Source organism: Aegilops tauschii, chromosome 2, assembly GCF_002575655.3.
Source record: "Aegilops tauschii subsp. strangulata cultivar AL8/78 chromosome 2, Aet v6.0, whole genome shotgun sequence".
Classification (NCBI taxonomy): domain Eukaryota; kingdom Viridiplantae; phylum Streptophyta; class Magnoliopsida; order Poales; family Poaceae; genus Aegilops; species Aegilops tauschii.
Window position 1 is genome coordinate 40,957,604 of NC_053036.3, and position 71,563 is coordinate 41,029,166.

General features: G+C 47.5%; 3 protein-coding genes, 1 long non-coding RNA gene, 1 other non-coding gene and 1 pseudogene across 5 annotated transcripts; 4 read left to right on the top strand and 2 right to left on the bottom strand.

Moving 5' to 3' along the window:
• Window positions 1–8,812: 8,812 nt before the first annotated feature.
• Window positions 8,813–12,225, top strand: LOC109749234 (uncharacterized). The gene is made up of 3 exons (XR_006669300.1): window positions 8,813–9,164; window positions 11,247–11,366; window positions 11,449–12,225. It is a non-coding gene; the product is annotated as an uncharacterized lncRNA (long non-coding RNA).
• A 651-nt stretch (window positions 12,226–12,876) lies between these two features.
• Window positions 12,877–14,285, bottom strand: LOC109749235 (peroxidase 21). Its single transcript, XM_020308208.4, has 2 exons — window positions 14,157–14,285; window positions 12,877–14,031 (listed from the first exon to the last, which is right to left on the bottom strand). The coding sequence occupies exons 1-2, from the start codon at window positions 14,221–14,223 to the stop codon at window positions 13,079–13,081; spliced, it is 1,020 nt and encodes a 339-aa protein (XP_020163797.1). The 5' UTR covers window positions 14,224–14,285; the 3' UTR covers window positions 12,877–13,078.
• Window positions 14,286–31,001: 16,716 nt separating this feature from the next.
• Window positions 31,002–34,869, top strand: LOC109771034 (phosphoinositide phospholipase C 2). Its single transcript, XM_020329750.4, has 8 exons — window positions 31,002–31,718; window positions 32,102–32,237; window positions 32,324–32,575; window positions 32,667–32,908; window positions 33,015–33,132; window positions 33,789–33,935; window positions 34,018–34,104; window positions 34,360–34,869. The coding sequence occupies exons 1-8, from the start codon at window positions 31,171–31,173 to the stop codon at window positions 34,651–34,653; spliced, it is 1,824 nt and encodes a 607-aa protein (XP_020185339.1). The 5' UTR covers window positions 31,002–31,170; the 3' UTR covers window positions 34,654–34,869.
• A 1,959-nt stretch (window positions 34,870–36,828) lies between these two features.
• Window positions 36,829–36,989, bottom strand: LOC120975203 (U4 spliceosomal RNA). Its single transcript, XR_005771025.1, has one exon. It is a non-coding gene; the product is annotated as a U4 spliceosomal RNA (small nuclear RNA).
• Window positions 36,990–40,199: 3,210 nt separating this feature from the next.
• On the top strand, window positions 40,200–41,679 carry LOC109771033 (peroxidase 21). The gene is made up of 2 exons (XM_020329749.4): window positions 40,200–40,374; window positions 40,500–41,679. Exons 1-2 carry the CDS (start codon window positions 40,290–40,292, stop codon window positions 41,456–41,458), a joined length of 1,044 nt encoding a protein of 347 aa, XP_020185338.1. The 5' UTR covers window positions 40,200–40,289; the 3' UTR covers window positions 41,459–41,679.
• Window positions 41,680–58,909: 17,230 nt separating this feature from the next.
• On the top strand, window positions 58,910–64,097 carry LOC141040704 (uncharacterized; annotated as a pseudogene).
• Window positions 64,098–71,563: the final 7,466 nt, after the last annotated feature.

Genomic DNA, 71,563 nt, shown 5'->3' on the forward strand with positions numbered 1-71,563 from the left:
AGCCTGGTTAGAGAAAACAACTTCGGGGAAAAAAGGTGTTGATCATTTGACATTTGCTTTTACATTATTATTACTCACTTGATATTTGATTTGCTATGTCCCAAGGTTGAAGGCAACTACATCATATAATGACACAAAAAAGGCCATAAGCTTGTCTATATTGACCGATAACATACACGTAACAGTACAACTATAAGTTCATCTATCTAGGAAAGGGACAATCCGTAGGTAAGTTTAAGTTGTTAGTGAACAACTGAACATCTACAAACTGAAACAAAGATATTCGAGCAACCATGTACAAGACATAACCAGATTAGGTTACTCCTAAAACAATATGAGGACTAAGGATGAACAATCACCTGGCGTGTAGAAACTGTTGAAGGAATGACAAGCGGTAACATGATGGCTTTCCCAAAGTTTTCTTGATTGCATCGACTTCAGTTGAACAATATAGACAGTGCCATCCAGATACAATAACATTTCATTTGCATCCTGGTCGTATCCCAGTATCAGTTCCACCCCCCTTTTCACTACCTCGGTCGGAGGAGAGAGCCCAAGAATGTCATGCATTTCGGTGGTCTTCCACGGCACCCATGTGGCAACACCCTGACAATTGACCTTCCGCTGCCACATTTGAATGTTATGGTAATGGTGAGACAATATGGCGAGGCCAAGAGTGCCATCCTCTGCCTGTACGATCTGATGGTTGCGCGGAACATTCATACCTGGAGGCGTCTCGATCACATCTAGACTCTGCCTGTCCAAATCAAACTGAAGCATGCCGTCTTTCGCATGCCTTAACGGCCAGCAAAGGACATTGCCGACAAGGATGCTCTGAGCACCACCGCAACAAGCCGAACCTGGGTGTGGAGCCTCTGTCGGGATGAGATGGCCGATGATCGTGGCTGCGCATGAACACCAAGACCACCTTGAACGGGCTGGAGCGGCAGCCGCCGTGCACGTGTTCCTGGCCGCGGTCGGCGCAGAGCACCGCCGCGTTGACGTGGCCCGTCTTCAACTCCGGCGGGACGGCCACGCGGCGCCGCTCGCCCGTGATGGGATCGCACACGACGACCTCCGCCCGCGCCACGTCGAACACGAGGACGCGGCCGTGGCGGCACCCGAGGAGGTGAGCCTCAGAGTCGGTGACGCGGATTCGCAGGTCGAAGCGCTCGGGAGGGACGCGGTCGGGAGCGGCCAGGACGGGGGCGAACACGATGTCTTCGTCGCGGCGCTGGAAGAAGCCGAGGAGGGGTGGCTTCCCGTGGTGGGCGCGGAAGCGGGCGACGAACTTGGGGTCGACGGCGGCGCAGCGCCACCGCTTGCAGACCGCGGATGCGCGGGGAAGGGAGGAGGGCTGCGGCGGGATGCGCAGCAGGATCTCGCGGAGGAGGTCGTCGTTTTCGAGCGGAGGCGGAGGCGCCGGGGGCGAGCCGCGGCGTCGGCGTCGGCGGGTCATTGGCGGTTGGCGCCTGGCTCCCGCTCTCGCTCGTGGGGATGGATTTGGGGAGTGGAGTGCTTTTTTTTTTCTGGAACCGCTTCTTCTTCTTTCTGTTTTTTGAGATGAGAACAACCGCTTCTTCTTTTGGTGCACAAGGGAAAAAAGAGCGACGTATTGTTGGGCCCGGAAAGTTGGTGTAACGAGCGCTTGCTGGGCTTTAGAAGAATCGACAGCCCAACTTGGGAATTCACACGTGGGAGAGAGAACAATCGAGTTTGCGAAATCACTGAGGAGTACTCGTTGCAAAGATCACTCCAACTGCCCAGGCTGCGACAAGTGGCGCACATGCAGCGCGTCATTTGTCGCAACCTGAGAGTTTTTTCCTTTTTTCGTAGATCCATTTATTTAAAACGTTTTATCTCTCAAACCGTGCATTCAAATCTCACGGAAGCACAACCGTGCCTCTCGCAAAAACAAAACCGTGACTCTCGCGAAGGAAAAAAAAACAGAAAACGCGTTTTTTCCATTTCCGAGAGGCATGGCCGTGACTCTCGCGAAAGCACAATCTTGCCTCTCGCGGAAGCAACACCGTGACTCTCGTTAAAGCACAACCGTGCCTCTCGCGGAAGCAAAACCGTGACTCTCGCGAAGGGAAAAAAACAGAAAACGGTTTTTTCGTTTTCGAGAGGCACGGCCGTGACTCTCGCGAAAGAAAAAAAAACAGAAAACGTGTTTTTTTTCATTTCCAAGAGACACGGCCGTGACTCTCGCGGAAAAAAAAGAGATGCGTTTTTTCGCGCATTTTTTTTGAAAAGCTAAGGAAGACCGGTGAAAAACCAAAACGCCGAGAAAACCCAAAAAATCGTTTAAAAGGCCAAAAATGCGCGCGGAAAAAAAAATCCGGAGGGAGCGCCCAGAGTGCGACACGTGGCGAATGGGTGAGAGCGCGTCAAGTGGCGCTGATCGTTGCTAGGCTCCCGAAGGAGCGCTCGTTAACTAGTTGCTCTCTCGAGTTTGTTGATCCCCTAAAATATCAATCACTCGAAGCAATGCTACATTCACGGGCTTAATACAGGGCTTTTACAGAGTGACTTCGACTTGCCAGGTACTGATTGGATTAAGGGAGGATATTGAGGAGCTTTGCTACACACACGGGCAGAGATATTACGGGATCAACGGAGTGGCATGGTTATGGTCTTTTGATTGGATCAAATCAGGTGGAGGGGGCCACCCCCGCTGAAACTCAGGGGGGTCAGAGATTAGTTAAAAGAAAATTAAGTAAAGCCTTGGTAAACATCCATGTGTTTAGAATTACTACTAAATCCGCACGTGCAATGCACGTTAATATTTAGGCAATATATTAATTGTGTGTTAATTCTGTGATTAGTGTAATATGGTATGATATTAATTGCACGTTGAACGATCGCCATTGAAACAGCCTATATTGTTGGATTGACTTAGTTTGATGGTCGAGATCAGTTGGATCTGCCACTTTGAATCTTTTTATATTGATATAGATATAGATTAGAAATTGGGCCCCACCCACCTGAAAATTAGGGGGCAGGTTTAGTTAGATGGAAGTTGCCCATAAAAGCATGTGATACCCTGTTTGTTTAGCATTTTTGCTGCAATGGTGTCCTTGTACGAATCCCATCTTGTGAGTGTGAACACACTTGAAAATTACGGGCAACTTTCTTTTGACATAAAAATAGTATAACTTCGTCAGATTGAGCTATATACATTTGATTTAGAAAAAGATTAGAACATCTTATAATTCGAAATGGAAGGAGTACATCATTGGCGTGACGCATGTGGCCAAATTTCATGTTTTGACCCTTTTGTTGACATTTAGCCGGATCTGGCCCCGGTTCGAATTTTTTTCGACATTTGACACTTTTCCCTACCGCCATGGCATCCGGCGGTAGGATTGCATAGCCTACCGCCGCAACCTCTGGCAGTAAGAAACTTATCCACGTCAGCAGCGTAAACGGCTGTCGTCCCCCTCCGTTCCACCCTAACGCCGCTGGTCCTGGCGGTAGCCTGTCCGATCCTACCGCCGGGGACCCTGGCGGTAGGGTGTGGGCAGTGATAAGCCGCGGGCCGCCCCACCCCTCCCTCTTCTCCCCCCACCCAGCCGCCCCAAGAACAAAGGAGTTCTTCCTCTCGCCCCCTCTCACATCTCCTCCACTTCCCCCTCGGATCTTCTTTGTTTCTTCATCGTTTTTGCGGATCGAGATGGCCCCGAAAAGAGAAAAGTAAGCTCCTCCGATCCCTTCAATTAGTTTTAGTCAAATAGTTTCCAATTCATCGCATTATTTGATTAAAATCACTCCCCCTTTTTGAACTAGATTCAATTTTTTTTGTACCTTAGGATTGATTTAGGTTGATTCTAGATGTTCTATTGTGTTAGATATGAACTCTAGTCACTAGTTGGATTGGTAGTGTGAAGATTAACCCTAGTTCATATTTTTTTTGTAAGGAACATGGGGAAGAAGAGGAAGAGGGTGATGAAGAGGAGGAGTACGACGACGACGACGGACCTCCACTAATTCAGACAACCCAGCTTGAGAAGAGGAATGTGCCGAAGAAGGATTATATTGGGCAAGTCCATCCCCGTTTCAAAGAGCGCGTCCTACTCAGCGCAAGAAGAAGGCGGCCGAGAAGCGATCAAAGAACAACGAGGACCGTACCTCCAAGAGGGGAAGGAGGCAGTGAAACTTTTTATGTTGTCGACGATCGTTGAACTTGTTAAACTTCTTATGTTGGCTTCGTGAAACTATTTGGTTGTGATCAAACTATGTTATTTGTTTTTTAGTTGAACTATTGGATGTGATCAAACTATTTGGATGTGATCAAACTATTTGGTATTTGTTTCTTAGTTGAAATATGATCAAACTTATTGTTTTTATGTCTATGAAATTGTGCTTATTGTTTTTAAATCTATGGAATTGTTATGGCAAAAAAATTGAAGACAAAATCAAAGTTGTGTGCAGAAATAAACAATGATCAGCCCCTATCGCCGGGGAGAGCGACGGTAGGGTTGCACAGCCTACCGCCAAGGCTCCCGGCGATAGGGTGCCTAACTCCACGGGCCAGCCTACTGATACATGAAGTGACAAAATCCTGGCGGTAGGGTTGCGCACCCTACCGCCGGGAGCCATGGCGGTAGGGTTGCACAACCTACCGCCAAGGCTCCCGGCGGTAGGGTGCCTAACTCCACGGGCCAGCCTACTGATACGCGAAGTGACAAAATGAAGCCACGGCGATAGGGTTGCACAACCTACCGCCAACGCCTCCGGCGGTAGGGGCCTTACTCCACGGGATAGCCTACTGATACGTGAAGTGGCAAATTTCTGGCGGTAGGGTCGCGCATCCTACCGTCATGAAGCCCGGCGGTAGGGTTGCATAGGCTACCGTCGTGCCTGCTGACGGTAGGTCCTCTGTCAGGTTAGTGCGGGCCGTTTGGCGGGACGGCGCCTGCCTACCGCCGTTGGTCACGGTAGCCTATGCAACCCTACCGCCGAGACCCAAGGCGGTAGGAAAAGGGTTAAATGTCAAAAATATTTCAAACGGGGTCGGATCTTGTTAAACTGTGCTAAAAGGGTCAAAACACGAAAATCGGCCGGCGTGTGTTGCCTGAACACTAATCCATTCTGGGCATCTCAGATTTTCACCACGAGGCAGGGAGCGCTGCTGGTGGATACGTTGACCAGCTGTCCATGGTGTTCTGAGAGTCAGACCTGCAAATTCTCCTTTGAATGCCTGCCGTGCAACTCTGCCATTTCAACGCACAAGCAAAGCATGCTGCTACTGTCTCCATAGTGACATGCTCTTGATGTCAAGCTTTCCAATACTCAGTGACCTAATTGACCGCTCAGCTCCTTTAGAAACTGTAAAGTGATCACATCCAACTAAGTTTGGGACACGGATCAGATCAGTCACAAAGTGATGCCGTGCCATCGGCAGGTTCACTCTGACGAAACTGAAGATTTCCTGAAACTTGGGGTGTCCGTCCACTTGCTTCTCATCGAACTTATGAATCCATTTGTCGTTTACGTTGGTTTTCTTCGTCGGTGTGCTAATAATGCCCCGAGAATCTTACAGATGACACGGTGTACCCATGTGAATTATTGAACTGTTCTACATGAACAAAGTACAGTATATAGCACGCAACGCTGGAACAGACAAGTTTATTTCATCAATGTCTGCCATACTAACGTGCCACTATCGTTGTCACTACAACAAAAACACCATGTATGGTCGCTTTTTCTAGAACGCTATTTTATTCGTCTCTACGCACATGAACACCGGCGACCTAAAGACGCTTTTTAAGACGTTAATAAAGCGCCACAGAATTTTCTTTATAGTTAGACTGTTCAGAAAAAAATTTTAATTAATTTAGAGACGAATTGTGAGACGTTTTAGTGTGCAGCTCTATTCTTATCTTAGACTGAAGCAAAGTTTGAATAATATATTTATAAATTTGGATACTAGCTATTAAAAATAGTTGTACTAAACTTTGAATAATCATACTTCTTTATTTTATTGTAACCTTAACTATCCGGTGTGTAACATTCTCCTATGTAATGTACTCCATATTATATTACCTCTGTGATATTCTCCTACTATGTTAAACAAAAAAAATCACCCTGGAGATACGCAGCTCCCTAAAAAGAGCAGTCGCCCATAGCACGACTGGGCCGGCTCATGGACGCGAAATCCGTTTCTGTTTTCTGCATCGCGCGCGACCTAAAAAAACCCCGGAAAAACAAGAAGGCACTAGGTTTCGATCCAACGATCTAAATCACAACAGAGTACTGATCGCAACCAGCTTGCCACTCCACCACACAACTACTTCTGAGAATCAAGGCGCTAAACTCTATAAGAACAGACAGCAGGGTTCTGATTTTGGAAAAAACAATTTAGAAACATTTCTTGAAATTTTCGACCGATTTGAAATGCCGCATATTTTTTTTGATATTCCAAGTATTGTTTCTGAAAAAAATGTAAACAATTTTTGTAATCCAAATTCAGAGAAAACCACGAACATTTTTCAAAATGGCGCATATATTTTTCAAAAATTGTTCGCATTTGTCAAAAAATTTGAACAAAATTTCAAAGTGGGAACAATTTCTAAAATCATGAACATATTTTGAATATTTTGAACAAATTTCGAAATGGAGAACAATTTTGAAAATCCCAAACAAATTAGAAATGCGAACAATTTTTTAATACGTGAACAAAAATTAGAAAAAGAGAACATTTTCTGAAATTTGTACACAACTTTTGAAAACAGGAACATTTTTTGAAATCCTAGTTATTAGCTAAAATTTCGAAAATTGAACAAAAATATTCTGAACAATTTTTGAAAAAGGAAACATTTTGTGAAATTCGCGAACATTTTTTAATATGAACAATTTTTCTAAAACACGAACATTTTCTAAAAGTTGAACTTTTTTTAAAGCACAAAGGTTTTTTAGGTTTCCAAACAATTTTTGAAACATGAACACTAAAAAGGAAACTAAAAATTTGAAATATAAAAACGAAATGGAAAAGGAAAAGAAGAAACGGAAAAGTGAAAGAAAAGAAAAAGGAAAGAAGAAAAATAATTAGAAAAAAGAAAAAAAGAAAAAAGAAACCAGAAAACCGGTTCAGGGAACCTGCTAGAAGGTTCCTAAAACCAGGAAAAACCTTCTTCGCGCTATAAATGGGCCGGCCCGGTCGATCGCTCGCTCGCACCTCCCTCTGCGAAGCGTCGACGGTTTGATGCAGTAAGCGGCGTATAGGATTTCCCCTCGTATAACGCGTGAACCCGCATAATTCCGGTGAGTATATGGGCTCGGCCCAATTTTCTGTCCAGAACAGAGCATGTATACTCGTCCGACCCGTAAACCTTACCCCTGAAGCCTTATAACTACGGGTTTGCGGGACAAATACGGGTCGAAACCCTATCCCCTCGCCGCCACCCACTACCGCGTTTCCCCGCTATTCCCCACTCCCTCCATCACATTTTCTCACCGCCGGTGAGCCCAGTTTTGCCTCCAGCCACCATGTGGGGAGGTATGTGGAGATTCGGCCGCAGCTTCGGCGGGGGCGACGACCCCGAGCGCGAGTGGTGTGTCCGCGCGGACGGCTCGAGGAAGCACACAGCCAGGAAGTGGACCAACCAAGGCCTCCAGGCACTGGCAAGGCTCCTCCATCGCGAGACGGAGGAGTACGACCGCCGACACGGGAGGACGCCCTCCTCGACCGCGGGCTCTTCCTGGTCGCGGGCTCTTCCTCCGCCGCGTGGCTCACCTCCAGCGCGCGGGGGGGGGGGGGGGGGGGGGGCTTCCGGCGCGGTACTTCTCCCCGTGAAGAGGGAGCCGGAGGAGGGTGAGCTTGTCGCCGTCAAGCGGGAACCGGAGGAGATCCCGCACCGAGGTGTCATCGGTCCCGAAGATTACGTCGGCGACGATGTCGAGGCGGTCGCGGCTGCGATTATCGCACGGAGCTTGCAAAGAGGAGGAGGAGCGCCGCCGCCACGACGAGGAGATCCAAGAGCTCCTTTTCAAGCAGGCGGTCGCGGCCAACCTCGCCGTGAAGGACAAGGACGATGAGTGGCGGCGCGTCCGCGAGGAGCAGCAGAATATGTACATCGACCTTGTCAACTCCGACGAGGAAGACTGATCGACGACTGAGCTCCTCCACCGCGTCGACGCCGCCGCCGCGAGCTCGTCCATTTTGGTAGCCGCCGCGAGCCCGCAGATCCCCCCTCCTAGTGGTAGAATGTAGTATATATGTAGTATGTTGTGATTAACTATGAATGATCAGTGTGGTTGCAATTTTTCCGTGAAAGTTTTTTATTTAAATTATACAGTTTCATATATAGGGTCTATTCTGCGGCGCATGATTTCGCCCCGCAAAACAGATCTCCTCGAACTGTAAACGTGTTATGCGGGTCGGCATCATACGGGGTCTGTTAGAGATGCTCTTACTGTTTGAAACAATGACTCCACCCCTTGATCTACCACTGCATCAACTTTATACTTTTTTTATTAAAATAGAAATATGTGGATATCACATTGAATATGTGTATTATTGAATAAAGTTTGATCCCTTTTAAAAAAGAAAATGAATACAGATTGATCCGGTAAAACAAAACCTTTAAAATACTATTTATTCATATATGGTTAATTTGGGCTTCTGAATTATTTTTGTTAATCAAATTTGGCATTCCTACACAATTTTCTCTTAACAAATTTGGCGCTCCAAATTATTTTCTTTACGGCCTAATACTTCCCGCGTCAGATTTTTTTTGCGCTCCACTATATGCCCGGATAATTTGCCCACGCCGCCATCCCCCACCTCCCCACCTTCCCGTTTCTCCAACCTCTTGATTCCAATCTACGGCGGCATCGCCCACCGCACGCCACCCATTCACGCACCCCGCGCGGTGGCTGCCTCAGCTAGAAGCGGTGCCCTCCGCCGCTAGCTCCGCCGGCCGCTGACTTCTGTTCTCCTCCATCGGCAATCTCAATAGTTGGAGCCCCGTCGGCGTCCATCGTCCTCACACCTCACCGTCGCCAACGACAATGTGCTCCTCCCCACGTCGTTATCACCGTCACCAAGACGTATCCAGGCCAATTACATCCTTCACCCGAAGCTCCGCGGCGCGTTCCGTCGCTACACCTCCCCGCATCTTGCCTCCATCCAGCATCGTCAGCCATCGGCACGTCAGCAGGTAATCCCTTGAATCCCATATCCTATATGGTTTTTACCATTAAATCATTCAAAGTGGCCTCCTTAATTAATGCATCTCAAGCCTATATTCCTATTGGTTCTCTTTCCTAAGTTCAATACTTTCACCTCCGTCTCCTTACTTCCCGCTGGTAGTCGCAATGCACTGTAAGTGTTTGGTGAATTGTTTGCTTGCCTCGAAATCAATCCCGGCATGGTAAAATATGTCATCAATTGTTTGGTCTAATAAAATTATATATAGTAAAACTGAAAGTAGTACAAGTGGTGTATGTTACACTCACAGACATAACAGCAAGCTTTTACCATGAATTTTCATTACCGACAGTCAAGAAAAGACATGTATTAAAATCCATCGTCCAGAAAGGGGTTACATCTGGAGATAATCCTTTACATAAGAATTTTGAATTTACAACAACTGGACCGATGTTTAATTTAATTGAAAATGAATTACATTGCTTTATTCGGAATGGTCTATAGTTCACATGCTTATTGCTCAGACAAATTGAAAATTGTGATTAGAAGTAATTTTCATCAGGTCGATCCATATGGTTAACCGTTGATGAATCAGAAATCATCTCCACAAGTTTGATCCATTTGGTCCGATAATCTTTCCATTTGAGAATATAAATGACTCAGTGATTCCTTTTCAAAGTAAGCTACATGATACTGCTTCCTCGGTGGGCTTATGATAGAGGTGTAAGCTGTAAATTTATGAAAACAATCTGTAGTTACTCGGCTTGAACATTCAAATAGTGTTTTGTACTGGCTAAACTATATTTTGTAGACTATTTACAAAACATTTTGTGGACTTTCAAAATGCTGTAACAAAGTGCTAGTGCTCTTAAGTTATTTGATGTCCCAAGACATTCTTTGTGATGAAAATGACACCTGCCAGTGTAGTACTAAATAACCCAAGCCATCTAAAGATTTCATGTTCATTATTGACCAAACACAGCACCTAGTCACCTCCCTACAGGTGTCCGAAAATCACTTAATACAGATCACAATCAGCCTTGAAAAAGAAATAACAGGAAACAAGCCAAAAGTGCAGATCACAATAGTTCTCCAAGTCAGTTTGCCATCAGTCTCCACACCCATGGCATTGAATACCTAAACTGCAATGTGCTTCAGTAGCTTTGCTCTGACTCCAAGAATTTCCATTGTCCTTCTTTTCGGTTGTTAAGAACTTGAGTTAATACCGTCAGTCTCCACACGGATGGCATTGAAGATCTAAACTGCAATGTGCTTCAGTAGCTTTGCTCTGACTCTAGGAATTTCCAGTGTCCTCCTTTGGGCTGTTAAGAACTTAAGTGAATCCAGTAACAAATAGAACTTCACTTAAGTATTTGGACGTAGAAACGCACTACCAGTGCATGAAATTGTGGTGGTTGTAGTTTTCCATTGGTCGTTTATTGTCAGTCAAGTTCTCAAGTTTTTATGCACCGCTGCCATTTCGGATCAATGCTCACAACATGGCTTCTTCATTTCACTTGCTATCTTGACTCGCTCCAAACCAAGCAAAACTCCTGCAACAGCTCCTCCACCTCCAGCAGTAGCAAGCTTATCTTACTTCTCATCCTAATATAGTGTGCAAAGTCTAGAAAAAAATTAATAGTAATGAGTACGCGTACCTCTTGTATTTTCAACACTTACCTGCAGCAGAAATGAGGCTATAGCTAATATTCATGTACCAAAGTAAAGTGAACAGTGAACTGCTAATTCTGGTAGAATTAAAACAAAAATCAACAAATTAGGAGATGCAGTCCGCAACAACAAAACCTAATTAGCAATGACAATACACATATGTGGAGTTTCTAGTGTTTTAGAATTTTTTCTGCATGGAAGCACAGCAGTACCAGGATTCATGCCATTCTGATTGGAAACTTTGAGAGGACAAAAATCATATGTTCTACTTGTTCTACGAATGCCAAAATCTGAGTTGTTTATGTGATGATGTAGTGCAATGTGTGACCTTGACATGCATTTCTATGGACACATTACCTGTCATTAGCTTGTTGATTAACATATGATTTTATCATTCTTGTGGAAAATATTTTATGTCAAGGGTACCGAGACGGCTTCGAAACCTGAACATCCCAGTGCAGGCTGTTGATAGTGTACAAGCAGATGAAGAAAATTTACAGGCCCTCCAGAAAATTAATGATTTCTTACGAAGAAAGTGATGGTATACTTCTACTTGTGATTAAAGTAAAGGTTTTAATTTAATACTTCGTATAATGAGATGTTTATATTTATTTCAACGGCAGGAGAAACTGGAAGAAAGAAAACAAAAGATAACAATGGGAGCCTTTCATGGGAAGATAATAGAGAAGTATTTAAAAGTGTGCATGGGGAAGAAGTGAAAAACTTCGAGGGTATTATGGTGATAAGTATTGGAGCGAAATAAAGTCTCTCAGGGACTGACTTTTGTTCGGCATTCTTATAAAGGAGAAAATGTTCAGTTTGCACTGCGGGCACTAGGTGATAATGTAGAAAACATGACAGATGAGATGGTTATGATGAGTTCGTTCCTGAAGCAAAAATTCCCTGGAGAGGATTGGAGAAATGACTTTGTAACTGAGGGAAGTGATGAAGTTGGTATCTTAGCCACATCTCTTTCTACAAAGATAAAAGTATGAGTATTAATATATTATTATCATATTCTTGTTTTAGGTTGATCTGAATGGAAGAGTAGTTGGCAGTGACCTCCCACATGAATCAGACAACAAAGTTGAAGAATCACCTGGGAGTTCAACATTTCTTCTTACACTGGATTGAAAGCTTATGTTCTGAAAGTTTCTATGTTATCTTTCTTTTTTCAGGGTAGCTAAAGATTTAGAAAAGGTGTGCACCCCAAGAGCCAGGAGGAACTACAGACAGAAGATCTAGTCTTTAAGTGAACAAATATTATAGATTATGTATAGATTTTAGCTTCATAGGAAAACTTAGTTCTAGTTTTCAGTATAGTTTCTTAATTATTTGCATCTTTCATATGAATGTATGATTTGATTCAGTTGTGAACTCAAGATGTTTGTTCCTACTAACTAGTACACTGGATTTGTACTAAGTATGCTAATTGTACGAATGGGATACTTGTGAATGCAATTGGTGATATGGGTGGATGCCTTTATATGATGATATTTGTTGCTTGTGAATGCAAATGGTGATATGGGCGGATGCCTTTATGTAATTATATTTGATGATCATTCTGAACATGCATCTGTGGCATGATAGTAACTGAATTTGAAATTATGAAATACAAATTCAACATAAATCAAATAATATTCAAAGTAAAATATTCCATAGTTACAAAGAAGCTTATGTATATTTAGAGACGAATATAGCGTCTCTATGTAGCGCGTATAAGCATTGGGCCCATGACGAATGAAACGTCTGTATGTGAGTAGAGACGTGATATGAGCGCATCTAATAGAACGTCTTTATATATCTAGAGACGATTTTAAATGTCCCAATATAGCGTCTCATGCCATGTACACACGCTTTACTGGCGTCTGTAAATGTTTTGAGACGGTCCGTGAGAAGACGCTTCAAAGACACTTTACTATGTCGATTCTATGGTTGCCTAGAGATGAAATAACACGTCTTTAGCTATGGAATTGAACGTCTCTACACGTAGATTTTCTTGTAGTGTGTTGCTAGGTAGGTCGGCAGAATTCCATTTCGAGATTTCAGTGTTCCAGACGTTGAAAACTATACTCATATCCATCAGGTAGGTACGGGCAGGCAGCATGCATGCTCATACAGTAAGCATGCAAACGCACATGATACATGGTCCCTTCATCACCTCTGAATTATTTAGTGCCCCACGCCACGAGCACATACACACACACACCATCACGTCTTGCCACGAGGGAGCCACTGATCACTAGCTCGATCTTACTTAGCGTTGACGAACCTGCAGTCCTTCCTGACCTCCCCCTGCCCGCCGGTGAGCGGCCCGTTCTCCGACATCCTCACCAGCGCCGCCGCGAACGTCTCACCAAAGTACCCGTTGTCAGCCGCCATCTTCTTCACGAACGGCGCGGTGCGCGGGTCGGACGCGAGCCGCTGGTCCACGAGCAGCAGCCCCCTGCCCTTGAGCAGGTTCTTGTGGTACATGTTGTCGAGCACCATGGGCGTGGCGCGGTCGTTGCGCGCGTACGCCACGTCGCGGGTGTCCTCCCTCGCGTCCGCCGTCGGGCACCGGCCCCGCAGGTACGCGCCGTACGCCGGCTCGAAGCCGCCGTCCACCGCCGGGTACAGCCTCGCCACCAGGTTGCTGCAGTGGACGCGGCCCACCGAGTGCGCGCCCAGCAGCGCCACCACGGCCTCCGCGCCCAGCCCCATGGCCGCGAACCGGGACAGCACCGCCGACACCGTGTCGTTGTGGTTCGGGACGTACCGCTCCACCTCGCCGTACTGGCTCGCCGTGGCGTCCCGCCGCCCCGTCCGCATCGGGATCGGCGACGGCCCGCCAAGCATGGCCGCGCCGTCCCGGGCGGCCAGCGCGAGGAGGTCCGCGCAGGAGACGGTGCCCGGGCACTCGCGCTCCAGGGCCGACTTGATGGCGCCCACGTACTTGAAGTTGCGCATGCCGAAGCTCCTCGGGGAGGCCTGCTCGGAGACGAGGCCCGTGGCGGCGTCGGTCTCCAGGAGCAGCGACGCGTCGCAGGACTTGACGGTGCAGTCGTGGAAGAGGGCCCGGAGCCACGACACGGCCGTGTTGCCGTGCTCCTCGTACAGCCTCCTCACCTGCTCCTTCACGATCTGCTCCGCCCTCGGGCAGCTCTCGGAGTAGAAGTTCAGCCTCAGACCACCGCCACCATCACCACTGGCAGCGGCAGCATTCCCTGCCATGGCAGCAGATTAAGCAAAACGTCTTAAAGTTCTACTACTCGAGAAGTACTTGTAGATATCCATGATCGATGCGTTTTAGAGGGAATGAATGGAAGGAATTTCGCAGTTGGTAGCTTACGGGCGGTGAAGCAGCACAAGAAGAGCAGTGCAGATGCCACTGGCGCTAGGCTTGAGCTCAGACCCATCTTCAGTTCACTCTGCCTTACAGATATCCAAGGTGTTCAACCCACTCTCATCTCATCTGGTTCTTATAGCCTAGGGGCCAAGTGGGAGGGAAGTGGGGCCGTGGGGGTCAGTGAGTGGTGGTTCACTGAAAGTGACACCATTGGATATGGTCCAGTGTTCTATATCCATGAAAATGCAGTTACTTCCTGGCTGACCGACACATGCAAAGGTGCGTGCAAGTGCAGTCGTAACAGAAACCCAAGTCATAAACTTGGTTGAATGCGATTAAAGCCACGTTGAAATCAACTTTCTGAAAGAGGGGCCTTACTTGACAGTTGCTGAAAGAAGAAGAGCGGTCAGTTCCATACCTTCCCAGCTTCCGGAGAGTGGGGACGAGCGCGCTTACATGAATTTGACATGCACCACCACCTTACTCCATTTCTCAGTCAAAGAGATTTGCGGTGCATATGTGGTTCAATGAAGGCGCTTGAAATGAATGCATGCATCAGTTACCTAACTTGGTTTCTTAGACCTCAATTCACAGCCTGCAAGCTTCAGACGATTGCATATGGCAGTATACATAAACTTCCCAACAGAGATCCACATTAAAAACCTCCGGGAACTGGCTACCATGAACAAGCAAGGTAGTAAAAGGAACCATTGTTTCAGCGTTGCGTGACTATCTTAAACATCTGAAACTCGGACAGCAATGCATTGGTCTCAATCAGGCTTAAGTTTCCCAGTACCCACGCTATTGCAATGCAGTGCATGAGCCATTATTGCGAACCACCGCTAAGAACAAATTATGTGAATGCTGAAAAATATCGCAAATAATACGACAGACTCTATAAATGATGTTTTGGGATATCTATTTTTTTTCAAATACTACACATATGGACCAGAAAACAGAGTGGAATGATGGCATGTCGCGTCGACTACCCTCGATCTCAGTTATTGCAAGGGGTATTGGGACCGTTCTTATACATGTCCGTGGCCTAATAATGCGGATCATTTCTTTTTGCAGTGTTTTATTTGTGCCACCACCTTACACTAAAAGATCTGCTGGTGCATCCATCAGTTATCAGTTACATGGCTTGGTTCTTGGGCCTCGATTTACACCGTGTCGTTTTGAAATATTCACTGCATGTAAAAAATAATATCCAGGGAGTGTTAAAATTGTGTTCTTGCGGTATTAGAAAAATGTTGTCCATTTTGAAAAAATGTTGTGACATTTTAGAAAATGTTCATGATATTATTAAGAAATGTTCGTGCAATGTTAAAAAAAATTCATACCGCGCAAAAACCACGTGTTTGGAAAATATGTTCTTAACTTTAGAAAAGTGTTTCGTACAATTCATAAAGAGGTTTAAGGCAGTTAACAAAATACCACACGTTTCAAAAATATGTCTGTGACATTTTTTAAATTGTAGAATTTTATGCATAATTTGAAAAGGTACAGTCAAAAAAACGTTCTAACACTTGAAAAATATTTTTGTCATTATAAAAATATATTCATGACAAAAATATATTCATGGCAGTTATAAAAATGTTCAATGTGTGTTACAAAATGTTCATACCGTATTAAAAATATATTTAATGCACATTTCAAAAATGGAAAGGGGGGATGGAGAAATAAATAAAAAACATAAAATAATGATAAAGAGAAGCACAGAAAACAAAAACATCAAAAACACTACGACACCTTCCAAAAACCGGGCGAAAGGCTAATAAAATCAATTCCCACCGTATTCTCTTGCGCCTATAAAAGGGAGGTCGCTCCTCTCAGAGAGGCGCACCAGAACTTCTTCTTTCACTCGCCACCGGTTGCAATCTCTGAGCTGGTGCTGTCTTTCTCATCCCGGCTTGCGGCGTGCACCGCGAGTCGGGACAGTAGGCCTCCGAAACCGCACCACTTTGAGTCCTGTACGGGAGAAGGGTGATAAGGTTTTTGGGAGCGCTCCGCGCGACTACTGACTTTTCCATCACGGACTCCGACGACTACTTCCCTGATGACGACTTCTTCCCCGACGTCGACAACCTCATCGACGACATGGCTGGAGAGGATGTCGACCCCAAGTCCAGTGCTTCTGCTGCTGCTGTCCCGTACGTGTTCTTCCTCTTTTTGTTAGAGACCCTGCTACAGTTCCTTGTTCTAGTGTTTGCCCTAGATATGTTAGACTTTGTTTCATATATGCAACTTGCTATACTATCTGCTCTAGATGTGTTTAGTTACAGTTCATATATGAAGATGCTGTTTACCTTCTCTTTATCAAATCGCATGACTTGTTTTATCACTGCTTTACTAGTCGTGCTTTATCTAGTATTTCTGATAATAAAATCATTTGGTAAATTGCTCATATTTCCAACACTTATACCGTCTCAAAGCAAGTAGGTGCTCGTGAGCGGCAGTCATAGAAGACACTAAGCATCAGCTTAAGATGTGGTTTTCCGAATATGTAATTTCGATTTGTAGGCGTAGTGCCAATTCTGCCGCTCACGAGCTAGCCAATTTGGGTAGGTCTTGTGAACCAAATAAGATGAATGGGAGTCTGATGTACCAGCCCCCCGTGGCTGCTTGTGTTCTGTGTGACGTGCCCGAACACCGTTAAGTTATAAAATATTTGCTTTGCCTAAAAAGAAGTCTTGAACAAGAAAAGTCTTTACAGCTTGGAAATGCCAGGCCCTTGGCAGCTGGCTCAAGCGCGTGATGCGAAGAAGGATATGCCAATTCTTTTCGTATTCCGCTCACTCGCTAAAAATAGTACGCAACGCACGTACCAGCATATTTTCCACTTGAATCAAAGAAAAAGCAAAGGTAAGGTGCCGACAGACACAATGGGCCCGTCCAAGGCCTCCAAGTAAATTCCGATCCAGAACAGAAAATCGCAAAAGGAAAGCACTGGATGCCTTGCTCTTGCTTGCCAAAGCTATGCATGTCCAGCTTCATTTCCTTTTTTCTTTGCCTCGAAGGATTATAGTTTTCTTTAAAAAATGGTCATTTCCTACTGCACTTAGCATTGTTGACCGTTACGTGGATGTGTATCCTCCTCTTGCAAGTTGCAGAAATGCGGTGGCAGAAGAGAACTATCCCTCTTTCTGTCTCTATCATCCCAAGTTCCCAGCACCTCCAGTGCGACCCTGAGCTCATGCCAGGCCAAGACACGTGTACCGTGGCTAAGCCACACAAGGGATATCTATATACCGACGATTTCAGTCCAGCGAGCGTTATCCATGGAAGATTGTGACTCTATGATGCATGTCGGGGGAGGGTGGGCCCCACACGCATTGCACACGTACGTACACATCAAACGCCGGCGTTTCTGGTAAAACATGCCACACGTGGACGGTAAATATAAGGGTTGACTCAGCAACACTCCACTCGAGCACAGCCACCTAGCATAGCATGTCATTGTCATATTCATGCGCGCGTCATTGTCTCCCAACCGAATCCCGGATTCAAACAACTGCCCAGTACAAATCAATTCCAAATTATTATTGTTTGTCGACGGTGTTCATTAGGCACGCGGCAAGGCATCAAAAGGGTCTCCACCCAATCTTTCCTTCCACTGAATGCACGCGCGTGTTTTTCTAACACAGTACAAATACAAATACAGCCCTCACAAAAAAAATGCAAATACAGATGATCGTACATGTCAGATTCAACATTCAGGTGGGGGAGTTCCCTTCCCTCGAAAATTCGGAAAAAAAAAACTCTACTTATGAATGCACGTGCACACACACCCTATTTCCGTGACCACCTACAACGTGTTGAGATCGACGAAGTCATCACAAACGCATTCGTAGTCGATAGGAACTTCTGTTCACACCAAACGCACACCGCCAAAAGAACTAAATAAAGAAAATTGTGACCACCAACGCTAAGTCTAGGACTTATCCCTGATGTGTTGGTTTCATCACAAAGAACCTATCCACCTGAGCATGCTCACTTCACGGATGTACGCCTGTGTTTTTTAGTGTATGTATTTCTACTGTTAAAGCAACTCCAACGGGCCGACCCAAACGGACGGCGATTTCGTCCACTTTTTGTCCGTTTGGGTCGGCCGCCCGCCCGGCGTCCGCCCTGTTTTTCATATGGGTCGGCAGCGCGCCCAACGCGCCGACCCATATGTGCAGGCGTGGCCAGCTGGCCGCCCAATTTTCCATTGATTTGCATTCAAACATATTGTGAAATGAAATAACAAGCAAAATAGTTTAGCCGCCCAAATAAAATAGTATAGTTTTACAAGCCAAATACAAATAAAAATGTTCCACATAGTTTTGCAAACGAATAAAAGAAGACACATCTATTGGTTGCCAACATGAGTCCACATATGCTCAACCAAATCATTTTGCAGTTGCACGTGAGTTTCCCAATCACGCATGTCTTCATGAAATTGAGTGAACTGCTCAAATGTTGCCGCTACTCCATGCTCAGGCACAACATTCTCACCCTGAAACTAAAAGCCTTGATCGTACAGACGTTCCGGGCGCTTGTCTTCTACGATCATATTGTGCACGATCACACAAGCAGTCATCACCTCCCATAGTTTCTGCGTGCTCCAAGTATTAGAAGGATACCGAACGATGCCCCATCGAGATTGCAAAACACCAAAGGCACGCTCGACATCCTTTCTAGCACTCTCTTGCTCTTGGGCAAATCTTTTCCTTTTCTCTCCAACAGGGTTGGGTATTGTCTTTACAATAGTGGTCCACTGAGGATAGATACCGTCACCCAAATAGTACCCTTTGTCGTAGTTGTGGCCGTTGACAGTAAAGTTCACTGGTGGGCTGTTGCCTTCGGCAAGCCTAGCAAACACCGGCGAGCGCTGAAGCACGTTGATATTATTGTGTGATCCAACCATGCCAAAGAAAGAGTGCCAGATCCAAAGATCTTGAGACGCCACGGCCTCTAGTATGACATTGCAAGCCCTGGCATGTCCCTTATACTGCCCTTACCACGCAGAAGGGCAGTTCTTCCACTCCCAGTGCATGCAGTCTATGCTGCCAAGCATCTCCGGGAAGCCCCTACTAGCATTCATCGCCAACAAACGGGTTGTATCTGCAGCTGTCGGCTCTCTCAAGTACTCAGGGCCAAACACAGCAATCACAGCCTTGCAGAACTTATACAGGGACTCTAGGCATGTAGACTCGCTCATACGGACGTACTCGTCAATGAGATCACCGGGCACTCCGTATGCAAGCATTCGGATAGCGGCAGTGCATTTCTGATAAGAGGAGAAAACAATCTTGCCGACGGCATCCTCTTTGCACTCGAAGTAGTCATCATAGCCGACCACTCCCTCTCTAATACGGTTGAAAACATGCCTACTCATACGGAACCAGCGGCGGAATTTGTGATGTTTGAACAACGGGTTTGTTGTATCAAAGTAGTCCTTCCAGAGAAGGAAATGCCCGCTCTCTCGGTTACGATTCAACGCCGGAAGGTGGCCCGGAATGGAGCCACGGAACAACGGCTGCTGGTTGTTGAGGTGGTGATGGACCAACACGGCAGCCAATATCTCCTCCTCGTCGTCGGACGATGAATCGTCAGAGTCGTAAATGAAATTGTGAAAAAAGAACTCGTCGGCGGAGTCCATTTTCGTACCTTGGCAAACTGTCGAACAGCTTGCGGGAGTCGAAGAAGGAGACGGCCGGCGAGGGGAGACGCGGCGCCCACAGACCAGCTAGCTGCCCTGCCGGCGTCCGACGAGTGTGACAGCGTCCGACGAGCGTGTCGGTCGTATGTGGCGGGGCGGCGGGGCGTCTTCTTGGTCGCGGGCGGCTGTGCGATGGGGGAAGCGGCGGCGGGAACTAGTTTGCTCCCCGGCGGCGGCGGGCGACTGGGGCCAGGGGCGGCGTTGCTGGGCGGATGTGGAGGCGGCGGCAGCTGGAAAAGTCGCCGCAAAAATGGGCGGCGGCGTCGGTGACGGAGGAGGCGGGGGGTGAGGGTTGCTTGTTGGCCGGGGGGAGGGATGCCAATGTGCCACAGACCAGCGGGCCCGGGGACAGGAGTAGGTGACCGCGCGCGCGTCCGTCGCGTGTCCGCGCCGACGCAAATCAGGCTAAAAAATGGGCCAGGAATGGGTCGCCCGCGGATGAAAAGCGGACGCGCGTTCGTTTGGGTCGGCGCGTTGGGCCGCCTTTTCTGTCCGCGCCGACCCAAACGGATGGCCGCGGACGAAATGGGTCGCCCCATTGGAGTTGCTCTTATTATATATTTTTCAAAGAAAATGAAAAAAAAAGATAATCAACAATTAATATGAATCAAAGGGAGTATATGGTTAACATTTTATTTGAAAAATTGAAGGTTTTCTTTCGACGCCGACAAGGTCCCCTCCTATCGACACCCACCTCCGCGACACGCAGCCGGTCCGCTAGCGGGTGAGGCGGATCTCGCGGGCGGATTGGTAGGACTCGAGCAGCGCCTCCTGCTCCGCCAGGTCCACGTCCGGCGCTATCGCCCTGCCGGCGACGACCTACTCCTCCGCCTACATATGCTTCTGGAGGGAGGTTGTGGTTATAGTTGGCGTCGGCCTGCGCTTCCCGGAACTGCTCCTCCCACTCCTCCCGCACCATGTTCATATAATGGGCACGGGGCTCGCCGATGGTCAGGGTGCAATGCACCGGCGAGGGTGGAGCGGAGGAGGCGGGTGCCGCGGAGGAAGAGAAGGGTGGCGCTGGCTCGTCGTCAGAGGCGACCTCCATTTGCATGTCCTATGGACGCATGTCGCCCTGTCAGTCGGCAGCAATGGCGGCCATGGCCTTCTTCTGCTCCGACGTAAGCCCGTCCCAGAGAGCTTTTGCAGCGGAGGGATCCATGGCGGAGAGTGATGTGCAGAGGGATGACTGTGGCTATGGCCGGGGCAGCGGTTTATATAGCACCGGTGGGCAGCAGATGGACGAGCGGGTGGCGCGGAGGAAACGCCTCGGCAACCGCGTGCCATCAATGCAAGCAGCAGACGGACGAATGGGTGTCCGTCATGTCGTTTGAACGCGCGGCAGTCGACTGCACCGGGAAGCGGCGTGGGCGGCGCTCTCTCGGCCAACGCGCTGCTTCAATGCCGGCGCCAGTGAGCAGTCGCATCCTCTTTGGACGGGCATGGATACGAGCGCCGACGCTCTGGAGCGGCGACCGAAAACGCGCGGGAGGGGAGGGTTCTTTTTGGTGAGCCAGGACGGTCAGAAGCGGGTATGGGAGCAGTCCGGCTCCCGCAAACCTCCCCCACCTTTGTCTCCGGTTTACAAAAGAAATCGCGTTCAGATCGCTCCGCGGATTGATACAGGTCGGCGTTGGATGGCTTCCGTGATCTGAACGATTACAGGAGGTTTACGGGTTCCATCTTGGAGATGCCGTTATCGTGCACGGGGCAAGGCATGAAAACGGTCTCCACCGAAATTTTTGTTCCACTGAAGGTACGCATGTATTTTTTCAGCAGAGCACAAATACAAATACAGATGATCACACACACCCGAAAATTCGTAAAAAAAAACTCTACCTATGAATGTTGGGAATCGTAGCATAATTTTAAAATTTTCCTACGCTCACCAAGATGCATCTATGGAGTATACTAGCAACGAGGGGAAAGGAGTGCATCTACATACCCTTGTAGATCGCGAGCGGAAGCGTTCCAATGAACGTGGATGACGGAGTCGTACTCGCCGTGATCCAAATCACCGATGACCGAGTGCCGAACGGACGGCACCTCCGCGTTCAACACACGTACGGTGCAGCGATGTCTCCTCCTTCTTGATCCAGCAAGGGGGAAGGAGAGGTTGATGGAGATCCAGCAGCACGACGGCGTGGTGGTGGATGTAGCGGGATGTCAGCAGGGCTTCGCCGAGCTTCTGCGAGAGAGAGAGGTGTAGCAGGGGAGGAGGGAGGCGCCCAAGGCTGTAATGTTGCTGCCCTCCCTCCCCCCCTTTATATAGGCCCCCTGGGAGGGGGGGCGCCGGCCAGGATCCCATCTGGATGGGGGGGGCGGCGGCCAGGGCGGATACTTGCCCCCCATGGCAAGTGGGGCGCCCCCCACCCTAGGGTTTCCAACCCTAGGCGCAGGGGGAAGGCCCATGGGGGGCGCCCCAGCCCACTAAGGGCTGGTTGCCCTCCCACTTCAGCCCATGGGGCCCTCCGGGATAGGTGGCCCCACCCGGTGGACCCCCGGGACCCTTCCGGTGGTCCCGGTACAATACCGATAACCCCCGAAACTTTCCCGGTGGCCGAAACTTGACTTCTTATATATAATTCTTCACCTCCGGACCATTCCGGAACTCCTCGTGACGTCCGGGATCTCATCCGGGACTCCGAACAACTTTCGGGTTTCCGCATACACATATCTCTACAACCCTAGCGTCACCGAACCTCAAGTGTGTAGACCCTACAGGTTCGGGAGACATGCAGACATGACCGAGACGCCTCCCCGGTCAATAACCAACAGCGGGATCTGGATACCCATGTTGTCTCCCACATGTTCCATGATGATTTCATCGGATGAACCACGATGTCGAGGATTCAGTCAATCCCGTATACAATTCCCTTTGTCAATCGGTATGTTACTTGCCCGAGATTCGATCATCGGTATCCCAATACCTTGTTCAATCTCGTTACCGGCAAGTCTCTTTACTCATACCGCAATGCATGATCCCGTGACTAACGCCTTAGTCACATTGAGCTCATTATGATGATGCATTACCGAGTGGGCCCAGAGATACCTCTCCGTCACACGGAGTGACAAATCCCAGTCTCGATCCGTGCCAACCCAACAGACACTTTCAGAGATACCCGTAGTGTACCTTTATAGTCACCCAGTTACGTTGTGAAGTTTGGTGCACCCAAAGCACTCCTACGGTATCCGGGAGTTGCACGATCTCATGGTCTAAGGAAAAGATACTTGACATTGGAAAAGCTCTAGCAAACGAAACTACACGATCTTTTATGCTATGCTTAGGATTGGGTCTTGTCCATCACATCATTCTCCTAATGATGTGATCCCGTTATCAATGACATCCAATGTCCATAGTCAGGAAACCATGACTATCTGTTGATCAACGAGCTAGTCAACTAGAGGCTTACTAGGGACACGTTGTGGTCTATGTATTCACACATGTATTACGATTTCCGGATAACACAATTATAGCATGAACAATAGATAATTATCATGAACAAAGAAATATAATAATAACCATTTATTATTGCCTCTAGGGCATATTTCCAACAGTCTCCCACTTGCACTAGAGCCAATAATCTAGTTACATTGTGATGAATCGAACACCCATTGCGTCCTGGTGTTGATCATGTTTTGCTCTAGGGAGAGGTTTAGTCAACGGATCTGCTACATTCAGGTCCGTATGTACTTTACAAATATCTATGTCTCCATTTTGAACACTTTCACGAATGGAGTTGAAGCGACGCTTGATATGCCTGGTCTTCCTGTGAAACCTGGGCTCCTTCGCAAGGGCAATAGCTCCAGTGTTGTCACAGAAGAGAGTCATCGGGCCCGACGCATTGGGAATCACCCCTAGGTCGGTAATGAACTCCTTCATCCAGACTGCTTCCTGTGCTGCCTCCGAGGCTGCCATGTACTCCGCTTCACATGTAGATCCCGCCACGACGCTTTGCTTGCAACTGCACCAGCTTACTGCTCCTCCATTCAAAATATACACGTATCCGGTTTGTGACTTCGAGTCATCCAGATCTGTGTCGAAGCTAGCGTCGACGTAACCCTTTACGACAAGCTCTTTGTCACCTCCATAAACGAGAAACATATCCTTAGTCCTCTTCAGGTACTTCAGGATATTCTTGACCGTTGTCCAGTGTTCCATGCCGGGATTACTTTGGTACCTTCCTACCAAACTTACGGCAAGGTTTACATCAGGTCTGGTACACAGCATGGCATACATAATAGACCCTATGGCCGAGGCATAGGGGATGACACTCATCTTTTCTCTATCTTCTGCCGTGGTCGGGCATTGAGCCGTGCTCAACTGCACACCTTGCAATACAGGCAAGAACCCCTTCTTGGACTGATCCATATTGAACTTCTTCAATATCTTGTCAAGGTATGTACTCTGTGAAAGACCAATGAGGCGTCTTGATCTATCTCTATAGATCTTGATGCCTAATATATAAGCAGCTTCTCCAAGGTCCTTCATTGAAAATCACTTATTCAAATAGGCCTTTATACTTTCCAAGAATTCTATATCATTTCCCATCAATAGTATGTCATCCACATATAATATGAGAAATGCTACGGAGCTCCCACTCACTTTCTTGTAAACACAGGCTTCTCCATAAGTCTGTGTAAACCCAAACACTTTGATCATCTCATCAAAGCGAATGTTCCAACTCCGAGATGCTTGCACCAGCCCATAGATTGAGTGCTGGAGCTTGCATACTTTGTTAGCATTCTTAGGATCGACAAAACCTTCCGGCTGCATCATATACAACTCTTCCTTAAGGAAGCCATTAAGGAATGCCGTTTTGACGTCCATCTGCCATATCTCATAATCATAGTATGCGGCAATTGCTAACATGATTCGGACGGACTTCAGCTTCGCTACGGGTGAGAAAGTCTCATCGTAGTCAACCCCTTGAACTTGTCGATAACCCTTAGCGACAAGTCGAGCCTTATAGATGGTCACATTACCATCCGCGTCTGTCTTCTTATTAAAGATCCATTTGTTTTCTATGGCTCGCCGATCATCGGGCAAGTCAGTCAAAGTCCATACTTCGTTTTCATACATGGATCCTATCTCGGATTTCATGGCTTCTAGCCATTTGTCGAAATCCGGGCCCGCCATTGCTTCTTCATAGTTCGAAGGTTCACCGTTGTCTAACAGCATGATTTCCAGGACAGGGTTGCCGTACCACTCTGGTGCGGAACGTGTCCTTGTGGACCTACGAAGTTCAGTAGTAACTTGATCCGAAGCTTCATGATCATCATCATTAACTTCCTCCCCAGTCGGTGTAGGCACCACAGGAACATCTTCCCGCGCTGCGCTACTTTCCGGTTCAGAAGGGGTGACTATCACCTCATCAAGTTCCACTTTCCTCCCACTCAATTCTTTCGAGAGAAACTCCTTCTCCAGAAAGGACCCGTTCTTAGCAACGAAGATCTTGCCTTCGGATCTGAGGTAGAAGGTATACCCAATGGTTTCCTTAGGGTATCCTATGAAGACGCATTTCTCCGATTTGGGTTCGAGCTTTTCAGGTTGAAGTTTCTTGACATAAGCATCGCATCCCCAAACTTTTAGAAACGACAGCTTAGGTTTCTTCCCAAACCATAATTCATACGGTGTCGTCTCAACGGATTTCGACGGAGCCCTATTTAAAGTGAATGCGGCAGTCTCTAAAGCATAGCCCCAAAATGAGAGCGGTAAATCGGTAAGAGACATCATAGATCGCACCATATCCAATAGAGTGCGATTACGACGTTCGGACACACCATTTCTCTGAGGTGTTCCAGGTGGCGTGAGTTGTGAAACTATTCCACATTTTCTTAAGTGTGTACCAAATTCGTGACTTAAATATTCTCCACCACGATCTGATCGTAAGAATTTTATTTTCCTGTCACGTTGATTCTCAACTTCACTCTGAAATTCCTTGAACTTTTCAAAGGTTTCAGACTTGTGTTTCATTAGGTAGACATACCCATATCTACTTAAGTCATCAGTGAGAGTGAGAACATAACGATATCATCCGCGAGCCTCAACACTCATTGGACCGCACACATCGGCATGTATGATTTCCAATAAGTTGGTCGCTCGCTCCATTGTTCCGGAGAACGAAGTCTTGGTCATCTTACCCATGAGGCATGGTTCGCACGTGTCAAATGATTCGTAATAAAGAGACTCCAAAAGTCCATCTGCATGGAGCTTCTTCATGCGCTTGACACCAATGTGACCAAGGCGGCAGTGCCACAAGTATGTGGGACTATCGTTATCAACTTTACATCTTTTGGTATTCACACTATGAACATGTGTAACATCACGTTCGAGATTCATCAAGAATAAACCATTGACCAGCGGGGCATGACCATAAAACATATCTCTCAAATAAATAGAACAACCATTATTCTCGGATTTAAATGAGTAGCCATCTCGAATTAAACGAGAACCAGATACAATGTTCATGCTCAAAGCTGGCACTAAATAACAATTATTGAGGTTTAAAACTAATCCCGTAGGTAGATGCAGAGGTAGCGTGCCGACGGCGATCACATCGACCTTCGAACCATTCCCGATGCGCATCGTCACCTCGTCCTTCGCCAGTCTCCGTTTATTCCGTAGTTCCTGTTTTGAGTTACAAATATGAGCAACCGCACCGGTATCAAATACCCAGGAGCTACTACGAGTACTGGTAAGGTACACATCAATTACATGTATATCACATATACCTTTGGTGTTGCTGGCCTTCTTGTCCGCTAAGTATTTAGGGCAGTTCCGCTTCCAGTGACCACTTCCCTTGCAATAAAAGCACTCTGTCTCAGGCTTGGGTCCATTCCTTGGCTTCTTCCCGGCAACTGGCTTACCAGGCGCGGCAACTCCCTTGCCGTCCTTCTTGAAGTTCTTCTTACCCTTGCCCTTCTTGAACTTAGTGGTTTTATTCACCATCAACACTTGATGTTCTTTTCTGATCTCCACCTCCGCTGATTTCAGCATTGAATATACCTCAGGAATGGTCTTTTCCATCCCCTGCATATTGAAGTTCATCACAAAGCTCTTGTAGCTTGGTGGAAGCGACTGGAGGATTCTGTCAATGACCGCGTCATCCGGGAGATTAACTCCCAGCTGAGTCAAGCGGTTGTGCAACCCAGACATTCTGAGTATGTGCTCACTAACAGAACTATTCTCCTCCATTTTACAGCTGAAGAACTTGTCGGAGACATCATATCTCTCGACCCGGGCATGAGCTTGGAAAACCATTCTCAGCTCCTCGAACATCTCATATGCTCCATGTTTCTCAAAACGCTTTTGGAGACCCAGTTCTAAGCTGTAAAGCATGCCGCACTGAACGAGGGAGTAATCATCAGCACGTGATTGCCAAGCGTTCATAACGTCTTGGTTCTCTGGGATTGGTGCTTCACCTAGCGGTGCTTCTAAGACATAATCTTTCTTGGCTACTATGAGGATGATCCTCAGGTTCCGGACCCAGTCCGTATAGTTGCTGCCATCATCTTTCAGCTTGGTTTTCTCTAGGAACGCGTTGAAATTGAGGACAACGTTGGCCATTTGATCTACAAGACATAGTGTAAAGATTTTAGACTAAGTTCATGATAATTAAGTTCATCTAATCAAATTACTCAATGAACTCCCACTCAGATAGACATCCCTCTAGTCATCTAAGTGAAACATGATCCGAGTTAACTAGGCCGTGTCCGATCATCACGTGAGACGGACTAGTCAAGATCGGTGAACATCTCCATGTTGATCGTATCTTCTATACGACTCATGCTCGACCTTTCGGTCCTCCGTGTTCCGAGGCCATGTCTGTACATGCTAGGCTCGTCAAGTCAACCTAAGTGTATTGCGTGTGTTCCGAGGCCATGTCTGTACATGCTAGGCTCGTCAACACCCGTTGTATTCGAACGTTAGAATCTATCACACCCGATCATCACGTGGTGCTTCGAAACAACAAACCTTCGCAACGGTGCACAGTTAGGGGGAACACTTTCTTGAAATTATCATAAGGGATCATCTTACTTACTACCGTCGTTCTAAGCAAATAAGATGCAAAAACATGATAAATATCACATGCAATCAAATAGTGACATGATATGGCCAATATCATTATGCTCCTTTGATCTCCATCTTCGGGGCACCATGATCATCTTCGTCACCGGCATGACACCATGATCTCCATCATCATGATCTCCATCATTGTGTCTTCATGAAGTCGTCACGCCAATGATTACTTCTACTTCTATGGCTAACGCGTTTAGCAACAAAGTAAAGTAATTTACATGGCGTTATTCAATGACACGCAGGTCATACAAAATAATAAAGACAACTCCTATGGCTCCTGCCGGTTGTCATACTCATCGACATGCAAGTCGTGATTCCTATTACAAGAATATGATCAATCTCATACATCACATATATCATTCATCACATCTTCTGGCCATATCACATCACATAGCACATGCTGCAAAAACAAGTTAGACGTCCTCTAATTGTTGTTGCAAGTTTTTTACGTGGCTTGTAGGTTTCTAGCAAGAACGTTTCTTACCTACGTATGACCACAACGTGATTTGCCAATTTCTATTTACCCTTCATAAGGACCCTTTTCATCGAATCCGTTCCGACTAAAGTAGGAGAGACAGACACCCGCTAGCCACCTTATGCAACTAGTGCATGGCAGTCGGTGGAACCTGTCTCACGTAAGCGTACGTATAAGGTCGGTCCGGGCCGCTTCATCCCACAATGCCGCCGAAACAAGATAAGACTAGTAGCGGCAAGAAGAATTGGCAACATCAACGCCCACAACTGCTTTGTGTTCTACTCGTGCATAGTAACTACGCATAGGCCTGGCTCATGATGCCACTGTTGGGAATCGTAGCATAATTTTAAAATTTTCCTACGCTCACCAAGATGCATCTATGGAGTATACTAGCAACGAGGGGAAAGGAGTGCATCTACATACCCTTGTAGATCGCGAGCGGAAGCGTTCCAATGAACGTGGATGACGGAGTCGTACTCGCCGTGATCCAAATCACCGATGACCGAGTGCCGAACGGACGGCACCTCCGCGTTCAACACACGTACGGTGCAGCGACGTCTCCTCCTTCTTGATCCAGCAAGGGGGAAGGAGAGGTTGATGGAGATCCAGCAGCACGACGGCGTGGTGGTGGATGTAGCGGGATGTCGGCAGGGCTTCGCCGAGCTTCTGCGAGAGAGAGAGGTGTAGCAGGGGAGGAGGGAGGCGCCCAAGGCTGTAATGTTGCTGCCCTCCCTCCCCCCCTTTATATAGGCCCCCTGGGAGGGGGGCGCCGGCCAGGATCCCATCTGGATGGGGGGGCGGCGGCCAGGGGGGATACTTGCCCCCCAAGGCAAGTGGGGCGCCCCCCACCCTAGGGTTTCCAACCCTAGGCGCAGGGGGAAGGCCCATGGGGGGCGCCCCAGCCCACTAAGGGCTGGTTGCCCTCCCACTTCAGCCCATGGGGCCCTCCGGGATAGGTGGCCCCACCCGGTGGACCCCCGGGACCCTTCCGGTGGTCCCGGTACAATACCGATAACCCCCGAAACTTTCCCGGTGGCCGAAACTTGACTTCTTATATATAATTCTTCACCTACGGACCATTCCGGAACTCCTCGTGACGTCCGGGATCTCATCCGGGACTCCGAACAACTTTCGGGTTTTCGCATACACATATCTCTACAACCCTAGCGTCACCGAACCTCAAGTGTGTAGACCCTACGGGTTCGGGAGACATGCAGACATGACCGAGACGCCTCCCCGGTCAATAACCAACAGCGGGATCTGGATACCCATGTTGGCTCCCACATGTTCCATGATGATCTCATCGGATGAACCACGATGTCGAGGATTCAGTCAATCCCGTATACAACTCCCTTTGTCAATCGGTATGTTACTTGCCCGAGATTCGATCGTCGGTATCCCAATACCTTGTTCAATCTCGTTACCGGCAAGTCTCTTTACTCGTACCGCAATGCATGATCCCATGACTAACGCCTTAGTCACATTGAGCTCATTATGATGATGCATTACCGAGTGGGCCCAGAGATACCTCTCCGTCACACGGAGTGACAAATCCCAGTCTCGATCCGTGCCAACCCAACAGACACTTTCAGAGATACCCGTAGTGTACCTTTATAGTCACCCAGTTACGTTGTGAAGTTTGGTGCACCCAAAGCACTCCTACGGTATCCGGGAGTTGCACGATCTCATGGTCTAAGGAAAAGATACTTGACATTGTAAAAGCTCTAGCAAACGAAACTACACGATCTTTTATGTTATGCTTAGGATTGGGTCTTGTCCATCACATCATTCTCCTAATGATGTGATCCCGTTATCAATGACATCCAATGTCCATAGTCAGGAAACCATGACTATCTGTTGATCAACGAGCTAGTCAACTAGAGGCTTACTAGGGACACGTTGTGGTCTATGTATTCACACATGTATTACGATTTCCGGATAACACAATTATAGCATGAACAATAGACAATTATCATGAACAAAGAAATATAATAATAACCATTTATTATTGCCTCTAGGGCATATGTCCAACAGCGCACACATCCTATTTCTGTGACCACTTACAAGATACTGAGCCAACTCAACATGTTGAGATCGACGAAGTCATCACAGACTATTCATAGTCGATAGCAACTTCTGCTCACACTAAACGCACATCGCCAAAATACCCGAAATAAATAAAGAAAAATGCGACCATCAACGCTAAGTCTAGGACTTATCTCTAATGGGTCGGTTCCATCACAAAGAAACTAACCATCCGAGCGCGCTCACTTCGCGGATGTACGCCTGTGTTTTTTAGTGCGTGTATTTGTACTGTTAGTATATATTTTTCAAAAAATATAAAAAAAGATACTGGACAATTAATATGAATTGAAGGGAGTATATGGATAACGTTTTATTTGAAAAAGTGAAGGTTTTGTTTAGACAAATTTGGAAAATTGATCTAATAGATTATTATTTTTTGAGAAAAACTGATCTTTTTTTGGGAAAAATTGATCTAGTAGATGGAGTGCAGTTGAGTTAATTGATGGGCCATATCTTAATGAGTGCCATTTGTGTGCCGACAGTTAGTTTTAACCCCCACTCTCCCCATTCGTCTCCCTCCCTCCGTCCCTTTCGCCTTCCCCTCTCCCTCCCTCCCCTGTTTCTCTCCATACCAGTCTCCCCTACGGATACATCGCCGACGACCCAAGCAAGCAAAGCCACCCAGCAGCAAACCAACCCAACCCTCGCTGCCGAGACCGCCGGAGCCATGGGCACCTACAAGTGCTGCCTCATCTTCAAGCGCCGGTTCCGCTGGACGGACGCGCCGCCGCCGGACGACGTGCGGGCGCTCTTCGCCGAGCACTCGGGCGGGGCCGCCACCATGGGCGCCGACGGCCTGCGCCGCTACCTCGAGTCCACGGGCGGCGACCCCGACGCCGCCGACGCCGACGCCGAGGGCGAGGCGGACCGCCTGCTGGACCAGATCCGCCTGCAGGGCCACCAGCAGCGCGCCGGCCCGCGCCTCCCGCGCCTCGGCCGCGGCCAGCTGCTCGGCCTCGACGACTTCCACCGCTTCCTCTTCTCCGCCGACCTCAACCCGCCCCTCCGCCGCCCGCAGGTCCACCACGACATGTCCCAGCCCATCTCCCACTACTACGTCTACACGGGACACAACTCGTACCTCACCGGCAACCAGCTCAGCAGCGACTGCAGCGACGTCCCCATCATCAAGGCCCTGCAGCGCGGCGTCCGGGTCATCGAGCTCGACATGTGGCCCAACTCCGCCAAGGACGACATCAGCATCCTCCATGGCAGGTTTGCTACGAGTACATAACATAAGACATGCTATTAGGATGCTGTATTCCCCACATCGATCCGACCTCCACTAGCTTGGAGTCTTTCCTCTTCGATGCAATCGATGAGGACAGTTCCAAGCAAGTATCCACCTTGTCTATGCACCTCGATTTCGTAGGTGTATATTTTTAGACAAACAGAAAGCTCCCCTGCTCCATTGCTCGAATGGAACAAGGATGCAGAGTGCAGCGTTCAGTTTTTAGTTTTACAGGAAATCAAAAGTTCAGTTTGCAGAAAACGAACATTTCATAGGTGTATATTCTTAGGTGACTCGCTCACGCTGCCGATAAAACAAGGGGGCTGAATCTTACACCGTGTGCTGCTGTCTTGCCAATTCTGAACAGGACATTGACCACCCCGGTTTCGCTGCTGAAATGCTTGAAATCCATCAAAGAGTACGCTTTCGTCGCGTCTCCCTACCCGGTTATCATCACACTGGAAGACCACCTTACACCCGAGCTGCAGGACAAAGTTGCCAAGGTAGCTGTACTTGCTTCTGAAATTGCTGTTATCTCCGTCCGGGAGATTTGCACTTCTCTAACAGGCACTTCTCAAAAACTTCATAGATGGTCCTTGAAGTGTTTGGCGACATACTGTACTACCCTCAAGAAGAACATCCCAAAGAACTCCCTTCACCTGAGTTCCTCAAGGGTCGTGTGCTACTATCAACAAAGCCCCCAAAGGAGTACCTTGAAGCCAAGGATGGTGGTGCCGTGAAAGATGGTGATGCGGAGCAGAATCCTGGCAAAGGGACTGACGATGATGCGGCTTGGGGAACAGAAGTCCCAGATTTCAAGACTGAAATCCAGTCTGCTAAAGTACGTGCTTGGAGTTGTCAATTTTCTGCTCTCTTTTGTCCTCGCATTCAGCAAGATTTTACCTACGCAATTGCCTTTGCTCTGTCAACAGGAGGAGGATGCCTCAGAGCACCGTAGAGATGACGACGAGGACGATGACGATGAGGACGAACAGAAAATGCAACAGCATCTAGCTCCACAGTATAAACACCTTATTACTATAAGAGCAGGAAAGCCAAAGGGGGGTACTACGTCTGATGCCTTGAAGTGTGACCCAAACAAAGTTAGGCGGCTCAGTTTGAGCGAGCAACAACTTGCCAAAGCTGTAGTTAATCATGGCACCGAAATAGTGAGGTATATATCTAAATGAAATAGCTCTTATCATTTATTTCCATCTTTAATAGTCAGAAATCCTCTTTTTTTTAATCTTACTGAAGTCTTCAATAATTTCGCTAACAAGGTTTACACAGAGGAATCTTCTGAGGATATACCCAAAGGGCACTCGGGTTACTTCATCCAACTATAATCCATTTATTGGTTGGGTGCACGGTGCTCAGATGGTGGCCTTCAATATGCAGGTGCATTTCTGTGTCTGAGTAATCTATCCCAGGGCAATGGTCTTTCTTTATGCTCTGAATATCCAATTAAGTAAATCCAGTGGGAGTTGCAATCACATCCCATATCAAATGGCGGAAATATATAGATGATTATAGTTATACTAGGTCAATGGGGAATAACCCTTATCTTCTTATATGAACTCAAGTGGGATGCAATCTGTGCCATATGTAAAATCGAGATAACCCGCCTAGCAGGGGCTGATGATCAGCACATTTTGCAGCAGTTCCTGGACAAGCCCTACTAAAGAAATCAAGGAGCTGATAACGTGCATTACCGACTTACTGTGATAGTTACTAGATAGGTTCTAGGGCTGATGATCAGCACATTTTGCAGCAGTTCCTGGTCTCCTGTACAAACCCAAGCCCTAACTAAAAAAATCAAGGAGTTGATAACATGCATTATTGACTTGCTGTGACTAGGTACTACGGAGTAGATAGGTTCTGATGCTCTATGTGTGTGCAATATTTAACATGGGAATGCTTTAGGTTTGGCAGATCACAATGTGTCATCAATTCGGACATACACTTGCCTAAATTCGGGCAAGAAGTTAATGTTTATTGGTCATATGCCGTCCCTTTCGTACTGGCATGTTATAACTGCATGATATTCCTTGCAGGGGTATGGAAGAGCCCTTTGGTTAATGCATGGGTTTTATAAAGCAAATGGTGGCTGTGGCTACGTGAAGAAACCAGATTTCTTGATGCAGTCCGAACCAGAAGTTTTTGATCCAAAAAAGCCTCAACCTGTTAAGAAGACCTTGAAGGTATGGCTTTCTTTAGACATGTGTTCAGTTTTGTTTGTGCCACTCGAAATTAGAGTCAGATGAACTGCTGCTTTTCATTCAGGTAAAAGTGTACATGGGCGATGGTTGGCGGATGGACTTCAAGCAGACACACTTTGACCAGTATTCTCCTCCAGATTTCTATGCACGGGTATGAATGAAAACTAATTTGGCACATCAATAGCTTACACTATTAACCGCTAGGCAAAAGCTCGATGAAATCAGTAGCAAGAACCCAAAGATCATATCTCTGAAACATCAAATTGAGTGCTGACAGATGCTTACAACTATGACCTGCAATTAGAAAGCTGAATGAGTTCAATAACAAGAACTTAAAACAGTATCCATTTCTCTGAAACATCATCAAAAGTGAACCCTGTATGTATGTATCCGTTGGCTGAAACAGGTCGGGATCGCCGGCGTTCCGGCGGACTCGGTGATGAAGAAGACAAAGGCGGTGGAGGACAACTGGGTGCCGGTGTGGGGGGAGGAGTTCTCCTTCGATCTGACGGTGCCAGAGCTGGCGCTGCTGCGGGTGGAGGCGCATGAGTACGACATGTCGGAGAAGGACGATTTTGCGGGGCAGACGGTGCTGCCGGTGTCGGAGCTTCAGCCCGGGATCCGCGCGGTGGCGCTCTTCGACCGCAAGGGGAACAAGTTCCCCAACGTCAAGCTCCTCATGCGCTTTGAGTTTGTCTGATTTGGTATGGTTTGGTCTGAGAGATGATGGTGTGTCGGCGGCATGGTTGGTACTCTGTGCATTCTTTGTTCATCCTGTACATACGTGATGCGTCGTGGTGCCGTCTGTGTGAATATTGAGTTGTGCCGTTGTATATGTGAGTCAGTTGTGTAGACACGAGAATTCATCAACCCTGTATTTGTTGTGAGAGTGGCGTAATAAGGTATTTTACCATCATGATCTCTTCTGTCGATGGAATAGAAGAGAACAGGCCTCCACAATGTATAGTGAAATGGACGATCACGAACTCTCAATTTGTCTGTGTACCGTTGTATTTGTTGCGAGTGAAATAAGGTACTTACGTAATTAGAGCATCTCCAGCCGCGCCTCCAACAAACCCCCCAACGCCTTTTTTTATTGCCGGCGTCGAAAAATCGGCCTAGACGCGCCCCAGAAGCTCAATTTTTGCCGGTTAGGCCGAATTTGGTGTCGACGGACCCAGGCCGAACCTGGCACGCTGGGGGCGCGGAGGGAAACAGTTTTGGCATGAAAGTCTGGCGGGCCCGCCGAGTCAGCGACCAGGTGTGCTTGTCGTCCCCATCGCCTCGGTTTTCCGCGGGGAATCAATGCCAAAGCTGCCGTCGGTTAGCCTACCATTGATTCCTCATGGGCGACACAGTGAAGGCGCGTTGTCACGCGTTCACAAGGCTGCCGCCCGCTCGCCTCCCGCACGGCACTATAAGTACTGCTCTGCCGCACACTCCCTCGCTGCATCTCTCTCCCTCTCTCGCCGTCGACGCCCCATCTCTCTTCCCGTCTGCAGCCACCACCGATGGCCCACCAATTCCCCGCGACGGAGCGGCGGCCAACAGCTTCAGCGGCCGCCACCTTCACGAGTGGGAGGCGTACCTCCTCCACGAGGCAAACTACCCGGCGCCGCTTGACATGCGCGTGCCGTGCTCGTGGAAGCTCAACGCCAGAGGCGTCCCCGTCCCCCCGCCACCGACCGACGCCGACCGCTGCGACGCCGAGATCGCGTGCGTTCGGGCGTCCCTACCGGAGTACGCCGCCAGAAACCACGCCTGGTGGACGGCGTACTTCCGGCGCCGCCACGAGAAACAACTCGCCCCCACCAACAACCCGCCGATGAGGGGCCGCTACAACTGACGGCGCCGCCTGTGGTGGGGCGTCCCCGGCCGCACGCTCCACACCGTCCTCGAGCACCTCAAGGGCGGCAACGAGCCGCCGCTCGAGTACCCGGCGGCCCCGGCCCCCGTCCCTAGCCGGAGCGGCGGCTCTTCTTGGCTATCGAGGCGCATGGCGGGAGGCTCTTCCTCCCCCTCCTCCTGCTCCTGCTCCTCCGGGTCGCCGGCGCTCGCCCCGGTCAAAGCCAAGCCCGTGGAGACGCCGCTCGGGCGGCGCACCCGCGGTGGCCCCTCTCCTCCCCTTCCCCCCTCATCAAGCCGAAGCCCGAGCCGGGGCTCGTCGCCGTGAAGGCCGAGCCAGGGGTCGTCGCCGTCAAGGAGTACGATGACATGGCCGCCGATGAGGAGGCCGCCCTCAAATGGGCGCGCGACGACTACGTCTAGCTGGAGCTGGAGCGCCAGCGTCGCACCCTCGAGGAGATTGCCGCCCGGCGCCACGGTCGCGACGAGGGCGGTGTCGTCGTCCTTGAGGACAGCGACGGCGAGGCACCGCCGTCAACCAAACCCGTCCGCCAAGGCGACCCAGGGCAGGGGAGTAGTAAGGATGGCGGCGACATGAAGGAGGAGGACGATGATGACGGCGGCGCCTTCTGCAAGCTCTTCGGCATGTAGGCCCAAGGCGACGTAGTAGTAGTCGTTTTCTTTGTTTTAAATATGTACAAAAGTAGTAGTCGTTTTCTTTGTTTTAAATATGTACAAAAGTAGTAGTCGTTTTCTTTGTTTTAAATATGTACAAAAGTAGTAGTTCGTTTTCTTTGTTTTAAATATGTACAAAAGTCAATGGAACGTCTAAATTTCACCCAATTATGTGTCGTTTGGCCGAATTCTGGCCGAGTATAATTTTAATTTTGAAAAACGGCGTATCAAATTTATCACCACAGGTAGCACTACTTTGCTCTAGTTTTGTGTTACCTCATTTTGAAAAAGAGCAAATGAACACCCAAAGTTTAAAATTTCATAGCCAGAAAGATTTGAATTTAAGGTATTATAGGGCTTTACCCAATCCCAAAGAAGAGAGAGCCCTTTCAGAAATTCTCAGTGGCCCTCCACAAAAGGAGGGCCAAAGAGGGGGTTTGGAAATAGTTTTCAACCAGCAATTGACGCGCCTCGGTATTACCTCACTAGCTGCGTCATTGCCCCAAGCGCAAAGATGCCTTACAACGTGGGCGCTTCCCTCCATCTTATAGCCGCGCTCTGCACCGCGCCCCTGCTGCCTAGCCGAGGTGGGACTAAAACGTTCTCTCAGTCCTTCTCAGACGCCCGGTTTCTCTCACGTCGGTTCAGCATCTAGCAGGCTTTTCCTTTCTCACGCTGCCGGCCGGCCGGTCGCTGAAGGCCCATCGTATACAGCAGAGATTCTCTATCTGAGCCCAAGACTCGCGCGATTCTCTATCTATCTGAAGAAGGCGCGATTCAAAATTTGGAACCTTTTTTCTTTTCTTTTGCGATGCAAAATTTGAAAGGTTTGAAGCGTGTATGATGCATTGGGTGGTGGCTTCAGTTTTCGAAAATTTAATTTAAATCTCCACTTACATCATGGCAAACGAACAGAGCATTTCTGTGACCGGATAGGAGTTCTAAAGTTCTCCACGCAGACACGCCACTGAAGCTGTGGGAGGCATTTACATTTACCGGGGCTGCAGGGGAGGAAATGTTAACTGGCAGCAGAGGGTTCCTGGGTCACTTCCGTCGTGGGATCTGCGGCGGAGCTGCTGGTCTCTGCGGTTTGGTTATGGATGCTCTGCGCCTCGGGTGCCGGGCAGCGATATCAGTTAAGCTCTCAAGGCCCAGCGTATAGTTGCAGTTCAGTTTGCTGAACTGAAATATTTCTGTAAACGGCATTCCACTATCTCTTTCTTGAAAAACAAATGATAGATTCTACTGTACTGTGGTGTTTAGTGCGTACATTGGGTAATCGAGGTCTGTCCATCGGTCTCTAGAGATACTTAAATCCTGATCAACAAAGATGCAGTTTTAGATATAACCCTGCTTTTCCTGGGGATAGTCAGTTTGAATCTTTTTTATGATTGTTGATAGCTCTGAAGTTGAAAGCTGTTCCTAGCATTCAAGTTGTTTTCTGTATTTTCTACGAGTTAGTCTGAATATGGGAGTTGCTACTCTGCTTCCAACACTGGACAGGTTAATCTACAAGAAAACCATACATTTTTACCTTCTGGCAACAACAAAAAGCATATTGTACATTAATCTATGGGACGTGCTCCGCGTCCGCCTCGGCGGCCGTTAGATCTGGCTACATCTAGCGGCCCTGTCTCATCGTCACTATTGCAACAAAGACGTGTGTTTTAAAAAGAAATGTTTCACGTGTACATCCAAAATTTATATTGTGTACTTACTTTTTTGCATGTGTTTTAAAAAGAAAACCAATAAAAACCTACAAAAAACAAAATAAAACCGAATTTAAAAAAAAAAAGGAAAAACCCAATGAAAACCGATAAAGAAAAAACAAAACTGTTGAAAAAGAAAGTGACAACAGAGCAAGAAATGAAGAAAACCAGTGAAACAAGAAAACAAAAAAGAGAAAAACAAAGAAAACCAAAGAGAAATAAAAAAAGGGGTAAAGGCCTACAACAAACCAAGCCAAAACCAGTACAACAACCGAGCAAAACCACAAGCGTCTCTATCGAATCCCAGTGAACAACACACGCACACACACACACACACACACACGAAATGGGCCGAACCAGTAGCTACACATGGTGGGAATTGATTTTAGTAGCCTTTCGCCCGGTTTTTGGAAGGTGTCGTGGTTTTTTATGTTTTTATTTTCTGTGTTTCTCTTTATCATTATTTTATCTATTTTATTTCTTTCTCCAGTTTCCCCTTTTACCTTATTTCAAATAGGCATTGAATATTTTTTTATTACAAGATGAACATTTCGTAACGCACATTGAACTTTTTTTAATGCCATGATTATTTTTTATAATGATAAAAACATTTTTCATGTGTTAAAACATTATTTTATTTTTATGAACATTTTTTGGCTGTACTTTTTTCAAATCACGCATAAAATTCTACATTTTCATAGAATATCATGGACATGTTTGTGAAATGTATGGTATTTAGTTAACTGTCACGAACCTCTTTATGAATTGTACGAAACACTTTTCTAAAGTTAAGAACATATTTCTGAAACATGTGAACATTTGTTTTTTATGGTCTGAATAATTTTTTTAACATTGAAAGAACATTTCTTAATAATATCATGAATTTATGAAATTTTACAACAATTTTTTTAAATGGATAACATTTTTCTAATAGCGCAAGAACACAATTTAACACTCCCCGGATATTATTTTTTATACAGAGTGAACATTTTGAACCGACACGGTGTAAATCGAGGCCCAAGGCCCAAGCCGTGTAACTGATGTATGTATGCACTTGCAGATCTTTTGAGTGAAATAGTGTAAGGTGGTGGTGCAAATAAAACACTGATTTGCAATAGCGGAGCACTACCTGGAAACTTGCAGCATCAAGCCTGATTGAGGCCAATGCATTGCTGTCCGAGTTTCAGACGTTTAAGATAGCCACGCGACGCTGAAACAAAGGATTTTAGTTATCCATTAGTTCCACCCATACCACCTTGCTTGTTCCGGGTAGCCAGTTCCCAGAGGTTTTTAATGTGGGTATGTGCTGTGGAGTTTATGTTTGGTGCCATATTCGGTCGAAGTTGCTGGGTGTAAATTGAGGTGGAAGAAACCAAGTCAGGTAACCGATGGATGCATTCATTTCGGCGGTTTCATTCAACCACATATACACTGCAGATCTTTGACTGAAAATGGAGTTAGGTGGTGGTGCATGTCAAATTCAGAAAATGCATGCCCGCCTTTCCGGCCGGTGGTAGGGACGGCATAGAACTGGTCGCTGTTCTTCTTTCAGCAACTGACAAGTAAGGCCCCTCTTACAGAAAGTTGGTTTAATCGCATTCAACCAAGTTTATGACCTGTGTTTCTGTTACCACTGCACTTGCACGCACCTTTGCATGTGTTTTTTTTTCCAACCGGGCTCACAACCCCTTTCCATTAATTTTGCAATCAACGGAAATACATCAGTCTGTTTTTCAGGTTATGTATCGAAGCATCCACTTGCTAAAGATAACTAGACCGAAAGATAGGACTAACCGCAAGCAAAATGAGACTGAAAGGGGAGAGCGGGTTGGCGCATCATCAGGAAACCCACCGCAGGATGATCCTGGAACGGACCATCCGCCATGGGGCGAAAACCTGATGACACTTACATGACACTTTGCATGTGTTGGTCAGCCAGGAAGTAACTGCACTTTCATGGATGGAGTACTTGAGGCCATCTCCAATGGTGTCACTTTCAGTCAACCACTCACTCAACCCCACTTCCCTCCCACTTGGCGCCTAGGCTATAAGAACCAGATGAGATGAGAGTGGTTCGAGCACCTTCCACTCCCCTTGGATATTTGTAATGCGGAGTGAACTGAAGATGGGTCTCAGCTCAAGCCTAGTCCCGGTGGCATATGCACTGCTCCTCTTGTGCTGCTTCACTGCTCGTAAGTTACTAACTGCAAATTTCCTTCCTTAGTTTCCGTCTGAAATGCATCGATCATGGATATCTACAAGTACTTCTCGAGCAGTAGAACTTCAACACGATTTGCTTAATCTGCTGCCATGGCAGGGAATGCTGCCACCGCTGCTGCGAGTGGTGATGGTGGCGGTGGTCTGAGGCTGAACTACTACTCCGAGAGCTGCCCGAGAGCGGAGGAGATCGTGAAGGAGCAGGTGAGGAGGCTGTACGAGGAGCACGGCAACACGGCCGTGTCGTGGCTCCGGGCCCTCTTCCACGACTGCACCGTCAAGTCCTGCGACGCGTCGCTGCTCCTGGAGACCGACGCCGCCACGGGCCTCGTCTCCGAGCAGGCCTCCCCGAGGAGCTTCGGCATGCGCAACTTCAAGTACGTGGGCGCCATCAAGTCGGCCCTGGAGCGCGAGTGCCCGGGCACCGTCTCCTGCGCGGACATCCTCGCGCTCGCCGCCCGGGACGGCGCGGCCATGCTGGGCGGGCCGGCGGCGATCCCGATGCGGACGGGGCGGCGGGACGCCACGGAGAGCCAGTACGGCGAGGTGGAGCGGTACATCCCGAACCACAACGACACGGTGTCGGCGGTGCTGTCCCGGTTCGCGGCCATGGGGCTGGGCGCCGAGGCCGTGGTGGCGCTGCTGGGCGCGCACTCGGTGGGCCGCGTCCACTGCAGCAACCTGGTGGCGAGGCTGTACCCGGCCGTGGACGCTGGCATGGAGCCGGCGTACGGCGCGTACCTGCGGGGCCGGTGCCCGACGGCGGACGCGAGGGAGGACACCCGCGACGTGGCGTACGCGCGTAACGACCGCGCCACGCCCATGGTGCTCGACAACATGTACCACAAGAACCTGCTCAAGGGTCGGGGGCTCCTGCTCGTGGACCAGCGGCTCGCCTCCGACCCCCGCACCGCGCCGTTCGTGAGGAGGATGGCGGCTGACAACGGGTACTTTGGTGAGACGTTCGCGGCGGCGCTGGTGAGGATGTCGGAGAACGGGCCGCTCACCGGCGGGCAGGGGGAGGTCAGGAAGGACTGCAGGTTCGTCAACGCCAAGTAAGATGGAGCTAGTGATCAGTGGCACCCTAGTGGTAAGACGTAAGCGTGTGTGTATGTATGTGCTCGTGGCATGGGGCACTAATAATTCAGAGTGATGAAGGGACCATGTATCATGTATCATGTGTGCGAGCATGCTTGCTGTATGAGCATGCATGATGCCTGCCTGTACCTGATGGATATGCGTTATCCGAATTCAACGTCTGGAACATTGAAATCTCGAAATGGAATTCTGCCGACCTAGCTAGAACTGTTGGAAATATTAGCACTTTTTTGACTAATCTAATCCACGAGTAAACAGTAAGCATGGCAAATACGGTATGCATCTCATATCGATACCTAAACATGTGAGCACGTACAGTACATAGAACCGAAACATCTATGAACAACATATATACGGCTAGCACATGAACAAGAAAATAGGGGATGAACAAGTCATACCCTCCGGTTGGCCAAACCAACGCGGCGGCGGCAGCGGCAGCCTCGGCATCGGCCGAGGCCTTCTTCTTGGCGGCAGCGTCGTCAGCCATGGGGTCGATGCAGGGGAAGTAGTGGAAGTAGAGGCAGACGGAGACGGGAACGGATCGGGAGCAGTCGCGTTGAGAGGCTCCCCGAAAACCTTATTGCCGTTCTCCCGGGAAGGATCTCGAACGACAGGGTTCCGGAGGCACCTGCTCTCCCGAGCAACCGTGCACGCGGTCGTCGGGATGGGATCGCCGGAAGCAGCACAAAAAGAGGAACAATAGATGACGGCTAGGGTTGTACGAGAGGGAGTGAGTGAACAGAGTTAGGGTTCACTTCACTGGCCACCGCCTTCTTATATAGGCCGTCAGGTAGATGGGCCTGGGCCAAGCCCACGACCGTGTCCGCGAACAGTCCACGGTCCAACGTCTCGGACAGTGGCGCTTCCGTAAGCGACTCGTTAATTAATTAACAATTAATTAACCATTCCTGAGCGGCAAAAATAAGCTTCGGCTCGGCTCATTCCCGCAACCCGCGGCGCGCACGCGCATCGTGACAAGGCGAGGCGAGGTGAGACGGGCGGCGGAGGAGGAGGAGCGCGCGTGTACAACTCCTATTCCCAAGCTCCCAATGACAAGTGGTAGAGCAGCCCTTATAAAGAGGTATCACTCTTCTTACTGTAGCAGTATGGGACTAAATTTCCCACACTTCCCACCACTTGCCGTACACATGCATGGGCCTTAGAGATTAACGAGGGATTATTGTCTTATATGGGCCTAAGCCCATCCATAATCCATCAATCCCCCACCAGATCTCGAGGCACATAAGTTTGTCAACTGTTCCAAACAATGTTTGATTATCAGAATTTTCCGTGGTGACTATTAAGTTGAACTTCCACCTAGAGCAATAAGATTAGACTTCTTCACAACTGAACAATAGACTATGCCTTGAATTGTCAGTTTGCCGTGTAGAAGTTTCGCCTATTGTCAGCTGATACGTGGCTGCCGAAGGCTAAACCCCATGGGTGGAGCTTATTAGTCATACTCCGTACCTTCTCATGAGCTTCCTAAAGATCACACAATCTCATAGACTGTGACCAGCAATCGGGCTCACATAGGTGTGTTCCTCCAAAGAATGCTCTGTAGGTTAGCATCTTGCTTACCTAAGCTTTGGAACACATTAAGACAAAAGTCAGCCTGCCTTACAGAATTGAGAGTATTATTGCATCTCCAATGGAGTGGGTTAATTAAGGATACTCTCCTCAGTTGACCGCTGGATTGTTTTTCCAGGTCCTAATTCACGGGATATCCGATCACATAGGTCGGGATACCCCCATGGCAACTTACGTGGGTCTCATACCCATCTCCCTCGATGCATTTTCTATCACAATCCGTGATAGTCCTTTCGTAAAAGGGTCTGCCAGATTCTTAGCCGTCTGGATATAATCCAACGCTATTACTCCGGAGTTTCTTGTTTTTCTGACAGATTTTAATCTTCTTCTTATGTGCTTTGTGGATTTCAAGTTGTCCTTTGAACTCTTAGCCTTGGCAATCACTGTTTGATTGTCACAGTTCATAAGGACATGCGGGACTGGTTTATCAACCACCGGCAAATCCATCAAAAGCTCTCGTAGCCATTCTGCTTCAACGCATGATGTGTCTAATGCTGTGAGTTATGCTTCCATAGTCGATCTGGTTAAGATCGTCTGCTTGCAAGTCTTCCAGGAAACAACACCACCACCAAGTGTGAAGACATATCCACTTGTGGCTTTCATCTCATCAGCATCAGATATCTAGTTAGAATCACTATACCCCTCAAGTAACGTCGGGTACCCAGAATAGTGAATCCCGTAGTTCACAGTACCTTGCAAATAGCGCATCACTCGCTCAACAGCATGCCAATGCACATCTCCCGGTTTGGAAACAAACCGGCTCAGTTTGCACACAACAAACGAGATGTCAGGGCGAGTAGCACAAGCTAGGTACATGAGTGAACCAACCACTTGAGAATATCTCAATTGATCTACAACCGTGCCTTCGAACTTTCGAATCCGCACGCTAGGATCATATGGTGTTGCAGAAGGTTTGCAGTCCGAATATCCAAAACGGCTCAAAATCTTCTCAACATAGTGGGATTGCAAAAGTGTAATTCCACCCTCAGTATTTCTCAGTAGCTTGATGTTCAAGATAACATCAGTCACACCCAGGTCTTTCATCTCAAAATTATGAGATGGAAAGGCCTTGACCTCCTCAATTACTTTGAGGTGGGTCCCGAATATCAGTATGTCATCGACATACAGACACAGTACAACTCCTTCGCCCCCACCATAGCGATAGTATACACATTTGTCAGCTTCGTTAACAGCAAAGCCAGCAGATGTCAAAGTTGTATTAAACTTCTCATGCCATTGCTTAGGCGCTTGTTTCAGACCATACAAAGATTTCACTAGCTTACACACCTTTTTTTCCTGACCATTTACTACAAAGCCATCTGGCTGTTGCATGTAAATTTCCTCGTCTAGCTCTCCGTTAAGGAAAGCCGTCTTAACGTCCATCTGATGGAGAAGACCATGCGAGGCAGCCAAAGCGAGTAACACTCGAATGGTTGTCAGCCTAGCCACAGGTGAGTAAGTGTCAAAGAAATTCTCTTCTTCCTTTTGGGTATAACCCTTGGCCACAAGCCTAGCCTTGTACTTCTCAACAGTACCATCGGGCCTAAGCTTCCTCTTGAACACCCACTTACATCCCAATGGGTGGCAACCATAAGGACGATCAGTGATCTCCCATGTCCCGTTAGCCATGATGGAATCCATCTCGCTACGGACCGCATCCTTTCAGTAGTCAGCATCCGGAGATGCATAAGCTTCTGAAATGGAACTGGGAGTGTCATCATCCATGAGGTACACGAGGAAATCATCACCAAAAGACTTTGCAGTCCTTCGTCTCTTGCTCCTGACAGGAGCTTCCTCGTCATTCTCTGATGAACTTTCATCACTTTTGTGTTCATAATATTCCATCGGAATGGCAGGTTTAGGAGTCTCATCAGATTCCAGTCTAGAACTGCTTTTGCATATCTCTCATGGGGAAAATATCCTCAAAGAATGTAGCATCCTTAGACTCTATGATTGTACCGACCTTCTGGTCAGGTACCTCAGATTTCACTACTAGAAATCTATAGCCAACGCTATTCTTAGCGTAGCCCAAATTAACGCAGTCCACGGTCTTTGGTCCAAGCTTACGCTTTTTGGGGATCGGCACATTGACTTTCGCCAAACAGCCCCTAGTGCGCAAGTAAGAGAGTGTAGTTCTTTTCTTTTCCCATTGCTCATAGGGAGTAGTCTCATTATCCTTCACGGGAACTTTATTCAGGACATGACATGATGTCAATACAGCCTCCCCCCAGCATGCCTTGGATAAACCCGATGTATCTAACATGGCGTTAGCCAAATCTGTTAGAGTACGGTTTTTCCGTTCAGCAACCCCGTTTGACTGGGGTGAATAGGGAGGCGTCCTCTCATGAATAATACCATGTTCCGCACAGAATAAATCGAACTCACTAGAAAAGTACTCTCCACCACGATCAGACCGGACTCGTTTTATTTTCTTCTCAAGTTGGTTCTCAACTTCAGCCTTATAGATTTTAAAGTAGTGTAGAGCCACATTCTTTGTATTTAACAAATACACATAACAGAATCTAGTGGAATCATCAATCAAAGTTATGAAGTATTTCTTTCCACCTTTAGTCAACACACCATTCATCTCACAGAGATCTGAATGTATGAGCTCTAGTGGTGCCAGGTGTCTCTCCTTCGCATGCTTGTGAGGCTTACGAGGTTGCTTTGCTTGCACACACGCATGACACTTAGAGCCTTTGGCTAAAGTGAAACTCGGGATTAGATTCATCTTAGCTAGCCGCGTCATACAACCGAAATTTATGTGACAAAGACGTGAATGCCAAACTTCACATTCGTTCACATTAGAATGAATTTGGTTCAAAACTTTATTACAGAAATCCTCCAGGGAAAGGCGGAACAAACCACCACAATCATATCCTTTTCCAACAAATAGTCCATACCGAGATACGACTACTTTGTTAGACTCAAATACTAACTTAAACCCTTCTTTACATAGAAGGGAGCCACTAACGAGATTCTTCTTGATAGTGGGGACATGCTGCACGTTCTTCAGTTGCATGATCTTTCCCGAAGTAAACTTCAGATCTACCGTGCCAACACCATGAACAGAAGCATGCGAGCCGTTCCCCATCAGAACGGAACAATCTCGTGTGATATGGTAAGAAGAAAACAAAGACACATCAGCACACACATGAATATTGGCCCCAGTGTCAACCCACCAATCGGTGGACTGACAAACTGAAAGTACGGTAAACAGGTTACCATACCCAGATGCCCCATCATGATTGCTCAAAGTGACATTGACAGACTTTGTGTCCTGTCCTGGCTTCTTATACTTGTTTGGGCACTTGTTGCCCAATGTTCCTCTGAACCACAAGTGAAGCAGCCATCTCTCTTCTTATCTTTCTTCTTACCCTTCTTCTTAAAGTTAGTATTCTGCTGGACAAAGTTCTTTCCCTTGAACTTGTGGAAGTTCTTCTCCACCACATTGGCGCTAGAAGAACCCTTTGCCCCTTTCACGTGTGAGTCCTTTGCTCTCGAGTTTTGCTCAACACTTAGATGACCGATGACATCCTCAACAGAGAATTCACGTCTCAAGTGCTTGAGAGAAGTAGCAAAATTCCTCCATCCAGGAGGGAGTTTTGCAATAATGCAACCCCCGACAAACTTGTCCGGTAACTCACACTTCAGGAGCTCCAGCTCCTTAGCGATGCATTGTATCTCATGGGCCTAGTCCAATACAGAACGGTTATCAACCATTTTGTAATCATGGAACTGCTCCATAACATACAACTCGCTTCCATCATCGGTTGCGCCGAACTTAGCTTCGAGCGCATCCCACAAATTCTTGGCAACGCGCATATGGAGATATGCGTCGACTAGCTTGTCTCCGATCACAGTAAGAACGACTCCCACAATGATGGTGGTTGCCTCCTAAACGCATTCTCCTGTTCAGGAGCAATCGTTACCGTGGGAGACACACCACCAACCTAGAAGACGTTCATTGCTGTGAGCCACAAGGTAGTCCTCGTCTGCCAACGCTTAAAATGCGTTTCAGTAAACTTTTCCGGTTTCAGAGTAGCGGCGAAGCCATGAGTCGAAAAGTGCCTAAAATAAGGTTTTTGGATTGTTGGAAATATTAGCACCTTTTCAACTAATCTAATCCACGAGTAAACAGTAAGCATGGCAAATACGGTATGCATCTCATATCGATACCTAAGCATGTGAGCACGTATAATACATAGAACCGAAACATCTATGAACAACGTATATATGGCTAGCACATGAACAAGCAAATAGGGGATGAAAAAGTCATACCCTCCGGTTGGCCAGGCCAACGTGGCGGCGGCAGCGGCAGCCTCGGCATCGGCCGAGGCCTTCTTCTTGGCGGCGGCATTGTCAGCCATGGGGTCGATGCAGGGGAAGTAGTGGAAGCAGAGGCGGACGGAGACGGGGACGGATCGGGAGCAGTCGCGTCGAGACGCTCCCCAAAAACCTTATTGCCGTTCTCCCAGGCAGGATCTCGAACGACAGGGTTCCGGAGGCACCTGCTCTCCCGACCAACCGTGCACGCGATCGTCGGGATGGGATCGCCGGAAGCAGTACAGAGAGAGGAACAGTAGATGACGGCTAGGGTTGTACGAGAGGGAGTGAGTGAACTGAGTTAGGGTTCACTCCACTGGCCATCACCTTCTTATATAGGCCGTTAGGTAGATGGGCCTGGCCAAGCCCACGACCGAGTCCGCGAACAGCTCACGGTCCAACGTCTCGGACAGTGGCCCTTCCGTAAGCGTTAATTAATTAACAATCAATTAACCATTCTTGAGCGGCAAAAATAAGCTTCGGCTTGGCTCATTCCCGCAACCAGCGGCGCGCGTCGTGACGAGGCGAGGCGTGGCGTAGTGAGGCGGGCGACGGAGGAGGAGGAGCGCGCGTGTACAGCTCCTATTCCCAAGCTCCCAATAGCAAGTGGTAGAGCAGCCCTTATAAAGAGGTCTCACTGTTCTTATTGTAGCAGTATGAGACTAAACTTCCCACACTTCCCACCACTTACCGTACACATGCATGGGCCTTAGAGATTAACTAGGGATTATTGTTTTATATGGACCTAAGCCCATCCATAATCCATCAAGAACAAGTAGCACGATAGTATGGCAGGCATCGATGAAGTAAACTCGTGTGTTCCAGCGTTGCATGCTACTACCTCCGTCCTAGTTTTGTGTCAAACTTTGACCATAGATTTATCTAAGAAAATGATAATGCGTGCCACCAAAAAATTATGTCGTGGATTCGTATTTGAACATAGTTTCAACGATATTATTTTTTCTTACATGCATTAACATTTTATCAGTTAAATGTTTGGTCAAAATTTGGCACAAAATGCAGAGGGGATCAATAAATCAGGACGGAGGTAGTAAGTACTTCCTCCGTCCGGAAATACATGTCGCATAAATGGATAAAAATGGATGTATTTAGAACTAAAATACGTCTCGATACATCCATTTAGCTGACAAGTATTTCCGGATGGAGGGAGTATACTGTACTTTGTTCTGTCTTCAAAAGTTTAATAGAGCATAGAGCAGTACAAAAATATATCCTTTACATAGTTGAACTGTTTAATACTCCAACTGCAAACCCATATCCACCTGGGTACACCGTGATCTGTTAGACTCTCGGGGCATTAATCATGAACGATGAACATTATTAGCAGACCGACGAAAAGAACCAACGCACGCGACAAAGGCATTCATATGGTCAAGTTCGGTCAGAAGCAAGTGGACTGTGTGTGGACGGGTACCCCAAGTTTCAGAAAATCTTCAGTTTCGTCTTCGATGGCACGTGTATCACTTTGTGCCTGATCTGGTCCGTGTCCCAAACTTACTTGCGTGTGATCACCTTACAGTTTCTGTTCAAATAGCGGAGCGGTCATAGGTCACTGAGTATTGGGAAGCTTGTCATCAAGAGCATGTGACCATGGAGACAGTAGCAGTATGCTTGTGCGTTGAAATGGCATAGTTGTACAGCAGGCATTCAGAACACCACGGTCGACTGCTGAAAATCTAAAATGCCAAGAATGGATTTGTGTTCAGGCATCACATGCTTTACGCCAATGCTCCACTCCCTCCGTTTTAAATTACCTAGCTATAAGATGTTCCAACTCTTTCGTAAATGGACTGTATATAGAGTCGTTTAAATGTGTTTGTTCACTCATTTCTCCCGGTCTCACAGTTAATGGTAAGATTCTCGGTGCATTTTTTTAGAGAAGGAGGATTACCCCGGCCTTTGCATCCGAGCGATGCATGCAGTCATTTTATTAATTATTCTCAGAAACTTTACAAAGCATTACATTGGTAAGCTTGAAGCCATCATCTTGGCGACACGTGTCGCTACTCCTATCCCCTTGATGTAGAGGTGCCGAATGTTCGAGCCTAATACCAAACAGACATCGTACCAAAACCTAACATCTAATGACGGATGTCCCATCCCAGCTACATACTGTAAATGGGTCACACACCGGCCGGCCGCACTCATCGAGGCTACCGCCGCCGTCATCCACCTAACCATCTTCAGAGCAGGTACCGACGCAAAGACCTTGCCAGGTCAGTCGTCGACGTCACCATGGCGCCAGACAGCGCCACCGCCCTGCGCTCGTCCATCCAGCCGCATCTGTCGTCGATATCCAGCTGCACCTTGCCGCCAATTTTCATCGTCATCGACACGGTAGAAACAACGCCGCACCTCCTGGCAACCTCCACACCGTCGCCGCTGCTGGAGCTACGCGGAGTTACCCACAACATCTCTCAGCCGAACAGAAGAACTTCCCAAGACAATGCCTCCATGGAGGGTACGACGCGAAGGACACCGCTGCCGCCCAATCCAGACTGAATTTTGGACTTTCGTCCGGGAGGGGTTCAGAGGTGGATAGGAGAGACCTCGACATCGCCTCCACGAGGGTAACAACGTCGAGAGACGTCGCCGATGCCGGACCGAACAAGCCGATCAAAGTTTCCTCCGGTCCCCATCCTATACCACCAAACCTCCGTCGGCTCCGAATCTAGCAACGGACCACGAACCGAAACCTGCAGAGATGCGAGAGCCATGGGGCTCAACCTGAAGGAAATAAGCCCTAGAGGCAATAATAAAGTATTATTTATTTCCTTATATCATGATAAATGTTTATTATTCATGCTAGAATTGTATTAACCGGAAACATAATACATGTGTGAATACATAGACAAACAGTGTGTCACTAGTATGCCTCTACTTGACTAGCTCGTTAATCAAAGATGGTTATGTTTCCTAGCCATAGACATGAGTTGTCATTTGATTAACGGGATCACCTCATTAGGAGAATGACGTGATTGACTTGACCCATTCCGTTAGCTTAGCACCCGATCGTTTAGTATGTTGCTATTGCTTTCTTCATGACTTATACATGTTCCTATGACTATGAGATTATGCAACTCCCGTTTACCGGAGGAACACTTTGTGTGCTACCAAACGTCACAACGTAAATGGGTGATTATAAAGGTGCTCTACAGGTGTCTCCAAAGGTACTTGTTGGGTTGGCGTATTTCGAGATTAGGATTTGTCACTCCGATTGTCGGAGAGGTATCTCTGGGCCCACTCAGTAATGCACATCACTATAAGCCTTGAAAGCATTGTGACTAATGAGTTAGTTGCGGGATGATGTATTACAGAACGAGTAAAGAGACTTGCCGGTAACGAGATTGAACTAGGTATCGAGATACCGACGATCGAATCTTGGGCAAGTAACATACCGATGACAAAGGGAACAACGTATGTTGTTATGCGGTCTGACCGATAAAGATCTTCGTAGAATATGTGGGAACCAATATGAGCATCCAGGTTCCGCTATTGGTTATTGACCGGAGAGGTGTCTCGGTCATGTCTACATAGTTCTCGAACCCGTAGGGTCCGCACGCTTAAAGTTACGATAACAGTTATATTATGAGTTTATATGTTTTGATGTACCGAAGGTTGTTCGGAGTTCCGGATGTGATCACGGACATGACGAGGAGTCTCGAAATGGTCGAGACATAAAGATTGATATATTGGACGACTATATTCGGACACCGGAAGTGTTCCGGAGAAGTTTCGGATAAAACCGGAGTGCCGGAGGGGTTACCGGAACCCCCCGGGGAAGTATTGGGCCTTAGTGGGCCTTGAGGGGAGAGAGAGGGCAGCAGCCAGGAGGTGGCGCGCCCCCTCCCATGAGGAGTACGAATTGGACTAGGGGAGGGGGGCACAGCCCCTCTTTCCCTCTCCCTCTCCCTCTCCCTCTCTTTCCTTCCCCCCCTCTCTTCCTAGTTGGACTAGGAAAGGGGAGTCCTACTCCTACTAGGAGGAGGACTCCCCCCCTCTCCTTGGCGCGCCCAAGGCAGCCGGCCTCCCCCTTGCTCCTTTATATACGGGGGCAGGGGGGCACCTCTAGACACACTTGATATACGATATTTTAGCCGTGTGCGGTGCCCCCCTCCACCATATTACACCTCGATAATACCGTTGCGGAGCTTAGGCGAAGCCCTGCGTCGGTGGAACATCATCATCATCACCACGCCATCGTGCTGACGAAACTCTCCCTCAACACTCGGCTGGATCGGAGTTCGAGGGACGTCATCGAGCTGAACGTGTGCTGAACTCGGAGGTGCCGTGCGTTCGGTACTTGATCGGTCGGATCGTGAAGACGTACGACTACATCAATCGCGTTGTGATAACGCTTCCGCTGTCGGTCTAGGAGGGTACGTGGACAACACTCTCCGCTCTCGTTGCTATGCATCACCATGATCTTGCGTGTGCGTAGGAATTTTTTTGAAATTACTACGTTCCCCAACAGTGGCATCCGAGCCTGGTTTTATGCGTTGATGCTATGCACGAGTAGAACAGAAGTGAGTTGTGGGCGATTTAAGTCATACTGCTTACTAGCATGTCATACTTTGGTTCAGCGGTATTGTGAGATGAAGCGGCCCGGACCGACATTACGCGTACGCTTACGCGAGACTGGTTTCACCGTTGCAAGCACTCGTTGCTTAAAGGTGACTGGCAGGTGTCTGTCTCTCTCACTTTAGTCGAACCGAGTGTGGCTACGCCCGGTCCTTGCGAAGGTTAAAACAGCACCAACTTAACAAACTATCGTTGTGGTTTTGATGCGTAGGTAAGAACGGTTCTTGCTAAGCCCGTAGCAGCCACGTAAAACTTGCAAGAACAAAGTAGAGGACGTCTAACTTGTTTTTGCAGGGCATGTTGTGATGTGATATGGTCAAGACATGATGCTATATTTAATTGTATGAGATGATCATGTTTTGTAACCGAGTTATCGGCAACTGGCAGGAGCCATATGGTTGTCGCTTTATTGTATGAAATGCAATCGCCATGTAATTGTTTTACTTTATCACTAAGCGGTAGCGATAGTCGTAAAAGCAATAAGTTGGCGAGACGACAACGATACTACGATGGAGATCAAGGTGTCGAGCCGGTGACGATGGTGATCATGACGGTGCTTCGGAGATAGAGATCACAAGCACAAGATGATGATGGCCATATCATATCACTTATATTGATTGCATGTGATGTTAATCTTTTATGCATCTTATCTTGCTTTGATTGACGGTAGCATTATAAGATGATCTCTCACTAAAATTTCAAGATAAAAGTGTTCTCCCTGAGTATGCACCATTGCAAAAGTTCTTCGTGCCGAGACACCACGTGATGATCGGGTGTGATAGGCTCTACATTCAAATACAACGGGTGCAAAACAGTTGCACACGCGGAATACTCAGGTTAAACTTGACGAGCCTAGCATATGCAGATATGGCCTCGGAACACGGAGACCGAAAGGTCGAGCGTGAATCATATAACAGATATGATCAACATAGTGATGTTCACCATTGAAACTACTCCATCTCACGTGATGATCGGACATGGTTTAGTTGATTTGGATCACGTAATCACTTAGATGATGAGAGGGATGTCTATCTAAGTGGGAGTTCTTCAGTAATATGATTAATTGAACTTGAATTTATCATGAACTTAGTACCTGATAGTATCTTGCTTGTCTATGTTAATTGTAGATAAATGGCCCGTGCTGTTGTTCCGTTGAATTTTAATGCGTTCCTTGAGAAAGCAAAGTTGAAAGATGATGGTAGCAATTACACGGACTGGGTCCGTAACTTGAGGATTATCCTCATTGCTGCACAGAAGAATTACGTCCTGGAAGCACCGCTAGGTGCCAGGCCTCCTGCAAGAGCAACACCAGAAGTTATGAACGTCTAGCAGCAAAGCTGATGACTACTCAATAGTTCAGTGTGCCATGCTTTACGGCTTAGAACCGGGTCTTCAACGACGTTTTGAACGTCATGGAGCATATGAGATGTTCCAGGAGTTGAAGTTAATATTTCAAGCAAATGCCCGGATTGAGAGATATGAAGTCTCCAATAAGTTCTATAGCTGCAAGATGGAAGAGAATAGTTCTGTCAGTGAGCATATACTCAAAATGTCTGGGTATAATAATCACTTGATTCAACTGGGAGTTAATCTTCCGGATGATAGCGTCATTGACAGAATTCTTCAATCATTGCCACCAAGCTACAAGAGCTTCGTGATGAACTATAACATGCAAGGGATGAATAAGACAATTCCCGAGCTCTTCGCAATGCTAAAGGCAGCGGAGGTAGAAATCAAAAAGGAGCATCAAGTGTTGATGGTCAGTAAAACCACAAGTTTCAAGAAAAGGGGCAAAGGGAAGAAGAAGGGGAACTTCAAGAAGAACACCAAGCAAGTTGCTGTTCAGGAGAAGAAACCCAAGTCTGGACCTAAGCCTGAAACTGAGTGCTTCTACTGCAAGCAGACTGGTCACTGGAAGCGGAACTGCCCCAAGTATTTGGCGGAAAAGAAGGATGGCAAGGTTAACAAAGGTATATGTGATATACATGTTATTGATGTGTACCTTACTAATACTCGCAGTAGCACCTGGGTATTTGATACTGGTTCTGTTGCTAATATTTGCAACTCGAAACAGGGGCTATGGATTAAGCGAAGATTGGCTAAGGACGAGGTGACGATGCGCGTGGGAAATGGTTCCAAAGTCGATGTGATCGCCGTCGGCACGCTACCTCTACATCTACCTTCGGGATTAGTTTTAGACCTAAATAATTGTTATTTGGTGCCAGCGTTGAGCATGAACATTATATCTGGATCTTGTTTAATGCGAGACGGTTATTCATTTAAATAAGAGAATAATGGTTGTTCTATTTATATGAATAATATCTTTTATGGTCATGCACCCTTGAAGAGTGGTCTATTTTTAATGAATCTCGATAGTAGTGATACACATATTCATAATGTCGAAGCCAAAAGATGCAGAGTTGATAATGACAGTGCAACTTATTTGTGGCACTGCCGTTTGGGTCATATCGGTGTAAAGCGCAGGAAGAAACTCCATACTGATGGACTTTTGGAATCACTTGATTATGAATCACTTGGTACTTGCGAACCGTGCCTCATGGGCAAGATGACTAAAACACCGTTCTCCGGAACTATGGAGAGAGCAACAAATTTATTGGAAATCATACATACAGATGTATGTGGTCCGATGAATATTGAGGTTTGTAGCGGATATCGTTATTTTCTCACCTTCACAGATGATTTGAGCAGATATGGGTATATCTACTTAATGAAACATAAGTCTGAAACATTTGAAAAGTTCAAAGAATTTCAGAGTGAAGTTGAAAATCATCGTAACAAGAAAATAAAATTCCTACGATCTGATCGTGGAGGAGAATATTTGAGTTACGAGTTTGGCCTACATTTGAAACAATGCGGAATAGTTTCGCAACTCATGCCACCCGGAACACCACAACGTAATGGTGTGTCCGAACGTCGTAATCGTACTTTATTAGATATGGTGCAATCTATGATGTCTCTTACTGATTTACCGCTATCGTTTTGGGGTTATGCTTTAGAGACGGCTGCATTCACTCTAAATAGGACACCATCGAAATCCGTTGAGACGACGCCTTATGAACTATGGTTTGGCAAGAAACCAAAGTTGTCGTATCTTAAAGTTTGGGGTTGCGATGCTTATGTGAAGAAACTTCAACCTGATAAGCTCGAACCTAAATCGGGGAAATGTGTCTTCATAGGATACCCAAAGGAGACTGTTGGGAACACCTTCTATCACAGATCCGAAGGCAAGATATTCGTTGCTAAGAATGGATCCTTTCTAGAGAAGGAGTTTCTCTCGAAAGAAGTGAGTGGGAGGAAAGTAGAACTTGATGAGGTAACTGTACCTGCTCCCTTATTGGAAAGTAGATCATCACAGAAATCAGTTTCTGCGACACCTACACCAATTAGTGAGGAAGTTAATGATAATGATCATGAAACTTCAGATCAAGTTATTACTGAACCTCGTAGGTCAACTAGATCAAGATCCGCACCAGAGTGGTACGGTAATCCTGTTCTGGAGGTTATGTTACTAGACCATGACGAACCTACGAACTATGAAGAAGCGATGGTGAGCCCAGATTCCGCAAAATGGCTTGAAGCCATGAAATCCGAGATGGGATCCATGTATGAGAACAAAGTATGGACTTTGGTTGACTTGCCCGATGGTCGGCAAGCCATTGAAAATAAATGGATCTTCAAGAAGAAGACTGACGCTGATGGTAATGTTACTGTCTATAAAGCTCGACTTGTTGCGAAAGGTTTTCGACAAGTTCAAGGGATTGACTACGATGAGACCTTCTCACCCGTAGCGATGCTTAAGTCTGTCCGAATCATGTTAGCAATTGCCGCATTTTATGATTATGAAATTTGGCAAATGGATGTCAAAACTGCATTCCTGAATGGATTTCTGGAAGAAGAGTTGTATATGATGCAACCGGAAGGTTTTGTCGATCCAAAGGGAGCTAACAAAGTGTGCAAGCTCCAGCGATCCATTTATGGACTGGTGCAAGCCTCTCGGAGTTGGAATAAACGCTTTGATAGTGTGATCACAACATTTGGTTTTATACAGACTTTTGGAGAAGCCTGTATTTACAAGAAAGTGAGTGGGAGCTCAGTAGCATTTCTGATATTATATGTGGATGACATATTGCTGATTGGAAATGATATAGAATTTCTGGATAGCATAAAGGGATACTTGAATAAGAGTTTTTCAATGAAAGACCTCGGTGAAGCTGCATATATATTAGGCATTAAGATCTATAGAGATAGATCAAGACGCTCAATTGGACTTTCACAAAGCACATACCTTGACAAGGTTTTGAAGAAGTTCAAAATGGATCAAGCAAAGAAAGGGTTCTTGCCTGTACTACAAGGTGTGAGATTGAGTAAGACTCAATGCCCGACCACTGCAGAAGATAGAGAGAAGATGAAAGATGTTCCTTATGCTTCAGCCATAGGCTCTATCATGTATGCAATGCTGTGTACCAGACCTGATGTGTGCCTTGCTATAAGTTTAGCAGGGAGGTACCAAAGTAATCCAGGAGTGGATCACTGGACAGCGGTCAAGAACATCCTGAAATACCTGAAAAGGACTAAGGATATGTTTCTCGTTTATGGAGGTGACAAAGAGCTCATCGTAAGTGGTTACGTTGATGCAAGCTTTGACACTGATCCGGACGATTCTAAATCGCAAACCGGATACGTATTTACATTAAACGGTGGAGCTGTCAGTTGGTGCAGTTCTAAGCAAAGTGTCGTGGCGGGATCTACGTGTGAAGCGGAGTACATAGCTGCTTCGGAAGCAGCAAATGAAGGAGTCTGGATGAAGGAGTTCATATCCGATCTAGGTGTCATACCTAGTGCATCGGGACCAATGAAAATCTTTGGTGACAATACTAGTGCAATTGCCTTACAAAGGAATCCAGATTTCACAAGAGAACCAAGCACATCAAAAGACGCTTCAATTCCATCCGGGATTTAGTCCAGGTGGGAGACATAGAAATTTGCAAGATACATACGGATCTGAATGTTGCAGACACGTTGACTAAGCCTCTTCCACGAGCAAAACATGATCAGCACCAAGACTCCATGGGTGTAAGAATCATTATTTTGTAATCTAGATTATTGACTCTAGTGCAAGTGGGAGACTGAAGGAAATATGCCCTAGAGGCAATAATAAAGTATTATTTATTTCCTTATATCATGATAAATGTTTATTATTCATGCTAGAATTGTATTAACCGGAAACATAATACATGTGTGAATACATAGACAAACAGTGTGTCACTAGTATGCCTCTACTTGACTAGCTCGTTAATCAAAGATGGTTATGTTTCCTAGCCATAGACATGAGTTGTCATTTGATTAACGAGATCACCTCATTAGGAGAATGACGTGATTGACTTGACCCATTCCGTTAGCTTAGCACCCGATCGTTTAGTATGTTGCTATTGCTTTCTTCATGACTTATACATGTTCCTATGACTATGAGATTATGCAACTCCTGTTTACCGGAGGAACACTTTGTGTGCTACCAAACGTCACAACGTAAATGGGTGATTATAAAGGTGCTCTATAGGTGTCTCCAAAGGTACTTGTTGGGTTGGCGTATTTCGAGATTAGGATTTGTCACTCCGATTGTCGGAGAGGTATCTCTGGGCCCACTCAGTAATGCACATCACTATAAGCCTTGAAAGCATTGTGACTAATGAGTTAGTTGCGGGATGATGTATTACGGAACGAGTAAAGAGACTTGCCGGTAACGAGATTGAACTAGGTATCGAGATACCGACGATCGAATCTCGGGCAAGTAACATACCGATGACAAAGGGAACAACGTATGTTGTTATGCAGTCTGACTGATAAAGATCTTCGTAGAATATGTGGGAACCAATATGAGCATCCAGGTTCCGCTATTGGTTATTGACCGGAGAGGTGTCTCGGTCATGTCTACATAGTTCTCAAACCCGTAGGGTCCGCACGCTTAAAGTTACGATGACAATTATATTATGAGTTTATATGTTTTGATGTACCGAAGGTTGTTCGGAGTTCCGGATGTGATCACGGACATGACGAGGAGTCTCGAAATGGTCGAGACATAAAGATTGATATATTGGACGACTATATTCGGACACCGGAAGTATTCCGAAGAGGTTTCGGATAAAACCGGAGTTCCGGAGGGGTTACCGGAACCCCCCGGGGAAGTATTGGGCCTTAGTGGGCCTTGAGGGGAGAGAGAGGGCAGCAGCCAGGAGGTGGCGCACCCCCTCCCATGAGGAGTCTGAATTGGACTAGGGGAGGGGGGCGCAGCCCCTCTTTCCCTCTCCCTCTCCCTCTCTTTCCTTCCCCCCCTCTCTTCCTAGTTGGACTAGGAAAGGGGAGTCCTACTCCTACTAGGAGGAGGACTCCCCCCTCTCCTTGGCGCGCCCAAGGCAGCCGGCCTCCCCCTTGCTCCTTTATATACGGGGGCAGGGGGCACCTCTAGACACACTTGATATACGATATTTTAGCCGTGTGCGGTGCCCCCCTCCACCATATTACACCTCGATAATACCGTTGCGGAGCTTAGGCGAAGCCCTGCGTCGGTGGAACATCATCATCGTCACCATGCCGTCGTGCTGACGAAACTCTCCCTCAACACTCGGCTGGATCGTTGTTCGAGGGACGTCATCGAGCTGAACGTGTGCTGAACTCGGAGGTGCCGTGCGTTCGATACTTGATCGGTCGGATCGTGAAGACGTACGACTACATCAACCGCGTTGTGATAACGCTTCCGCTGTCGGTCTACGAGGGTACGTGGACAACACTCTCCGCTCTCGTTGCTATGCATCACCATGATCTTGCGTGTGCGTAGGAAATTTTTTGAAATTACTACGTTCCCCAACACAACCCACCATGAAGGAGGATCGAGAAGTATTCAACGTAGATCTCCAGGCGCCAAATCCAACGATCCGGCGTGGTCAGCGACGACCACCACCACCCCGCGGCGGCCGACGGTGTTCAAGCCCAAGACCCAGAATTGGATCCGATCTGAACTCGACAGCGCCCGCGACCACCGATCTTGCCCAGCATGCAGCCGTCATCACGTCGGAGCAGGCCGCCGCCGCCGTCGCGCCGCGCACGGCGTCGCCAAGAAACCCGCCCGCCGCGCCGCCCGACCCCACGCTAGCCCGGTGCCCTGCCCGATTTGGCGGCCCCGCGCCAGCCGCGATGGACAAGGTGGAGAGACGCCCCGCTGCCGCCCAGCCGGCCAAGCTTTGCCCGGCGGCGCTGCGAACGGCGGCAAGGATAGGTGGAGGCGGAGAAGGGCCGAGAGGACGGCGGCTAGGGTTCCCCCCTAGGTCGCCGGCGGGGGGCTGAACATTTAACAATGCAAACGACTCAACTTATACACTAAAAGTTTAAAGAAATATGTCTACTAATATTACACTAGAAATCACTATTAAGATATTTGTTAGATCATATGCTTTGCAGGTCTTTACCATAATGTTTAAAAATATTAACACATACATAAACATTCATGTATATACTTTATGCGATTGTTGAAAATAATTCAAACGGATTTTATTAGAAAATACAATTTAAATTTAACACAATTTAAGTTTTTTTTGCAATGATACACAGTACAATTGTATAACAAAAAACAAAATACTTGGTCTATTACGCTAACTAATAAAATAATAATCATTAATTATGTAACATTTTTCTGAAATGAACATAATAAAATGTTTTATACAAAAGTATAAAAGTTTGATATAAATAATATTAGAGTTATTATACCTGAAAACCGCCTCACTCCCTCAAGTCTCGAGCATATCGCATTTATATAAATTCAGGGACACATGACCACCATACTACGTAAAGATGTTTATTACATCCATAGAAGCCCCTACTCACTATGAATCCAAAGAATCTTCTTATATTAGAGTCTGCTATGTTACCGTACCTGTTTTTCTGGTTGAAATGTTGTTTTATCTATTATAAGAGCTCCATGTAAGATCTAATAACATTTTGTTGTATTGCTTTTTATTTAAAATTTTATTAAAGTGCATTTATAATAAGTTGTGGTGGGACCCACATTTAAAATAATCAGTGGGTGAAGAATAAGTAATTTTCACCCCAGTCGACCGAGCGAGACAGAATTTTCCAGTGTCTCTACCGTACCCCACCGCTCACCCTACCGACATAAGATTTTACCCTCGCGTCGTAATTTTACATTGAATAGCTCCCAACACCCGATTAGGAGCCATCAGTTTGTGGGGTTATTCGTAAAAAAAGCCGCCCATGGGGATTAGGAGCCAACCCACTCCCCTATTCAGGCGATTCAAGCGGTTTCTAGTTTCAATGGCAAACAACATGTGGTGGACGACGGGTGGTCAATTCCGGTTGAAGCTCCGCCGCCGTGCAACTCCCGCCGCCGACAGGTTACTACTCGCATCGTCGAAGCTCCATGGTTGCAGCACTCGATGCACCACCGCTGCCTTGGCCGTATACGCTCGCTGCACAGGATTCCATGAACGGTGGCACCAGTCAGTGATAATGAATTGTTGTAGCAAAAAACTTTGCCGGTCGCAGCAAAAAACGACAACCGTTGCAGCAAAAAGAAAAAGTCCATTTTACTCCCCTGAACAAAGTGGGTGGTTCGCTTTACCCCCTGATCTATTTTTGGCTCCTTCTAGACCCCAAACAAAACCAAACTGGACAAAACACCCCCCGGCTGGTTTGTCTCCATTCGATGCTGATGTGGCACAGTCAAACGACGGTTTTGACCGGGGTGGGGCCTACTTGTCAGGTTGGACTGTTAAACGTTGCCGTTCCCCGTTGCGTTCTGGATCAGAAATCCCCTTTCTTCTTCTCCCCCATGTCGCCGTCGATGGCTCCCTCGGGGCAGCGCTGAACTTTGACCAGCAACGGTGGTCGGAGTGTTGGTGGCGGCGGCGGCGGTGCAACCCGTGAATCTTCGCCGACCTGTTCCTTCTCCCACGGCCGCTGTCCTCCCCCGTCCTCAAACCCTAGGTCGACGGCTCTGTCGATGCGGCGGCGGCGGCTGCGGTCTGTCTGATTTCGCGGCTGCGCAGACGAACTGAGGTGACTCCCATCCCTCCCATCCCCTTCCCTTGATGTACTTGCTCTGCTCTAGTTAGCTGTTGTATGTAGGTTCTAATTGAAGATTGAATGCTGTTTTAATCTGTAGGTTAAGCAATGGATAATCTAGATTGGTTAGGCATCCGTTTCTTTTACAATGGCCAATTTGAGAAGTCACACAAGCAATTGTCATATGTTGGTGGTAATATACAGCTCACATCTGTTGAGAGGTACAATTTATCCTTAGCTACTGTGAGGGAGCAGTTAGCAGATATAAAGATGGCCTACCATGGTGAAGAGCTAACAGAGAAGCACATGCTGTACTGGTTGTTTCCTGGAAAAAATGTTAGAGATGGGTTGAGACGACTGGACACTGATAGAAGTGTGTTGTTCATGGGTACGTGTATTACAGATTGTGGGGTTGTGGATGTGTATGTGAATTATGAAGATGATGCTGATGAAGATGGACAGAACAGTTTGTCTGATATTGGAGAGAAAGAGGAAGAGGAAACTAATGCTGCAATTGAAGAAGAGAAGTCAGAAGAGAAGAGTGCCAGTGATTGGGAAGATGAGCATGACAATTGCTCTGCTAAGGATGACCTGGAGCACAGTTCAGAGGAAGATGGGGATGAACCTGACAAGACTGAGTATGATGTACAAGATGAATTGCAACCTGAAACTGGAAATGTTCCTGCAGTAGATGTTGCACCAGATGAAATAAGTGATGAATGTGAAGATCTTGATTGGTGCCCTAAAGATGAAGACAGTTCAGGTGAAGATGATGAGGCAGAGGAGCTCAGAAAGCATGCTAAGGAAGTGCTCAGAAAGATCAGAATGAAGTTGCCACTTGATGAAGAGAAGGAAGTGGAAGAAAGTACAACACAGTTAATTCCTTTTGATGAAATGGATGAAGGAAATGACACTCCATACATGGATTCCAGTGAGGAATACAGTTATGATGAGGATGAGCATGGAAATTCAGTTAGGATGAAATCAAGATTTCCAATATTTGAGAGCAAGGCTGCAATTCCAATATTCAGTTTGGGCATGACATTTAGGGGAAGAAGTCAGTTCAAGAGGGCACTGGTGAAGTATGGCCTTGCTATGAAGAGGCATATTTCCTTTGTAAAAGATGAGGCTGGTAGGATTAGGGCAAAATGTTCTTGGCCTAAGTGTCCTTGGCTGATTTATGGTGCAAAGAGGAGCTCAAATGATTGGTTTCAAGTCATAACGCTTGTTGACAACCACATATGCCCACAGAGGAGAGACAACATATTGGTTACTGCATCTAGAATTGTAGACAAGTATGAGAGAATTATGAAGGCAAATCCAGGATGGAAAGTGAAATCTATTAAGGCCACTGTCAGATTAGAGATGTTTGCAGATGTGCATGTTTCCAAGATAAAGAAAGCAAAATCAATAGTCAGAAAGAGAGTTAGAGAAGCAATGCATGAAGAATATGCCAGGGTGTTTGATTATGAGCTAGAAATATTGAGGAGCAATCCAGGAAGCACTGTGGCAGTTGTGCTTAATCCAAAAGAAACTGCACCAGTATTTCAGAGATTGTATGTGTGCTTGCAGGCTTGCAAGAGAGGTTTCATAGAAGGATGCAGGAAAGTAGTGGGTTTGGATGGCTGCTTCTTTAAGGGGCTCAAAGTGGAGAGCTACTCTGTGCTCTTGGAAGAGATACAAATGGGAAAATGTATCCCATTGCTTGGGCAGCAGTTGAGGTGGAAAATAAGGACTCCTGGTTCTGGTTTATGGCATTATTAAATAAAGACTTGGAGATTTCAAATCAAGGTGAAGGCTGGGTGTTTATATCAGATCAGCAGAAAGGTCTAATCAATGCAATTGCAAAGGTTGTACCAAGAGCTGAACACAGAAATTGTGCTAGGCACATTTATGCTAACTGGAAGAAAAAACATAGGGACCAGAAATACCAGAAGAGATTTTGGGCTTGTGCAAAGTCTTCTAACGGAGTTCAGTTCAATTTAAACAGGGCAAAGCTTGCTCAGCTCACACCAGAAGGAGCAAGAGACATGATGCAGTCTGGGCCAGAACATTGGTGTAGAGCATGGTTCAAAGAAGGATCATTCTGTGATTCAGTCGACAACAACATGTGTGAAAGTTTTAACAATTGGATAATGGAATATAGAGGTCTTCCTATCATCAGTATGTTTGAAGCAATCAGAGCAAAGGTGACAGTAAGGATTCAAGTAAATAGAGCTATGCCTGCCAATTGGAATGGAACAATTTGTCCCAAAATCCTCAAAAAGGTGAACAAGTTGATACAACTTACTGAGAAGTGTGAGACAATATGGAATGGATAAGATGGATATGAGGCGAAGTTAGGACAACATGGATTCAAAGTTGACTTGCAAGCAGGAACATGTTCTTGTAGATACTGGCAATTGTCAGGAATTCCATGTGTTCATGCTCTAGCAGCTTCACAGTGTGGCCCTGATGACATTGATTCACTTATTGCACCTTGCTACAGAATTGAGGCTTACAACAGGACATATGAGCATGTCATGATGCCAATGGAGGGCATGCCCAGCTGGCCAATATCTGACATACCTAGACCATTAGTTCCAAGCTATGTGCAAATGCCAGGGAGGCCCAGGACAGAGAGAATAAGAGGTGGAGATGAGCCTCCTAAGAATGCACACAAACTCTCCAAGATTGGAACTAAGATCAAGTGTAGTTTATGTGGAAATCCTGGGCACAACATGAGGAAATGCAATACTAAACCCAACAAGGGAAAGTGCAAGAATAGGAAGAGGAAAAAAGAAACAAAAGTGTGTAATGATTTTTACATATGTTTGATTTCTATATGTTTTGTACTTGTGAAATTCCAAGAATGTGAAGGACCTAACAACTGTTATTTCCGTGTGTTATGTAGGAAAATCCTCCAAGGACATCTCAAAGAGTAGCAAATGAAACTGCTACAGCCCAGTCTTCACAGCAGGCAGCTAAAACATCACAGCAAGCTACATGAGGGAGAGCCCAGTCTTCACAGCAAGCTACAGGAGGGAGAGGCCAGTCTTCACAGCAAGCTATAGGAGGGATAGCACAACCTAGAAGGGGAAGGCCTCCAAAACAATCAAACAGAACACCTGGTGCTAGTTCTAGTCAAAGAAGGATGAAATCTACCAGGGTTAGCATGTTTGATGAACTGATGGGTTAAGCAGGAAACTTTCTGTTGTTTAGAGCCTTCAAATGTTAGTAGGTTGCTGGTGCTGTGCTACTTTCATGAACTTGTGTTTGTTACTGTTAAGCTGTAGAATGTGTGTTAAGTTGCAAAATGCTACTGTTTACTATGTTCTCTTTTGAAAGAAAATTCCTTTTGATAGAACCTTGGTAAAATATGTTCTCTTTTGGCACAAACAAAGAAGCTCACAAGTGTACCATTTCACAAGACAACATAGTACCAGCACATCACACAAATATTTGGCACAGTTTTGGCACAAATTTAGGACACAGCAAGCAGTACAGTTGCTTCACCACAACAACCAGCACAAAGTAGAACTTAACACACAGTACAACACTATAGATTCTTAACACATAGTACAACAAACCAAGTGCCAAAGTGCCAAATAACAGGACACAAACTCAAACTCCTTCAGCACCGTCAGTGCCATCGATCTTGCCCAGCACATTCCTGAAGATATGCTTGCGAGTCAGGTCCTCGCCTTCTCCTGGCAGCCACTCATCAGGTAGTCCTTCAGCAAGCAGAGGACCACGATCAAAAACCTCCTTCATGTGGCAAATGACAGGATACATAAGGTGTTCTTCTTCCTCGGGGACGATGATCCATAGTCACCCAATTCAAATTGCATTCCTTCATACTCATCCATGGACTCGGGTGGCTTGTTTGTCAGCTTCGGCTCAGGTATCTCCACTTTCACCACCTTGCCAACAAAGCAAGGGTCACGAAGCCAAGCCATTACCTCGACCTCGTGGTGGCTTGCCAGCGGCAGGATCTCGATCAGCTCGCCACCCAGCTGCTTGAGAACATCTTTCACGGACGCCGTCGTCCAGGCCTGGTTAGGGAGGCCTTCAAAGCCGAGCTTGCTCTTGTACTCTAGAGCACCTGGCTGAGCACGAACCATTCTGCACCAACGCGAAAACTGAATCCAACACCGGCAACACTTGATCTTCATTGACGAAAGGAGCACCTCAGAGCACTTCTCCTCCGTCGAGAAGGTCAGACACAGGTCGTGTGGTGGGCACGCGACCTCGATGACCACCTCGGACGGCACCACCCCGCAATGCTGCTGCAAGGTTGCCAGCATGGCTGCCGGCGTCACTATCTGCTCGCCGTCTCCGACCGCAGTCGCCAGAAGCACGTACCGCTCAAAGCGCAGCTCCAGCGCATCCATGGCTGGAGTGTGGGAGATCAGGACATGGCTCGCCTCTCGACGGAGCTCCGGCTCTCCCCGCCGCCACACCTCCTGTGGGAACCGCCGTTCGAGCAAGCTACGGCTCGCCTGGGTTGCTGCAACGACCGGGGCCGCGCCTCCATCGCCAGCGGCGCTCACGGCGTCCGGCGACACGGTGCTGGAGCTCACGCCGCCGCCGCCCATGGAGAATGGACTGGGAAGTGGGGGATTTCTGATCCGGATCACAACAGGAACGACAGCTCTATAACAATCCAACCTGATAAGTAGGCCCTACCCCGGTCAAAAACGCCATTGACTGTGCCACATCAGCATCGAATGGAGACAAACCAGCCGGGGGGTGTTTTGTCCGGTTTGGTTTTGCTTGGGGTCTAAAAGGATCCAAAAAATAGCTCAGGGGGTAAAGCGAACCACCCACTTTGTTCAGGGGAGTAAAATGGACTTTTTTCCAGCAAAAAACAATGGTTTGCACCATCCCAACCCTCTGGCTAACGTGGATGTAGCTTCATACATGTATGGTTGTATCATTTACATATGCTGGTTGCAGCTTCTTGGTCGTAGGTTGAAGCTGCCTGCCGTCACCGGCCAAAAGTTCACAGTCGTTGGATGCAACATGTCAGTCCGCCCGCTGAAACTTTTTTGTTACCAGTGGTAGCTTTTTTGTAGTGCGGTTGCAGCTTTCCAATCTCCCCGGCTGCATCCATTTGTCGTCGCCGGCGACAAAACTACACAGCTGCCGATTGTAGCAAAAAAGCGATGCAGTTGTAGCAAAAACCAGAGGTGGTTCCAGCTCGCTTATTGGTTGAAGCAAAAACCAACCGTGGTTTCAGCTTTGGCTTTGGTTAGTTGGAGCAAAAACAAATGATGGTTTCGGCTTCGTTTCCGCTCGCCCATGGTGCTCGACAACATGTACCACTGGAACCTACTGAAAGGTCGGGGCCTCCTGCTCGTAGACCAGCGGCTCGCCTCCGACGCGCATCGCGCCGTTCGTGAAGAAGATGGCCGACAATGGGTAATTCCGCGAGACATTCGCGGAGGCGCTGGTGAGGTCAGGAAGGACTGTAGGTTCGTCAACGCCAAGTAACTGTTGGGCTTAGTGAGCTAGTTAGTGACGTGTGTGTATGTATGCGTAGATGCGCTCGTGGCGTGGGCCGTGGAGCACAAATAATTCAGAAGAAGTGTAGGGCCATGTGCAGATGATATGTTAGCTATAGCCACATCCTACTACAAAAACCTCTTCCAAAAGGAAGATAGAAAAGGATTTTGTCTTAATGATCAATTCTTCTCTGAGAATTAAAAAGTTAAAGACTCTGATAACATAGAACTGCAAAAACCTTTTTCTGAAGAGGAAGTGAAAGAAGCTTTATTTGGGTCATACTCTGATGGAGCCCCGTGCCCAGATGGGCTCTCTTTCCTCTTCCTTCAGCAATTTTGGGATACTATTAAAAAGATGTCATGGCCATGTTCACAGACTTTTATAAGGGAGACTTGGATATCTATAGGCTTAACTTTGCTATTCTCACTCTTATTCCTAAAGAGAAAGAGGCCACTACTATGAATAAATTTATACCTATTAGTTTACTTAACTGCATTTTTAAGCTCTTTACTAAGGTCCTCACAAATAGATTAGCTGTCCTTTTGAATTTGCTTACTTCCAGCAACCAATCCGCCTTCATTAAAGATAGGTTTATCCTAGAAAGTGTGGTGACATCACATGAGGTACTGCACTCCACTTATCAATCAGGCTGCCCTGGTTTGGTGCTTAAATTAGATTATGAGAAGGCTTTTGATAAAGTCAATCTAGATTTTCTCATGGAGATCCTTGAGAAAAGATATTTTGGTCCTAGATGGGTGAAATGGATTTACCAAATCACACATCTAGGATCTGTAGGGGTTAAACTAAATGGTGTAGAGGGTAATTTTTTCACCACTGGCAAAGGACTTAGACAGGGGGACACCATTTCCCCCCTTTTGTTCAACTTAGTGGTAGATGTTCTTAGTGAAATGCTTGCTAAAGCAGTGAATAATGATCTAATCAAAGGTATATGTTCTGATATGGTTCCCAGTGGTGTGGTTTATCTGCAATATGTAGATGACACCATTGTCTTTATGGATAAAGATGAGAGAAAAGCTGAGAATCTTAAGAAAGTAACCTGTTTTGAACAAGTCTCTGGGATGAGAATTAATTACTCTAAGAGTGAAATCATCCCAATAGGTATAACAGCCGAGGAGGTTGTATCCTTCTCTGATATCATGGGCTGCACTGTGGGTGCTTTCCCCATCAAATACCTAGGAATTCCCTTACACTATGATAAATTGAGGAGAGAGGATATCCAACCTCTCATTGACAAGATCCTCAAGAAAATGGCTGGCTGGAGAGGGAAATTACTCTCATACTCTGCCAGAATCATTCTTATCAAGACATGCCTTGCTAGTGTGCCTGTCTACCTGTTGTCCTTCTTTAAATTCCCTAGGTGGGCTCTAGACTTGATTAACAGTCAACTGGCTCACTGCCTTTGGAGTGATTTTGAAGGAAATAGGAAACTTCATCTTGCCAACTGGCACTTGGTTTGTATGAAAAAAGAGGATGGTGGATTAGGAGTGCCAAACATTAGAGATGTCAATCTTTGCCTGCTGGGGAGTTGGGTTAAGAGATATATCAAAGATGAGGGGAAGTTGTGGAGATCCCTGGTAGATACCAAGTACCTTAATAACTCCCCAACATCTTTGCTTGTAATGCTCAGTGCACCTCCAGATTCTGGCAAGGGGTCATGTGGGCTGCCAAGGCCCTTAAATTTGGCTATAGATGGGTAGTTGGTAATGGGAAGAAGATTAGGTTTTGGGAAGATATTTGGTTTGGTACCTCACCTTTATCTGTCTAGTTTTGGCCCCTTTATGTCATCTGCCACCAGCATGGTGAGACCCTTGAGATCTGGGACCAAAACACCATAAAGTTGACCTTTAGAAGGATTTTTACCCCTTCCATGATGGAGAGTTGGTATTGCCTTGAACAAATTATTACTAGTACAAAATACTCCAGTGATGAGGACTCCCTAATTTGGCAACATGAGTCCAAGGGGGAGTACACAATTGTGTCCTTGTATATTATAATTAACTTTAGAGGTGTACAACCAATTTACATTCCTTCAGTTTGGTCTATTAAAATCCCCCCTAGAGTCCAAGTTTTTCTGTGGCTTCTCTCCCATAAAAAACTAATGACCAGAGATAACCTCTCTAAAAGAGGCATTGAAAAATCTCATGAGTGTGTTTACTGCTCTGAGAGAGAGTCTATACAACATCTATTTTTGAATGTGTTGTTGCTAAGCAAATATGGAAATCTGTCTCAGATTTCTTCTCCTGCTCCCTGGGAGCTGACTACCTTTCCATTGCTAAATTTTGGATAGCCAATAAGAAACACACCACTCTAAATTCTATTTGTGCATGTGTATTATGGGCTATCTGGAAACATAGAAACTCCTGTATCTTTAGAAATGTAATGTGGATTGATTTGAAACAGATCTGGAACTTGATACTGGGGCTGTTGAGGAGATGGCTGATTCTTCTCAAGGACGCTGCTCGTCAAAAGATGGAGGAATTCATGACCAGAGCTTCATTGATCCTGAATGAAGATGTATGAATTGCATGATGTATTGCTCTCGTGCATAGGCACGTATATATGATGTACAACGGTGGGCCACGGACCTCAACTATACAAGGATCTAGGAGGCGGGCCCAATACACAATATGCACATAACACATATACTCAACACCTCCCCCCCGCAGTCGAAGCGGCACCGCGGCTGACGCAAAGACTGGACCTGAACTCCTCAAATGACGCCGTAGGCAAGCCCTTGGTCATGATATCGACAAATTGTTGGGAAGTAGGGATGTGTAAAACACGAATATGGCGAAGGGCCACATGTTCCCGAACAAAATGAATATCCAACTCAATATGCTTGGTCCGTCGATGATACACCGCGTTAGCGGAGAGGTAGACCGCCGAGACGTTGTCGCAGTAGACCACCGTGGCACGGTCAACAGGGCAAGAGAGCTCCTGAAGCAGCTGGCAAAGCCATGAACACTCAGCAACGGCGTTGGCCACCGCACGATACTTAGCCTCAGCACTGGAAGGAGAGACCGTAGGCTGCCGCTTGGACGACCGGTCGAAGGTAGACACAATAGCCCGAAGTAGAGCGACGAGTGTCAGGGCAGCCCGCCCAGTCTGCATCGGAGTAGGCGGTGAGGGCGGTGTCGGCGGAGGCGTGAAGCGTGACGCCAAGATCCATAGTGCCACAGATATAGCGGAGAATCCGCTTGACGGCAGCCCAGCGAACGTCTCGAGGAGCATGCATATGAAGACACACTTGCTGCACGACATACCGGATCTCCGGTCGAGTCAGAGTGAGGTACTGGAGGGCACCAACGATAACCGATAGAAGGCAGCATCCGAAGCAGGAGAACCATCCGTGTCAGAAAGCTTGGCCTTCGTATCAACAAGCGTAGCGGCGGGCTTGCAGTTAAGCATGCCGGCGCGCTCCAGGAGCTCGTGAGTGTACTTCCGCTGATGAAGGAAGAAGCCTTCCGGACGGCGCACCACCTCGACACCGAGGAAGTAGTGCAAAGGACCCAAGTCCTTGATGGCGAACTCAGCACAAAGACGAGCCGTGAGCTGACTGAGGAGACCAGCCGTACATGCCGTCAGGATGATGTCGTCGACATAGAGCAGCAAGTAGGCCGTGTCAGAGCCCTGATGATAGACGAAGAGCGAGGCGTCCGAGCGGGTAGAGCGGAACCCAAGCTGGTGGAGAAACGCCGCGATGCACTGGTACCAAGCGCGCAGAGCCTGCTTGAGTCCGTACAAGGACCGCGAAAGCAGGCACATGTGGTCGGGAAGCGCCGGGTCAACAAACCTGGTGGGCTACTGGCAGAAGACCTGCTCCTCGAGCTGACCATGGAGGAAGGCGTTGGAGACGTCCATCTGGTCCACCGGCCAAGCACGGGAGACCGCAAGGTGGAGAACCGTGCGTATCGTGCCGGGCTTGACGACCGGAGCGAAGGTGTCGGTGAAGTCGATGCCAGCTCGCTATCGGAAGCCACGAACGACGCAGCGCGCTTTATAGCGATCAAGGGTACCATCAGGACGGAGCTTGTGTTTAAAGACCCACTTCCCGGTGATCAGGTTGGCGTGCCGGGGACGGGGAACAAGCTGCCACGTCCGGTTGCGCAATAGGGCGTCAAACTCCTCCTGCATCGCATCCATCCAGAGTGGGTCTCGAAGAGCGGCTCGAACGGAGGACGGCAACGGCGATGGCTCAGAGGTGGACGCCGCATGGACGTAGTCATCCGAGGCATAGCGCGAGCTTGGCCGAAAAACGCCCGTATCACGGGTGACCGGACCGGCCACAGGCACTGGGGGCGCCGGGGGGGGGGGGGGGCGCCGGGGACACGGAAGGCGCAGGGGGTACCGGGGGTGCCGGGGTGGGCGGGGGTGCCGACGGGTCCGCGGGCACCGGGGTGCCTGGGGGGCCGCGGGCGCCGAGGTCAGGGGCGCCGGGGGTGCTAGCGCCGCGACTTTAGGAGGCGCCGCATGCGGAGGGCATGCCTCAAAGCCAGGGGGCGGGCCAAGAGAGGCGCGTGAGCACCCTGGGAGAGGCGTCGAGGAGCCCGCGTCACCGGTGGTGGGAGGAACAACCGGGGGTACCTGCTGAAACGGAAACACATGCTCATCAAAGTAAACGTGCCGGGAGGTGAACACACGGTGGGAGACGGGATCGTAGCACCGATATCCCTTGGAGTTGGAGGGGTAGCCGATGAATATGCAAGCGACAGAACGAGGTGCGAGTTTGTGAGGAGCGGAGTCGGCAGTGCTAGGATAGCAAAGGCACCCGAAAATACGCAGGCCATCATAAGATGGGGGCGTACCGAAGAGAAGAGGGTGAGGTGCATAGTTCCACTGTGGGCGGCAAGGGCGAAGATTAAGGAGAAGTGAAGCAGTAGCGAGTGCATCCGGCCAGAAATGAGGCGGCACATTAGCATGGAACAGGACCGTGCGAACGCATTCATT

Coding starts and splice junctions, on each gene's coding strand:
- LOC109749235 (XM_020308208.4), bottom strand. CDS start 14,223: ATGGGTCTGAGCTCAAGCCTAGCGCCAGTGGCATCTGCACTGCTCTTC. Junction 14,032..14,156: donor CTTGTGCTGCTTCACCGCCC/GTAAGCTACCAA, acceptor CTGCCATGGCAG/GGAATGCTGCCGCTGCCAGT.
- LOC109771034 (XM_020329750.4), top strand. CDS start 31,171: ATGGGCACCTACAAGTGCTGCCTCATCTTCAAGCGCCGGTTCCGCTGG. Junction 32,576..32,666: donor CTGAAATCCAGTCTGCTAAA/GTACGTGCTTGG, acceptor CTCTGTCAACAG/GAGGAGGATGCCTCAGAGCA. Junction 32,909..33,014: donor CATGGCACCGAAATAGTGAG/GTATATATCTAA, acceptor TTCGCTAACAAG/GTTTACACAGAGGAATCTTC.
- LOC109771033 (XM_020329749.4), top strand. CDS start 40,290: ATGCGGAGTGAACTGAAGATGGGTCTCAGCTCAAGCCTAGTCCCGGTG. Junction 40,375..40,499: donor CTTGTGCTGCTTCACTGCTC/GTAAGTTACTAA, acceptor CTGCCATGGCAG/GGAATGCTGCCACCGCTGCT.